The sequence below is a fragment of the Gossypium raimondii genome, chromosome 2, assembly GCF_025698545.1.
Source record: "Gossypium raimondii isolate GPD5lz chromosome 2, ASM2569854v1, whole genome shotgun sequence".
Taxonomy (NCBI): domain Eukaryota; kingdom Viridiplantae; phylum Streptophyta; class Magnoliopsida; order Malvales; family Malvaceae; genus Gossypium; species Gossypium raimondii.
Genome location: NC_068566.1, coordinates 14,160,849 through 14,227,478, shown reverse-complemented (window position 1 = coordinate 14,227,478; position 66,630 = coordinate 14,160,849). Strand labels below are relative to the sequence as shown.

General features: G+C 35.3%; 1 protein-coding gene, 1 long non-coding RNA gene and 3 pseudogenes across 3 annotated transcripts; 4 read left to right on the top strand and 1 right to left on the bottom strand.

Moving 5' to 3' along the window:
- Nucleotides 1-18,558: 18,558 nt before the first annotated feature.
- On the top strand, nucleotides 18,559-20,083 carry LOC105777572 (polygalacturonase-like; annotated as a pseudogene).
- An 832-nt stretch (nucleotides 20,084-20,915) lies between these two features.
- Nucleotides 20,916-22,800, bottom strand: LOC105777584 (uncharacterized). The gene is made up of 3 exons (XR_008192595.1): nucleotides 22,638-22,800; nucleotides 22,215-22,462; nucleotides 20,916-21,213 (listed from the first exon to the last, which is right to left on the bottom strand). It is a non-coding gene; the product is annotated as an uncharacterized LOC105777584 (long non-coding RNA).
- Nucleotides 22,801-32,276: 9,476 nt separating this feature from the next.
- On the top strand, nucleotides 32,277-54,292 carry LOC105777541 (polygalacturonase-like; annotated as a pseudogene).
- On the top strand, nucleotides 39,919-41,486 carry LOC105777519 (polygalacturonase-like; annotated as a pseudogene). Its single transcript, XR_008192593.1, has 4 exons — nucleotides 39,919-40,087; nucleotides 40,203-40,511; nucleotides 40,605-41,119; nucleotides 41,197-41,486. The product of XR_008192593.1 is annotated as a polygalacturonase-like (transcript).
- A 6,050-nt stretch (nucleotides 54,293-60,342) lies between the features above and the next one.
- LOC105777533 (polygalacturonase) lies at nucleotides 60,343-61,950 on the top strand. Its single transcript, XM_012600865.2, is given in 6 exon segments — nucleotides 60,343-60,503; nucleotides 60,618-60,923; nucleotides 61,015-61,249; nucleotides 61,252-61,313; nucleotides 61,315-61,530; nucleotides 61,608-61,950. Coding segments are annotated over 6 exon segments (1,230 nt in total). The 5' UTR covers nucleotides 60,343-60,350; the 3' UTR covers nucleotides 61,866-61,950.
- The last annotated feature ends 4,680 nt before the right edge of the window (nucleotides 61,951-66,630 follow it).

The following is a 66,630-nucleotide window of genomic DNA, read 5'->3' as shown; positions in this document are numbered from 1 at the left end:
ACAGCCTCCACCATGGCCTCGTGTACCCATTCCATCTAGTACTCAGCCACCATTGGATTCGTTACAACACCTTTGAACATTTATAAGCCATTTGATCAGAGCCTCTCCGCAACAAATCCCCATTAATTGGTAAGCACTTAAGTTGATTTGTTAAGGGGGAATCACTTAATTAGCTATACTTACCCAACGAGTGCGAGTACGATGACGAGAAGTAGCCCAACAATTCGCCCCAAAAAGGAAAGGGAATTCGGCGATCAGAGAAAATAAGAGGGGGAGGAGTTAATTGAGGGGAAACCGAATAGGTGAAGAGGAAAAAAAAGAAAGGTGGGGGAGGATAGTTGTGAAATTCGGCCATAAGGAGGGAGAAGGGTTTGGCCAAAAAGGAAAGAAAGAATCGGGTTGGGAAGGAAGGATGAGAGAAGAAGAACAACTAAATGAAGAGGGAAGGAGGAGAGGAGCTTTTGGCTGCAGAAGAAGAGAATAGAGAGGAAAGTTTCGGCCAAAACAAAGAAAAAGATAAGATGAGCAGAAATGAGTTCGATACTTGCCGAAATGTACACCTAATGTGAAAAGAGAGTAACCTGAATCACTTAAAACTTGAATTTTTGGGGCGTTACACTCCCGCAACCCTTTGTAAAACCCTCAACATCATCTGGGTCATCGTATCATCACCATTTTTTTTCTCAACATAGTCCTCCTCTGGTATTGGGTTTTCTCCCTGGACAATGGGTAACTCTCTATGTGCTGCTCTACATGGCCTACCCCTACCACGTCTGCCTTGAGTGTTCATACTGATCTTTCGAAAGTTTGAAATCTAAAGTATATCTATAGTTTTCAAACAAAAGTTTAAGCATTATTTATCCTCCTAAATGTTCACAATCTAAAGTTTACAAATTATCTAAAGTTTTAACAGTAATCTCGAATTTAATTTCCTACAGAAAAATAAAATTTTAAAAAATCTTGTGGCATAGGTTTTTTCCAAAATACCCCCTTTTTGATGCATGCATGCAAACATATTTCAAAATTTCACGGTCCAAGTTTAGAAAACCTAGGCTCTAATGCCACCAAATGTAACCTCCCCAACCCGGCCTAAACATTGAATTGAATTCGAAAGATTACATTAGCCATCAAAATAGCCTAGTAAGCTATCGAAGTTTTGAAAACAAATAGTTTTAAACATTTGTTTAGCTTTAGAAGAAAACTTAGTTTATAATCGATTTATTTATTACTCAAAATTTTAGTATTGTTTAGCATGTGAATTATTGATGTGTGTTTTCTTGTGTTGTGTACATGTGTATTCACTAAGCTTTCCCAAGCTCATCTCTTTACTTTCTTCTCCCTTCACAATAAGTAGTGCATGGGATATCGAGCAGGGTAGCAGTTCAATGATCCATCGCACAAACTTTCTTTCTACAGTACGTGTGCCAAGCTTATAAAACCTCGGGAAGGCAATGTGGGACATTTCCAAGCTGGAGACTTGGAATGGGACTTAGATAATTTTAGACAATTTAAAAACAATATTTTAGAGGATTGTAATTCGATATTTTGCTCTATTTTAAAATTTGAGATTTTTTTAATCTATGTGTTTGCTTGTTTGGCTGAATTGGCTATTTGAATTATAAGATACAACCCATATGAACTAACAAGACATTTTGCAGTGAGTAGAGCTTGCCGAAATCTAGGTACGCCTTATTCTGCTTATTATATGACTTATAGTTTGATTTAGAAAAGCATGCTCTTAGGAGTAAATGCTTGTATGAAATATTTTGTATATGTATGTGAGTATGGATGGCTGGTGTGATTTGTGGTAGTTTTTCAGAGAGTCACCTCGGTGGCTAATGTGTCGCTTGAAATTCGGGTCTGACCGCCTCGACCGTGTATGGGGTGTCATGCAAACATTTACTCGACTAATCCAAATCCGAGCCCGATTTAACTTTTTTACCATAAAATGTCATATTAGTTTAAGAAATAACTTTTCTCATTTTAATCCTTAAATTTAGATTCCATTAAAGTATACTAAAATGATATTATTAAATCCCATCACCTAATTTTTTTAATTAATATTTTAATATATTTCTTGTATTTTTAAGATTTTAAAATTTTAGGTGATGGCCTCGTAGATTAAAAGTGTTACATCATTCGAATCCAAGTTCCTGAGAAAATTTCCCAATTTTGTCAAAGATAAATGTGGACCAAGATGAAGAAAATTTATTTCATTTAGGACTAAATATTGGTTTATCCCATCTTAGTAACCTTAATGAAAATATTATTGCTTTGTTGATTGCAGGTTCCATTAGATTATCGTGTGTACAATTTAGAAACATGAATTGCATGAGAAACCTTATCATAATAGGATTATCACTCTTCTTAGGGATTTCCATCCCTCAATTCTTGAACCAATATTGGAACCTATCCCATCATGGCCTCGCTCACACCAATGCATCCTGAGTAAGTGTTTTTATTTGAAAAAAAACTCCAATCCCATAATCTTCAATGATAAAATAGGGTAAAACAAAGTGAATGATTTTTGCAGTTCAATACATTCGTGAACACCATGTTCTCATCACCGATAATGGTGGGGTTTACGGTGGCGGTGATCTTAGACAACATTATAGAAGTGGAGAAATCAAAGAAAGATAGAAGGATGCCATGGTGGGTTAAGTTTAGATCATTTAGAGGAGATAATAGGATTGAATAATTTTATACTGTACCCTTTAATCTTAATAGGTTTTTTCCACCAACCTAAATTTCCCAACTTTAGGCTTGGTAATTGAATATATTTTACTAGTTTGTCCTTTGACAAATATGGGTAGTAGTAGACGACAATTCGTGTAATTTTTCAAAATAATTTATTTATTAATTTATATTATTTAAATTATTTTTTATAAATATTTTTGTATTAGTGGAAAAAGTAATTTAAATATAAATTTTTAAAGTTGTCAACATTGCTTTTAACGTAAGGCCTTAACCTTTCGACTGGCAATGTGGTTGTTGACAATTATATGGCTAAAAATCAACCCTTTCTTCCCGCTTTATCTTCCTTCTCATTGAAATTTATATTACCCGACATAGTACCGACCTGTGGACGCCGATGACACGTGAATGAGCATCCTCTTTTCTGGCATAATAATGCATTGCTTGGCTCCTCTTCCAAGGGTTCGATTTCCCATTTTTTTGAGCTTTCGGGCATCTTTAGTTTGCCTATTTTTACTCAAGATTTTCACATTTATTGGGTGCTTGAGGTGTGTCCATTGTAATAGCATTGAGGGCATAACAAAACTCTACACATCAAGGTCTAACCTTCTCAGCCCTAATGGCTAAACACCAACATATGATAGAGTTTTCAACTCGATTCAAACAAAGTATGATTTTCATTTGTAATTCATTTTTTATTTACATCTTATTTTGTACATTTATCAGAGATTTGATCCTCACTTGTAATTTTTTTCATTGAATGGAAATTTTTTTAAAAAAAAACACCTTACCATTGAATTGAAATAAAATAAAAGCATACTTGCATATTATGTTTATTGTTTAAAAAACAAAAAACAAAGATACTTAGTATCATTATAACTCGGAGATAAAAACTGGAGATGATTGTGTTTCAATTGGGGATGGTTCCAAAAATTTGGTTATCAATGGAGTAACTTGTGGACCAGGACATGGTATCAGTATTGGCAGTCTCGGATTGTTTAAAAATGAAGAACCCGTTGATGGAGTTACAATAAAAAACTGCACCTTCACTAACACTTCCAATGGTGTTAGAATCAAAACTTTGCGAGGTGCTGAACCCGGCACTTGTTCGAACATTCACTTTAAGGATATTACCGTGACCAATGTCAGTTCTCCTATTATAATTGATCAGAAATATTGCCCATGGAACAAATGCAAAATTATGTACATATTTATCAAAATCGTAAGAGAGCAAAAAGAGTTAATCGATCATTGAATCATTATTTTGTTGATGCAGGAAGAATCAAAACTTAAACTAAGCAACATTAGTTTCAAAAACATTCACGACACTTCTGCGCTTCCAGAAGCTATCAAGATTATTTGTAGCACTGCTTTGCCGTGTGAAAATGTGGAACTTGCCGACATTGAAATCACGTACAGTGGATCGACTGGACCTGCAGTATCACAATTTTCAAATGTGAAGCCTAAAGTTAGTGGCAAACAAAATGCAGCTCCATGTTCCACTCCTATCCCAGCAAAACCTACCCCGGCCGCTTAATCAATAGCATAGGTATAAATTTTTTTGATGAGGTTGTAACTCTTATAATTATATTTATTTTGTAAATAAATTTTGTTTTGTTTTACATTCTATGTTATTAAGAATATTTTTCTTAAACTTATTTATTTTTAAAATAGACTTCAACAAAAAATATTGCAATGTGATAACATTTTATGCATTTAGGCTTATGATATAATTATTTTAAAATACTATTGAACCAGATACTATTTAATTATTTTGTTTTTTATTTATAAATTAGCATAATAAAAATTTTAATAACCAATATTTATACATTGTATCAATTTAGTTTAGATTCTAAAATAACCTTTAACTTAGACACCTTGTATAATTTGATGTTTTATAGTTCTTTTTTTTATGACTCTTTCACCTTAAAAGCTAAAAATTAAATTTATCAATTAAATTTGATCTATAATATATTAATATTGAAAATCTAAAATTTAATATAATAATTTTATCTTTTCTTCTGCTTTTAAATTTAACCTTGAATGTTACAAATAAAAGCAAAACTATAAAAAAATACAAAATTGCACTATATAAATGTTAGGGGGTTGAATTTTTTAGAATCAAGATTAAACTGACATAATGTATAAACGATGAGAGCTAGAATTACTATTATGTCATTATTAAAAGCTGTCAAAGTTTTATAAAATGTTTGGCGATGCAATCCATCAAACTGGTTGAATAAAAAATCGATGGTTTAACATGTTCAATCACTTGTTCAATTGTTGACACTGAATGGAATCATCGCTTGAAAATTTATATAAAATTTTTAAATTTTAAATGATAATACCCTAAATTCAAGGACAAAAAGGAATTTAATTGTCAGATTCAAGTGACGAAGTGGTTAAAAAAATAAACCTAATAGCCAAAATTTTAAATGATACCACGATTCTCCAAGCACTTTTTGGAACAAGGTTGCCAGCAATTATTGGAGGGTCTTAGGTTTATTTTATCCCAATAGCCTATATAAAAAACGACCCATCATTGCAACGAATTAGTGACTCCTGCTCCGGCTTACGTACTAAGCCGTGGCATTGGCTGGTAGGTGCAACAGTTTAACATAACTATCAATCAAACAAGCCCTTCTCGAGGAAAAACCGAGAACAAGTTACCCAAAAACCATTGTATAACCGAAGAAAGTCCTCCCTAGATTAAACTCAAATATTATGGAACTCCAACTTAAGGCCTCGTTGGCCTTACAATAAGGACCAATCTGTCATTGGCAATATCATAGTTATTTTTCAGGGAAAACTTCAGACTCCTAGGATTGACCCGGGTTAGAAGTCACCAAGTTGATCAGAAAACTACTGGCTTCATGATGTTTTTCTCTATATTTGGTATATGTCCAACATTGATACGCTTGATCTTTTTATATATATTCGAACAATCATGCTGTGAAAAAAATGTCGAAAATGACAATATATCGTAAAGAAAAGAAAATAAAAAATAAAGAACACAAAGATTTTTACGTAGAAACCCTTTCGGGAAAAAACCATGGGCAGATGAGAAGAAAATTCACTATGTCAAATTTGAATGATTACAAGAGGAGTAGACTATGTCTATTTATAGGTTTGTAAAATCATATTCTAATAGGAGTGTAGTAAGATTGAAACACCTTATTCTAATCAATATCAAATAGATGGAGTTTAATAAGGTTTAAAAAACCTTATTCTAACATAAAACAAAAGAAGTGTAGTTCTATAGGGATTTTACTTTTATTTTATTTTACCACTGTATTTTATTTTAAATAAGGATTCAGGTCACTTAATTCTAACAATCTCCACCTTGATACGAATTCTTAATGAACAAGTTCTTCATCCCGAACTCTCAACGAACAAGTTCTCCACCTCTTCCATAAAACCCCTTAAGGGTTTAACTTCAAAAATGAACACAAACCAAGTCTAAGCAATGCTCAAACTTGATTATAGGAAGTGACTTAGTCATCATATCTGCAGGATTTTCATGAGTACTAATTTTTCGCCAAACAATATCACCACGAACAATAATTTCACGAACAAATTGATACCGAACATCAATGTGTTTTGTTCTCTCATGAAACGTTTGATCTTTTGTAAGGAAGATGGCACTCTAACTGTCACAAAATATTGTATTTATTTGAAGATCTTCATTGAGTTTGTTAAAGAGTCCCTTCAACAAATAGCTTCTTTACAGGCCTCAGTAATTGCCATGTACTCAGCTTCAGTGGTAGACAAAGCGATTGTAGTTTGCAAAGTGGCTTTCCAACTGATTGCACAACCTCCAATTGTAAAGACATAACCTGTAAGAGATCTTCTTCTATCAAGGTCTCTAGTAAAATCAGCATCAACATACCCATTGACTCCATCTCTAGTTCTTCCAAACTGTAAGGAAACATCAGTAGTACCGCGTAAGTATCTTAAAATCCACTGAACTCCTTTCCAATATTCTTTACCAAGATTTTCCATGTATTTGCTAACTGCACTGACTGCATATGACTTGTACTCAATCTCATCATCTGCTTGTGGAGACAAAGCCAATGAAAGTCTGAAATGGGCTGCTAAAGAGTACTAACAGGCTTAGCACTGTGCATATTGAACCTATAAATAACTTCCTCAATGTACCCCTTCTGAATTAGGTACAATTTACTTGTTTTTCTATCTCTGAGAATCTCCGTACAATGTATAATCTATACAAGTCCCAAATCATTCATCTCAAGTTCTGTACCTAGTTGGGCTTTGACCTTTCTTATCTCTCATTTATCTGTCGCTGCTATCAACATGTCATCAACATAACTTAGTTGGGCTTTGACCTTTCTTATCTCTCATTTATCTTTCATTGCTATCAACATGTCATCAACATAAAGGAGTAGAAACACAAAAGAACCATCGTTGTTTTTCTTAAAGTACACACACTTGTCAAAGCTACTTCTTTTGAAATCATGAGAAGTCATAAAGGAATGAAACCATTTGTACCATTGTCTTGGTGACTGTTTCAAACCGTAAAGGGACTATTTCAGCAAGCAAACATAATCCTCTTTTTCTGAGACTGTAAAACCCTCTGGTTGTTGCATGTAAATATCCTCTTCAAGTTCTCCTCGCAAAAATGTAGTTTTTACATCTAACTGCTCAAGATCCAAATCATGCATGGCCACAATACCAAGCAAAGCTCAAATCGAACGATGTTTTACGACTGGGGAGAACATATCTCGAAGGCATATAATTAGCTCCACCTCTCGAAGGCACACCGGATGGCCCCTAAAGATCAAAATGAATATACTCCAACGTTCCTTTCATCTTATGGATTCCTCTAGTGAACCGAACTCTCGTTTGCTTCCTAAAAATGCAATGCTCACAGAACTTCAGTTTGCAAATTTCTTTCCCATCAAGAAGTCCTCTTTTACTCAATTTTACCATGTCATTCTCACTCATATGCCCTAGGCACATATGCCAAAGTTTAGAAATATCATCATCTGACAAGGAAGAGGAAGCGATAGCTGCATCACCAGTAATAGTAGAACCCTGAAAAACATATAATTTGGCAGTCTGTCTTTGCCCTTTCATCACATACTTTTTTCTGGAAGGCCTCTTGAAAGTATTCTCAATTTATGAAGTCAACTTACATACCTCTTACGACAAACTACCACCAACGATATGCCTCCTCTCTTAGCGAGGACATAGTGCTCTTCAACTTCTGCTCCGGAGTACAGTCTAAATCCTTCAAAATTCTCTCCATCGACTCCATCCAGTACTCATCCACTGTTGGATTCGTCACAACAACACCTTTAAACATTTCTAACCCATTCGATCGGAGCCTCTCCGTAACGGATCCTTGGTGCAATTTGGGCTTTATGTAACACCCCAAACCCGGCCTAGATGTTATGGCCGTATCTGGTGTCTCACATTGAACTGACTCCCAAATCTTAGACTTGATGAGAAAACTCGTTTCTTAAGTTCGGAAACCTCTTTAGCAATGTTTAACGGAACACTTAACCAATTGTTTGCCTTATTAACTACTATTATTATATTAAGTTGATTTAAAACGTGGAAGCATTTGAAAACTCTAACGTTTAAAGTTCATGTATTTGAAAATCATAATTATTTTGAAATTTCATTTTCACCTAACGAGGAGTAAAAAAATATGTAAGCAAAGACCAATTAATGTTAAAAACCTAATTAAAGGCCTTAATACAAAAACGAAACCCAACAAATTATTAAAATTAAAGTAAAGGCAAATGTAAACATCAGCAATAGTTATGTGGCCACCTCCGAGTCCCTCACAGCCCCGAATCATCTATGGATGAGAATTACCTGCATAGTTAAAGGAGAGGGTGAGTTTATGAAACTCAGAGTGTAATCCCCTTCTAAAAATTCACTATGCAACATGCAAAATCAGTCTGTGCTTGAGCCCTATACAATATCAGTATTGTGTGGGTCATAGCCTAATACAGTAACAGTTTAGGCCTTAGCCCAAAACGGTAATCAGTACAAATGCAGTAACGCAACCCATCCCAATCTAGCCAACACACCACTACATACCACCAACACACCATGTGGGGATAAAATCGACCCTCCCAGCCAACACACCAATATCGCAGCAAAGCTGCTAGTAATAGCAAACGCAGCAAGGCTGCCAGTAACAATATCGCAGCATAGCTACCAGTATCAGTATATGTGGCATAGCCACTAGTACAGTACACATCCCTATATCAAAATCCCAACCCCATGCAGTATGTCATGTCATAAATCATACGTGTATGCAGTATGTCATACTCAGTAATAGTCATATATACCATAAAGCAAATCAATCATACATATCATAAAGCCATAACAATCACTTCATCCCCTAGGGGTATAACAGTCATCTTACCCTATTGGGCTATTTCAGTTATTTTACCCTTCAGGGGTATTTCGGTAATTTTACCCTTTAAGGGTATTTCGATAATTTTCCAGCCCATGAAAATGCCTATAAAGGCCTCTACAGTCCAACGTCTAGTTTCGTGGGCTCAATTATTCGCACGAGCGATCACACGCTCATGTGGCCTCGATTTTCGTGCTTCGACTTTTCGACTTTTACCGATTCGCGTTAGAGGTGGTGTGGATATACACCTAATTGTGAAGACACGTAAAATCCACGGATACCAAACCTATATTTGGCAATCAAACTTCGTTAATCGATTACACAGTTATACAATTAATTAAACATAAGTTGTTGCGATCGCGAACTTACCCAACTTCGATCGAGCGAAGAAGAACGGTTCGCTTACTCAGGTATTCGCCAACCCTTGTCCCATCACGGGATTCCTAGGCACCAACTGTAATTGGTAAGCACTTAAGTTGATTTGTTTAGGGGAATCACTTAATTTTCTATACTTACCCAATGAGCGAGAACATGATGACAAGAAGTAGCCCGATGATTCGCCCCAAAAAGGAAGGGAAATTCAGAGATCAGAGAAAATAAGAGGGGGAGGAGTTGATTGGGGAGAAACCGAATAGGTGAGGAGGAAAATGAAAAAGAAAGGTGGGGGAGGATAGTTGTGAAATTTGGCCCCAAGGAGAGAGAAGGGTTCGACCAAAAAGGGAAGAAAGAATCGGGTTGGGAAGAAAGGATGAGAGAAAAAGAACAACTGAAGGAAGAGGGGAGGACGAGAGGAGCTTTCGGCAGTAGAAGAAGAGAAGTGAGAGGAGAGTTTCGGTCAAAACAAAGAAAAAGAGAAGATGAGCATAAATGAGTTCGATACTTCCCAAAATGTACACTTAACGCGAAAAGAGAGTAACCCGAACTTGGCAAAAACTTTCACGGAAAAAGGCAAACACTCGGAAAACCGAAAGCTTCTACTGCCCAGTGACTAATTCGGCACAAGCCTAGCCAAAACCTTCAGTACCGGTGCCCCAAATTGGCACAACTCTTCCTCTCAACCACCCCTCAATTTTCTCCACAATTCTCTGCCCTTATCGCTCCACCGTTTTCTCCTCAACTTCTTCCATGACAAATTCAAACTTCCTTCGGCAGTATTCCACTCCAACTCTGCCACTTACACGGCTCAAGCAACAAAATAACAATTCATTGCGTACCCTAGGACTAGAACCTCAGACCTCAAGAATATGCCACCTACCACTAAACCACAGGCTCATTTTGTGTCATAAAAAAACATTATTATTTTTAAAACCTATCTACTAGCGTCCAGGTTCATTTAAGAGAAAAAATTAAAAATTCTACAAAAGCCTAGACTTGAACCCAGGCTTCTCAAACACCCTCATACACACCCAAATCACTTAACCATTGAAGCAAACAAGCAATTGCGACAAAACATGCAAAAATTAAAACTTGAATTTTTGGGGCATTACAAATCTACCCCCTCAACAAAATTTCAGCTTCAAAATTTACCTGGTCAGAAAAGATGAGGGTGTTGTGGTCGCATCTCCTCCTCGGGTTCCCACGTGGCTTCATCTGAACTGTGATTACCGCAAAGAACTTTAACTAAAGGAATGGACTTCTTCCTGAGTACTTTAACCTCACGATCCAAAATCTGTACTGGCTCCTCCTCGAAGGTCAAATTCGGCCTAACCTCGATCTCCTCAATTGGCACTATGTGAGTAGGATCTGAGTGATAACGTCTCAACATGGAGACATGGAATACATCATGAATTCAGTCCAGTTCTGTAGGCAACTCAAGCTGATATGTAGTCGGTCACACACGCTTAAGTATCAGATAAGGCCCAATGAACCTAGGCCTAAGCTTACCCTTCCGTCAAAACCTCAATATCTTTTTCCATAGAGAAACCTTGAGAAATACATAGTCCCCCACAGAATACTCAATCTCTCAAAGTTTAAGATTCGCGTACGACTTCTGCCTATCAGATGCTTCCTTCAATCAGTCTCGAATCAATTTCACCTTTTCTTTGGAATCAAATACTAACTCTAGCCCCAGAACTCGCTGCTCGCCTAGCTCAGTCCAACAGGTAGGAGTACGACACCTACGACCATATAACGCCTCGTATGGTGCCATTTGAGTACTAGACTAGTAGCTATTATTATACGCAAACCCTGCTAACGGTAAATAGTCTTCCCAGTTGCATCGAAAGTCCATTACACAAGACCTCAACATCTCCTCCAAAATTTGAATCACCCTCTCAGACAGACCATCTGTCTGGGGATGAAATGCAGTACTAAAGTCCCATCTAGAACCCAAAGACTCGTGTAATTTCTTTCAAGACTGAGACGTAAAGCGAGGGTCTCTATCCGATATTATGGAAACCGGTACCCCATGTAGTCTTACGATCTCAGCCACATACAGCTTAGCCAACTTCTGCAAAGAGTAATCAGTACGGAATGGTATGAAATGGGCAGATTTAGTCAGTCGATCTACAATTACCCATGTCAAATCCTTTTTGGTAGGCGTTAAGGGCAGCCCACTCATAAAATCCATGGTCACTCTCTCCCACTTCCAAAGTGGAATCTTAACTGGCTGTAGTAACTCACAACCCTTGCGAACCAGTTTTTCAGCCTTTAATGTAGAGATCACATTAGACAGAAAATCCCTTTGTTCCCCAATCACAGCCACCTCCTCATCCTCATTAGTCTTTAATACCATCCGCTTAGCAGCACAATCCAAATTTGCACGGTGTTTAACCAACCAATCCATCCCCAAGATTAGGTCAAATTCACGAAAGGTAGCTCCATCAAATCTGCTAAAAATATAACTCTTTGAACCTCTAAGGGCACATCTCTGGACAACTTGTCTACTCCTACTGATTGTTCTAGTGGACTTAACACAATTATCTCATTAGTATTACTCTCACATATGATACCCAATGTGCCAAACACAGTGCATACAATGTATGAATGTGTAGACCCTATATCAATTAAAGCAGTGCAAGGTACATTACGAATTAAGAAAGTACAAGTTATAACATATGGGGCGTTACCATCCTCACGACGACGAGCAGTATAGACTAGTGCTGGCTGTCTTCCCTCACTGTTACCAACCCCTCTACTATACGTTCCATGACCTTGTCCGAAACCATTTTCACCTTTAACATTCCCACGGCCCCTTGGTGGCTGCTGACCACCTCTCACTAGTTGAAAAAAACCCTGACCTGCAGCTTGCATCTGAGTAGGCCTTTGAGGATAATTGTTAACTTGATGCTCTTTTGACTCACATCTGAAACATGCCCCAATTTTCTTCCAACACTCACCCAGATGATGTCTATAACACCCCAAACCTGGCCTAGACATTACAGTCAGATCTAGCCTATCACATTGAAGTGTCTTTTGAAAGATTGAACTCGTTGGTAAAAATTCATTTCTAGGTTTAAAAACCCCTTTATTATTATTTAACAAATCATCTAGTCAAAAACGTTTACCATGTTATCTGCTATTGTTATAAAAGGTTGATCTTAAATGGCGAAAGCTTTTGAAAACTCTAATGTTTAAATTTTGTGTCTTTGAAAATAGTAATTATTTTGAAAGTTCATCCTCTCCTAAACTAGAAGTTTAAAATAAGTAAGTAAAACCCAATTAAAAATTTAAACAAAATTAAAGGCCTTATTACATAGACAAAACCCAATATAAACTTTAAATTTAAATAAACGCAAGTGTAGCGCTGTTGCTGTTCTGTGGCCACCTCCGAGTCCCTCGCAGCACCGACCCACCTACAACTGGGGATTACCTGTACAGTTAAATAAAGGGGTGAGTTTACGAAAACTTAGTGTGTAATACCCTATCAGTCAATCAGTATGCAATAAACAGTGACAGTCTAGGCCTGAGCCCTATTCAATAACAGTATAGTGTGGGCCTTAGCCCAATACAGTATCAGTACAGTGTAATAATGCAACCCATCCCAATCCAGCCAACACACCACTCCATACCACCAACACACCGTGTGGGGATAAAATTGACCCACCCAACCAACACACCAATACCATAGCAAAGCTGCCAGTAAAATAAATGACATATAGCCATCAGTAGGTCCACAATCATCTTGGGCGACCCGTGCAACCTTATCAGTACAGTACACTTCCTCCAAATATAACAACCCATCCCCATGCAATATGTCGTGACATAATATCGTACGTGTATGCAAAATGGCATGTTCAATCACATTCATACATATCATAGAGCAAATCAGTCATAACATAAGACCATAACAGTCATTTCATCTCCTAGGGGTATAACAGTTATTTTACCCTATGGGGGTATTTCGATCATTTTACCCTATAAGGGGTAATTCGATCATTTTACCCAATGGGGTTAATTCAGTTATTTTACCTTGTGGGGGTAATTCGGTTATTTTACCCTGTGGGGGTAATTCAGTCATTTTACCCTGTGGGGGTAATTCAGTCATTTTACCCTGTGGGGTTAATTCGGTCATTTATTGACCTCTCAAAAGGTCCAAAGTTACCTTGATCGACTCAGGTAACCTAAATGGTCATAACAGTTTAAATGGGCCCAAGGCCTAGTACTCAGCCCAAGTGGGCCCACACGCTTGTGCGGCCCGTTTAGCCCAAATTTCACCACGACTATGAGATCTACTTAGCCTCATCTAGTATTTTCCAAAAATCGTGGATTTCATCCGTGTGGGGCCCACAACCCAATGAGCCCACACGGCCTATTTCGGCCCAACGTGGCCCATTACGGCCTAAGCCCATGGAAATGCTCATACAGGCCTCTACAGTTTATCGCCCATGATTCGCAGGTTTGACTTTCCACACGAGCGATCGCACACTCGTGTGGTCTCAACACCGTATATCGACATTTCAGCTTTTTCCATTCTACAGTTACAACGGGGTGGTTACACACCTGATGCGATTTGCAGATTCTCTTTGTTCCGAACACTCTTATTCCGAAAATCAATGATCATCGCACCTTTGGTTCCCAAGCATTGTGCAAATCAACCTCGACCACCACTAGTTAGGAATGGAAGCAATGCAGGTTGGAGATAGCGACGAAAACCTTGAAAACCTCGCCTATCTCCCATCGAGAACAAGGACCAAATGAGATGATATATATATCTCTCCACAACAACAACCTCCCCAAATACCAATATTCTCTCCTCAAATCTCTCCAAGTATCCCTCCTCAATTCTCTCTATGACCAGTTCAAACTCCATTTAGCAGTATTTCAATCAAACTCTACCACCCATACGAATTAGGCAGCAAAATAAATACTCTCTTTTTGATGCGCCACCACTCGAACCTTAGACCCCATGTACACTCCACACTCCCCTTACCACTAGAATCCTTTGTATCATATTTTAACCACAATAATTTAAGAACCTACTATCTAGATCCAATGATTTTATTCACTTAAAATAAAAATTTTGCATAAGCCAAGGCTTGAACCCCTCACTTCTCAGACACTTCCAAACACTCTTAAATCACTTAACCACTGAAGCAGACATTCACTTATGTCACTTTCTTGCATAACTAAATATTTATGTACAGTCTCCTAACTGTTCCCTTGTTCAAAACCTATTTCTTCTAGGCCCAAAATTTGGGGTGTTACAATGTCTTCCACAATCAGAACAAGACTGTGGTCTTGCCACAGAAATCACAGCTCGGACTGGCCTATCAAACCTGGCCTTCTTTTTAGGCCTTCCAAAAGAACTTGAGGGCTCCGGATCTCTCCTAAACCTCCTCCTATCTTCCTCACGATTCTGGAGCTCAGAGCGCTTCGCACCTCGGTGATTTTTAACTTTTCAACTAGGACATAAAAATCTCGCTCCCTCTGCGGAGCTATCAGTACTCGCAACTCCTCCCGGAGGCTGTCCTCAAACCACACATAGCTTTCATACTCATTTGCCACTATTCTACGAGCATAACGGCTCAATCGTAGAAACTCTGCCTCATATTCAGCCACAGTTTTATTCCCCTAGACCAAACTCAAAAATTCCTTTCTTCAGGCGTCCACATAACTTGCCTCCACATACTTTTCTTGAAATGCCGACATAAAGAAATCCACGTTAACCGATCGTCCTGAGTACCTTCTCTTACAGTAAGCCACCATTGATAGGCTTCATCTCGCAGTAAATACACTTCACCTTATAGCTTTTGCTCAGAAGTGCAGTCAAGGTCATCCATTATTCTTTCTGTGGCTTCCAACCAGTATTCAGCCACATTAGGGGCTACTCCAGAGATACCCTTGAAATTTTTTGCTCCATTCGACCGGAGTCGTTCTGGAATTGACGCACAGCCCATAACACCTGTATTGGTCCCTACGACCCTTTCTAGAATACAGAGCATAGCTTGGAATAGTGCATCATCCCCAACCGCTTGATCGTATGATCCTAACTCAGTCACCGGTGAAGCTGGTGCGTTCCTAGCCTCAACATTAGGCATGTGGCCTGACGCCGAAGACCCAGCTCTAGCACTTCCTCGGCCTCTACCATGGCCTCGTGTACCCCTTCCGCGAGTACCCCTTCCATCTAGTACTCGTGTACCTTATCTACCACGGCCTCTACTACGGCCTCGTGTATGCCTTCCATCCAGTACTCAGCCACTGTTGGATTGATTACAACAACACCTTTGAACATTTCTAACCTATTTGATTGGAGCCTTTCCGTAACGGATCCCTGGTCCAGTTTGGGCTCCATGTAACACCCTAAACCTGGCCTAGACGCTATGGACGTATCTGGTCTGTCACATTGAAGTGACTCCCAAATCTTAGACTTGTTGATAAAACTTTGTTCTTAAGTTTGGAAACCTCTTTAGTAATGTTTAACGGAACACCTAACCAACTGTTTGCCTTATTAACTACTATTATTATATTAAGTTGATTTAAAATGTGAAAGCATTTGAAAACTCTAACGTTTAAAGTTCGTGCCTTTGAAAATCGTAATTATTTAAAATTTCGTTTTCACCTAACTAGCAGAAAAGAAATACGTAAGCAAAGCCCAATTAAATTTAAAAACCCAATTAAAGGCCTTATTACAAAAACAAAACCCAACAAATTACTAAAATTAAAATAAAGGCAAATGTAAACATCAGCAATAGTTGTGTGGCCACCTCTGAGTCCCTCGTAGCCCCGAATCATCCATGGCTGAGGATTACATGCACAGTTAAAAGAGAGGGTGAGTTTATGAAACTTATTGTGTAATCCCCTTCTAAACAATCACTACAACATGCAAAATCAGTCTGGGCCTGAGCCCTATACAGTATCAGAATAGTGTGGGCCATAGCCTAATACAATAACAGTGTGGGCGTTAGCCCAAAACGGTAATCTATACAGATGCAGTAATGCAACCCATCCCAATCCAGCCAACACACCACTCCGTACCACCAACACACCATATGGGGATAAAATCGACCCACCCAGCCAACACACCAATATCGCAGCAAAGCTACCAGTAATAGCAAATGTAGCAAGGATACCAATAACAGTATCGCAGCATAGCTGCCAGTATCAGTATATGTGGCGTGGCCACCAGTACAGTACACTTCCCCTATATCGAAATCCTAACCCCATGCAGTACGTCATGTCATAAATCATACGTGTATGAAGTATGTCATACTTAGTAATAGTCATATATACCATAAAGCAAATCGATCATACATAGCATAAGGCCATAACAATCATTTCATCTCCTAGGGGTATAACGGTCATTTTATGTTATAGGGGTATTTCAGGCATTTTACCCTTCGAGAGTATTTCGGTAATTTTCTCCTTCGAGGGTATTTTGATAATTTTACCTTTCGGGGGTATTTCAGTAATTTTTCCCTTTAAGGGTATTTCGGTAATTTTACCCTTCGAGGGTATTTTGGTAATTTTACCCTTCAAGGGAATTTGGTAATTTTCTGGCCTAAGCCCATGGAAATGATCATGGAGGCCTCTACAGTCCAACGCCTAGTTTTGTGGGCTCGGTTTTCTGCACAAGCGATCGCACGCTCATGTGGCCTCGATTATCGTGCTTCGACTTTTCAGCTTTTGCCGATTTGCGGTAGAGGTGGTGTGGATACACACCTGATTGTGAAGACGCGTAAAATCGATGGATGCCGAACCTATATTTGGCAATCAAACTTCGTTAATCAATTACATTGTTATACAATTAAATAAACTTAAGTTGTTACGATCGCTAACTTACCCAACTTTGATTGAGCGAAGAAGAACGGTTCGCTTACTCAGGTATTCGCCAACCCTCGTCCCTTCACGAGATTCTTAGGCACCAACTGTAATTGGCTAGAGTTTTCAACTCGACTCAAACAGAGTATGATTTTCTTTTGTAATTCATTTTTTATTTACATCTTATTTTGTACATTTATCCGAGATTTGATCCTTACTTGTAATTTTTTTCGTTGAATAGATATTTTTTTTTAAAAAAACCTTACCATTGAATTGAAATAAAATAAAAGCATACTTGCATATTATGTTTATTCTTTAAAAAATGAAAAACAAAGATACTTAGTAGCATTATAACTACACTTGTAGACCATTGCTGGTACATGAAATAATTATATGAAATTGCAATGAGACTTTGAATTCATGTAATCCACCCAACGGAGTTGGTGCCCCTTGGCTTGTGACACCAACACAGTCAAGGCAGGCTCTGTTTGTTTCATTGAAAATGGTTTCAGAAAAATATTTTCTACATTTTCCTGTGTTTGTTTCATGGAAAACAGTTTGGTCAATGGAAAATAACTTAGAAGTCAACGAAAAATAAGCCCTCTTTTCTTTTAGAGCAACTTACCCTTTACGGGTGATTTTATTTTTATATAAAAATTAACTTAAGTCAAGCTTGATATTATTATATTATTAATAAATTTTTATTTTTAAAATTAATAAAATATTATAATTTTCAATATTATTAAACATACAAATTTAATTATCTATTTCTAACCATGTAATAAATTATTCATATAATATAGAAAATAAATGAATAATGGATAATTTTATTCATCGTTTTTTATACAATGCCTAGAACTACTCATAACTCCTCCGCAACCCTTAATATAGAAGAGCATTAATGCCCTTCAACATGCTCAAACCCACAGTCTCCTGCATGTGCAACAATGTCGATGCCAATCGAGCTAAGTCGACAATTTTATTCATCATTTTCATTTCTATATAGAAACCTTAAATAGATATCTTAAGTCAGTTGTTAGTTAATTATTTTTACTATATCAAGTTTGTTGGAAAATGAACGAGCAAATTCCCTTCCAAAAAGAAAAAGAAGTGCTAATTATAGTAAGTAAAACTTGGTCATATTATTTACCCACACTAGTTAAAATAGAAAATGTTTATTTGGTTGTAATTCGGCCTTACTATCTCTATATAAGATGGTTTGAAACAAAATAAAAGACAGAAATCATTCTCCCTTTGAAGTAAATAAAAATAAAGTATGGCTATTCAATTTAATTGTGTTTCATCCATGTTAATACTAGTACTTTTATCCATATCATCCGTTGAAGGTCAAGGAGGAGGAGGTGGTGGTGTTATTGATGTTGTTGCAAAGTTTGGTCCAAAAGCAGATGAGAAAATAGATTTGAGTAAGGTAAGCAAAATATCATATAATTTTATAGTCAGCAGATAAAAGTATGCATAACTATTTTTCAAATCTCTTATCTTTATATGTATCTATTTTATTTTATTTTGTTTTGTTTTAGCAATTGTTGGATGCTTGGAAAGAAGCATGTGCCTCGACATCTCCAGCAAAAATTGTGATTCCTAAAGGGATATATTTTTTAAGTACAGCTACCTTAGATGGTCCTTGCAAGGCTCCTATTGAGCTTCAAGTTGAAGGCACTGTGAAGGCTCCGGCAGACCTTGGTGCTTTCAAGGAGCCTAAATGGATTACCTTCAATAGAATTGAAAATTTCAAATTGTCTGGCGAAGGACTTTCCGACGGCCAGGGAACCACTGCTTATAAAAGGGAAGGCTGTAAAAACCATGATTATTGTGGTTCACTTCCTATTATAAGTTATTTTCTTATCGAGAAGTTATGACTTTTGTTTTTATAAATAGAATTAAGTAATAATTATTTTTTGTTTCATTCCGGAATTAAACAGAACCTAAGGTTTGATTTTTAACCAACGCAATGATACAAGCTATAACTACCAAAGAAAGCAAGCAGTTCCATGTTAATGTTCTAGGATGCAAAAACATTACTTTCGAACATTTCACTGTATCTGCACCTGATGAAAGCCCAAACACAGATGGGATTCACATTGAGAGATCCGATGGGGTCAATGTTCTTAACTCGGAGATAAAAACTGGTGATGATTGTGTTTCAATTGGGGATGGTTCCAAAAATTTGGTTATCAATGGAGTAACCTGTGGACCAGGACATGGTATCAGTATTGGCAGTCTCGGATTGTTTAAAAATGAAGAACCCGTTGATGGAGTTATGGTAAAAAACTGCTCCTTCAGTAACACTTCCAATGGTGTTAGAATCAAAACTTGGCCAGGTTCTGAACGTGGCACTTGTTCTAACATTCACTTTGAGGATATTACCGTGACCAATGTCAGTTCTCCTATTATAATTGATCAGAAATATTGCCCGTGGAAGAAATGCAAAATAAATGTATGTACATATTTATCAAAATCGTAAGAGAGCAAAAAGAGTTAATCGGTCATTGAATCATTATTTTGTTGATGCAGGAAGAATCAAAAGTTAAACTAAGCAACATTAGTTTCAAAAACATTCACGGCACTTTTGCACTTCCAGAAGCTGTGAAGATTATTTGCAGCGCTACTCTGCCGTGTGAAAATGTTGAACTTGCCGACATTGAAATTACGCACAGTGGACCGACTGGACCTGCAATATCACAATGTTTGAATGTGAAGCCTAAAGTTAGTGGCAAGCAAAATCCAGCTCCATGTTCCGCCCCTCTCCCAGCAAAACCTACCCCGGCCGCTTAATCAATAGAATAGGTATAAATTTTTTTGATGAGATTGTAACTCTTATAATTATATTTATTTTGCAATTAAATTTTGTTTTGTTTTACATTCTATGGTATTAAGAATATTTTTCTTAAACTTAATTATTTTAAAAATAGACTTCAACAAAAAATATTGCAATGTGATAACATTTTATGCATTTAGGCTTACGATATAATTATTTTTAAAATACTATTCAACCAGATACCATTTAATTATTATTTTTTATTTATATAAATTTGTTGTTTTTTATTTATAAATTAGCATAATAAAAATTTTAATAACCAATCACTACACCAAAACAGGCTTTTAGTAGCGTCTTTTAGGCCTTTAGCGGCGCTTTTTAGCAACACTAAAGCGCCGCAAAAAATGCCGCTATTGACAACGCCGCTAAAGATCATGGTCTTTAGCGGCACTTTTGCCACAAACGTCGCTAGATATCATGACCTTTAGCAGCGCTTCTACTACAAACGCCGCTAAAGATGATGGTCTTTAGTGACGCTTTTAACGCAAACGCCGCTAAAGATCATGGCCTTTAGCGGCGCTTATACTAGAAACGCCGCTAAAGATCATGACCTTTAGCGGCGCTTCTATTACAAACGTCGCTATAAAAAATGACTTTTAGCGACGCTTTTTCACAAACGCCGCTAAAAACATGCTTTTTTTAAAAATTAATTAAATAATATTTATTTTTATAATAAATACTATATTATGTTTTATTTTTGAAATTTAAACTTTAAACTATATACTTTTAAGGATAAAAAAATTAATTAAATTAATTTTTCTATTAAAATTTAAATTTTAAAGCTAAATATAAAAATTAATGAATTTAAATTTAGAATTAAAATATTATGTTTAAATAAATAAGCAATCTATCTCACAGGTCATCTGATCTATATTAAATCGGCCAAATATAAAAGAAGCTACAAAACACATAATGATTAACAATCATGGTTAAAGAAGCTAGTACACAAGGTAGTTACAGAAATTCAAGTTTCGACTAAGATAAATGACCATGGAATGCAACATTAAATAACACTCCACTTGAAGAAGTGCTAAGCCTTGGCTTTTCCAGCTTGAAGAGATTGAATCCTCTACTACACCTTCAATATCTAAAGGATGCAAAACCAAATGATCAGATAAACCAACAAACTTGGCAAACAACATAGATGTTAAAAATAAAAAATATATACAGCCATTAAAGCACAAAAAAAAATATATAACAAACAATTATGTGCAACTTTAGTAGTAGGTTGAACCATACTAACAAACAATCTCAATCATAGCTCTTCCATATGTCACAAATAGGCATTCTTTCTAATGATTGTCTAAACTATTCAATTTTTTAACAAGGAACAACAGTAATAATTTGCAAAAAGCAGAATTGAGATTGATTACATAAATCAATAAAAATAGAAAACAATCATAAATCTGGCTGATAACCAAATTATAGCAATTGTATGAAGACTAAATTAAGCATAAGCAGTGCCAAGCTAACAAAAATAGATCGAACACTTCAAAACAAAGAAGGATATGTTATTCCTAAAATTACTACAAAAAGTTTGACTTACTTTGCAGTTCATGTAAGTTAGACAACCATGGCTTGAAAGCAGTATGGCTGATTGATCCAGTATGCCATTTCTTAGACCTAAATACTCATTTTCAATCACCCTACATGTGCCATCATGTCAGATGTAGAAAAGGCTTAATATGTAATGATAAAAAGGCCATCAATTTTTTTGTGGAAAAGGCTTAATATGTAATGACAAAAATGGAAGCAATATTGCTTTAAGCATTTCTTATGGAAACTCTTCATATACCAATTAAGCTGTATCTCATTGCTGACGAACACAAACACACAGATCTGTATATCCATATGCCAAAACTCATTACCCCTAGTAACAACCAACACAACAATCCCACCTTGTGCAAAACATACAATAAAGTGCAGATCAGAAAGGACAGTTATTTCACATACAAAAGCCAATTACTAATTAGTAATTTGGAACTTCACACAATTTACAATTACCATTTATGGGCTGAATAAGTTTCCAAACAAGGTCTGCTAATATTACTTCTTCTTCTTTTATTTTTTATATAGGTGAAATAATACCTTTCCATCATACTCTCACCGCGCCAGAACTTCCGGTGCTATATATGCTAGAGTTCCAACTGTTGATTTGGGTCTTGAATGCAACAGAGATGACTACACCAATCATTAAGTTATTTTTTTTAACACTTGGTGTAGTCATCTCTAGGCTTAGTTCATTTCTCCCTTGAACTATAATCCTCAGCTCATTCTCGTTTAATGGGGTCTCAGCCTTCGGCTTCTCCACTTTCTGGTACTGGTCCATTTTTTCCCTGCCAAACGGGAAAAAAACGCGCTTCAAATCTCAAGTTTTTTACTTTGTAACCAAACAGAACCGAAGCTTGGAAACGAATTAGCGATTTAATGCCATCAAATAAAACAAAATATAAAATCGAAATAGAAAAGGGGAAATCGAGATCTGGGGATAGAGAGTAAAGGAAGAGGTACCTGGCGAAAGTGAGCAGTTGCGAAGGGGGGTTTGGTGTTTTGAGTTATAAGAATAAAGGGTAAAAAGTGGCGCTCTATTTTGATAAAAGGGTAGAGTCGAAGGCGAGATATTGGCGGGGTTAGGGTTTAGGATGATAAGTGGGCGCGCTCCAAATTTTTTTATGGTAAAATAAATAAAATAATTTTTTGCGACGTTTTTCAAAAAGCGCCGCTAATGCCTCTAAAACTCAATGACCACGATGTGCTTATTTTTTGCGGTGTTTTTAAAGTAGCGCCGCTAAAGCTCAATCTATAGGGGTGTTTTTAAGAAGCGCCACTAATGCTCAATCTATAGTGGAGTTTTTTAAAAAGCGCCGCTAATGCCTCTTATTTTTGTATTTTATTTTATTTCTTATAATTTGGTCCTCTCCAAAATAAATAATTATACCTAAATATCCATATCAATCTATTACTTTTTTAACTTATTTATTAATTCTTTTTAAACTAATATTTAAATATATCAAATGATTTAGATTTAATTTTTAAATATAAAAGCATTAATTAATTGTATAAAATTTTATCATTTAACAAATCTCAAGTAAACATTAACCTTAAACCCTAAATTAACCATTCAATACATATAAAGTATATTCATATTTAAAATAATTTAAACTACACTCATAATTTCAATATATTTAATTTATTATTATCTCTTTTAGAACTATATAAGAACATATTTAAAATATAAATTAAAAAAAAATTACTCTAAACTCAAAACCCTAACTCGGCCCCTAAATCCCTAAATCCTAAATCTCTAACTCTTAACCCATAACGTCTAACCCCTAAACCCATAACCCCTAAACATTAAATCCCAACCCTTAAACCATAATCCCTAAATTCATACTCCCTAAACCTTAAAATGTAAACTCCTAAACCGGTCTTAAATCTTAAATTAATCATATACCTTAAACTAAAAACCCTAAACAAATTTATTATTATCTCTTTTACAATTATATAAGAACATATTTAAAATATAAATTAAAAAAATTAATCTAAACCCAAAACCCTAACCCAACCCTTGAATCCCTAAACCCTAAACCCCTAACTCTTAACCCCTAACGTCTAACCCCTTAACCCTTACCCCTAAACCTTAAATCCCAACCCATAAACCATAATCCCTAATCCGTAATCCCTAAACCCATACTCCTTAAACCTTAAAATAGTACCCCCTAAATCGACCTTAAATCTTAAATAAATCATATACCCTAAACAAAAAACCCTAAACTATAGTGATAATTAATTCAATATTTTAAAATTAATACTATCTCTTTTACAATTATATAAGAATTTTTTTAATATATAAATTAAAAAAAATCAGTAATCATGTACCCAAAAAACTTTAAAAATATTTTAAATAATAGTATTTTAATTTTACCATGTGTTTTATTTCAAATTATTTCTACATGTCATTATTTTTTCCGAAGATTTTAAATATTCAATTAGAAATCAATTGAATTTTATTTAATTAATATAAATAAACCAATTAAGATAAAATGTTTTTAGCGGCGCTTTTTCAAAACTGCAGCTAAAGCCCCGAGCATTAGTGGCGCTTTTCAAAAACGCCGCTAAAATCTCGAGCATTAGCGACGCTTTTTCAAAAACGCCGTAAAAACCCCAAGCATTAGCGGCGCTTTTTCAAAAATGCAGCTAAAACCCCGAGCATTAGCAGCACTTTTTAAAAAACGCCGCTAAAACACAAAGCATTAGCGGCACTTTTTTGAAAACGCCGCTAAAGCCCCCGAAAGGTAAGAAAACGACGCCGTTGGGCTTTAGTTTTTTGTGGCATTTTTCCAAAAAGCGCCGCTAATGCTAATTTTTTCGGCATTTTTCAAAAAACGCCGCTAATGCTCGATCTTTAGTGGCGATTTCTATAACGAGCCGCTAATGCTCGATTTTTACCTGCGTTTTTTGTCCAAGCGCCGCTAAAAGCCTTTTTTGGTGTAGTGAATATTTATACATTGTATCAATTTAGTTTTGATTCTAAAAATAACCTTAAAATTTGACACTTTGTATAAATTGATATTTTTATAGTTCTTTTTTTTTATGACTCTTTCATCTTAAAAGCTAAAAATAAATTTATCAATTAAATTTGATCCAAAAATATTAAAATTGACAATCTAAAATTTTAATATAATAATTTTATCTTTTCTCACTCTTTTAAATTTAACCTTGAATGTTACAAAATAAAACCAAAACTATAAAAAATACAAAATTGCACTATATAAATGTTAGGGGGTTGAATTTTTTAGAATCAAAATTAAACTGACATAATGTATAAACAATGAGAGCTAAAATTACTATTATGTCAGTATTAAAAGCTGTCAAAGTTTTATAAAATGTTTGGCGATGCAATCCGTCAAACTGGTTGAATCAAAAATTGATGGTTTAACATGTTCAACCACTTGTTCAATTATTGACACTGAATGTAATCATCACTTGAAAATTTATATAAAAATTTTAAATTTTAAAAGATAATACCCTAAATTCGAAGACAAAAAGGAATTTAATTGTCAGATTCAAGTGACAAAGTGGACAAAAAAATAAACCTAATAGCCAAATTGTTAAATGATACCATGAATCTCCAAACACTATTTGGAACAAGGTTGCCAACATGTATTGGAGGGTCTTATGCTTGTTTTATCCCAATAGCCTACATAAAAAATGACCCATCATTGCAATGAATTAATGACTCCTCCTCTAGCTTACGTACTAAGCCCATGGAAACGCCCATGGAGGCCTCTACAGTCCAACACCCAGTTTCGTGGGCTCAGTTTTTTGCACGAGTGATCGCACGCTCATGTGGCCTCGATTGTTGTGCTTCAACTTTTCAGCTTTTGCCGATTTGTGGTAGCGGTGGTGTGGATACACACTTGAAGACGCGTAAAATCCACGGATGCCGAACCTATATTTGGCAATCAAACTTCGTTAATCGATTATAAAGTTTTACAATTATTTAAACTTAAGTTCTTATGATCGCTCACTTACCCAACTTTGATCGAGGAAAGAAGAACGGTTCGCTTACTCAGGTATTCACCAACCTTCGTCACTTCACGAGATTCTTAGGCTCCAACTGTAATTGGTAAGCACTTAAGTTAATTTGTTAAGAGGGAATCACTAAATTTGCTATACGTACCCAACGAGCGAGACTACGACGACCAGTAGTAGCCTGACGATTGGCCTCAAAAAGGAAGGGGAATTTGGCGATCAGAGGAAATAAGAGGGGGAGGAGTTGATTAGGGAGAAACCTAATAGGTGAGGAGGAAAAAGAAAAAGAAAGGCGGGGGAGGATAGTTGTGAAATTTAGCCACAAGGAGAGAGAAGGTTTCGACCAAAAAGGGAAGAAAGAATCGGGTTGGGAAGGAAGAATGAGAGAAGAAAAACAACTAAATGAATAGGGGAGGGGGAGAGTAGCTTTCGACAGCAGAAGAAGAGAAGAGAGAGGAGAGTTTCAACCAAAACAAAGAAAAAGAGAAGATGAGCAGAAACGAGTTCGATACTTGCCGAAATGTACACTTAATGTGAAAAGAGAGTAACCCGAAGTTGGCGAAAACTTCCACAGTAAAGGCAAACACTCCCAAAACCGAAAGCTTCTACTGCCAAGTGACTAATTCGACACAAGGCTTATGATATAATTATTTTTAAAATACTATTCAACCAGATACTATTTAATTATTATTTTTTATTTATATAAATTTGTTGTGTTTTTATTTATAAGTTAGCATAATAAAAATTTTAATAACCAATATTTATACATTGTATCAATTGACAATCTAAAATTTTAATATAATAATTTTATCATTTCTCACTCTTTTAAATTTAACATTGAATGTCACAAATAAAAGCAAAAGCGTAAAAAATACAAAATTGCACAATATAAATGTTAGGGAGTTGAATTTTTAGAATCAAGATTAAACTGACATAATGTATAAACGATGAGAGCTAAAATTACTATTATGTCAAAATTAAAAGCTGTCAAAGTTTTATAAAATGTTTGGCGATGCAATCCATCAAACTGGTTGAATCAAAAATCGATGGTTTAACATGTTCAACCACTTGTTCAATTATTGACACTGAATGTAATCATCACTTCAAAATTTATATAAAATTTTTAAAATTTAAATGATAATACCCTAAATTCGAAGACAGAAAGGAATTTAATTGTCAAATTCAAGTGACGAAGTGGACAAAAAAATAAACCTAATAGCCAAATTTTTAAATGATACCACGATTCTCCAAGCACTTTTTGGAACAAGTTGGCAGCAGTTATTGAAGGGTCGTATGCTTGTTTTATCCCAATAGCCTACATAAAAAATGATCCATCATTGCAACGAATTAGTGACTCCTCATCCGACTTACGTACTAAGCCCATGGAAACGCCCATGGAGGCCTCTACAGTCCAACACCCAGTTTTGTGGGCTCAGTTTTCTGCATGAGCAATCGCACGCTCATGTGGCCTCGATTGTCGTGCTTCAGCTTTTTAGCTTTTGCCGATTTGCGGTAGCGGTGATGTGGATACACACCTAACTGTGAAGACGCGTAAACTCTACGAATGCCAAACCTATATTTGGCAATCAAACTTCGTTAATTGATTACAAACTTATACAATTATTTAAACTTAAGTTCTTATGATCGCTCACTTACCCACCTTCGATTGAGCAAAGAAGAACGGTTCGCTTACTCAGGTATTCGCCAACCCTCGTCACTTCACGAGATTCTTAGGTACTAAATGTAATTGGTAAGTACTTAAGTTAATTTGTTAAGGGGGAATCACTAAATTTGCTATACTTACCCAACGAACGAGAGTACAACGACGAGTAGTAGCCAGACGATTGGCCCCAAAAAGGAAGGGGAATTTGGCTATCAGAGGAAATAAGAGGGGGAAGAGTTGATTGGGGAGAAACCGAATAGATGAGGAGGAAAATGAAAAAGAAAGGCGGGGAGGATAGTTGTGAAATACGGCCACAAGGAGAGAGAAGGGTTCGACCAAAAAGGGAAGAAAGAATCGGGTTGGGAAGGAAGAATGAGAGAAGAAAAATAACTAAATGAAGAGGGGAGGAGGAGAGGAGCTTTAGGCAGAAGAAGAAGAGAAGAGAGAGGAGAGTTTCAGCCAAAACAAAGAAAACGAGAAGATGAGCAGAAACGAGTTCGATTTTTATCGAAATGTACACTTAACGCGAAAAGAGAGTAACCCGAAGTTGGCGAAAACTTCCACAGTAAAAGGCAAACACTCCCAATATCGAAAGCTTCTACTGCCAAGTGATTAATTCGGCACAAGCCTAGCTGAATTCTTGACTAGCAATGCCCCAAATAGGCACAACTCTCCCTCTTAGCCACCCCTCGATTTTCTCCACAATTCTCTCCCCTTATCATCACTCCATCGTTTTCACCTCAACTTCCTCTATGACCAATTCAAACTTCCTTCGACAGTATTTCACTCCAACTCTGCCACTTACACGGCCTAAGCAGCAAAATAACAATTCATTGCGCACCCCAAGACCAAAACCTAATACCTCAAGAATACTTCACACGGCACCTACCACTAGACCACAGGCTCATTTTGTGTCATAAAACAAACACTATTATTTTTAAAACCTATCTACTAGCGTCCAGGTTCATTTAAGAGAAAAAATTAAAAATTATGCAAAAGCCAAGACTTGAACCCAGGCTTCTCAAACACCCCCAAACACACCAAAATAACTTAACCATTGAAACAAACAAGCAATTGCGACAAAACATGCAAAAATTAAAACGTGAATTTTAGGGCGTTACACTCCAGCAACCCTTTGTAAAACCCTCAACATCATCTGGGTCATCGTGTCGTCACCATTTTCTCTCAACATAGTCCTCCTCTGGTATTTTGTTTTCTCCCTGGACAATGGGTAACTCTCTAGTTGCAGCTCTACGTGGCCTACCCCTACCACGTCTGCCTTGAATGTTCATAGTGATCTTTCGAAAGTTTGAAATCTAAAGTATATCTATAGTTTTCAAACAAAAGTTCAAGCATTATTTATCCTCCTAATTGTTCACAATCTAAAATTTACAAATTATCTAAAGTTTTAACAGTAATCTAGATTTTAATTTCCTACAGAAAAATAAAATTTTCAAAAATCTTGTGGCATAGTTTTTCCCAAAATACCCCCTTTTTGATGCATGCATGCAAACATATTTCAAAATTTCACGGGCCAAGTTTAGAAAACCTAGGCTCTAATGCCACCAAATGTAACCTCCCCAACCCAGCCTAAATGTTGAATTGAATTTGAAAGATTACATTAGCCACCAAAATAGCCTAGTAAGCTATCGAAGTTTTGAAAACAAATATTTTTAAACATATGTTTAGCTTTAGAACACAACTTAGTTCATAATCGATTTATTTATTACTCAAAATTTTAGTATTGTTTAGCTTGTGAATTATTGATGTGTGTTTTCTTGTGTTGTGTACATGTGTATTCACTGAGCTTTCCCAAGCTCATCTCTTTACTTTCTTCTCCCTTCACGATAAGTAGTGCGCGAGATATCGAGGACGATAGTAGTTCAATGATCCATCGCACAAACTTTCTTTCTACAGTATGTGTGCCAAGCTTATAAAACCCCATGAAGGCAATGTGGGACATTTCTAGGCTAGAGACTTGGAATGGGACTTAGATAATTTTAGACAATTTAAAAACAATTTTTTAGAGGGTTGTAATTGGATATTTTTCTCTATTTGTAAATTTGGGATTTTTTTAATCTATGTGTTTGCTTGTTTCACTGAATTTGCTATTTGAATTATATGATACTGCCCATATGAACTAACGAGACATTTGCAGCTGCCTTATTCCGCTTATTATATGACTTATAGTTTGATTTAGAAAAGCATGCTCTTAGGAGTAAATGCTTGTATGAAATATTTTGTATATGTATGGTGAGTATGGATGGTTTGTGTGATTTGTAGTAGTTTTTCAGAGAGTCACCTCGGTGGCTAATGTGTCGCTTGAAATTCGGGTCGGACCGCCTCGACTGTGTTTGGGGTGTCATACAGACATTTACTCGACTAATCCAGATTCGAGCCCGATTTAACTTTTTTTTACCATAAAAGGCCATATTAGTTTAAGAAATAACTTTTCTCAATTTAATCCTTAAATTTAGATTCCATTAAAGTATACCAAAATGATATTATTAAATTCTTCTAAGCCATCGCCTAATTTTTAATTAATATATTAATATATTTCTTGTATTTTTAAGATTTTAAAATTTTAGGTGATGGCGTCGTAGATTAAAAGTGTTACATCATTCGAATCCAAGTTCCGGACAAAATTTCCCAATTTTGTTAAAGACAAATGTGGACCAAGATGAAGAAAATTTATTTCATTGAGGAATAAATATTGGTTTATCCCATCTTAGTAACCTTAATGAAAATATTGTTGCTTTGTTGGTTGCAGGTTTCGTTAGATTATCGTGTCTACAATTTAGAAACATGAATTGCATGAGAAACCTTATCATAACAGGATTATCACTATTCTTAGGGATTTCCATCCCTCAATTCTTCAACCAATATTGGATCTTATCCCATCATGGCCTCGCTCACAACAATGCATCCTGAGTAAGTGTTTTTATTAAAAAAAAACTCCAATCCCGTAATCTTCAATGATAAAAGAGGGTAAAACAAAGTGAATGATTTTTGCAGTTCAATGCATTCGTGAACACCGTGTTCTCATCACCGATAATGGTGGGATTTATGGTGGCGGTGATCTTAGACAACACGATAGAAGTGGAGAAATCGAAGAAAGATACAGGGATGCCATGGTGGGTTAAGTTTTGATCATTTAGAGGAGATAATAGGATTGAATAATTTTATACTTTGCCTTTTAATCTTAATAGGTTTATTCCACCAACCTGAATTTCCCAAAATTAGGCTTGGTAACTGCATATATTTTACTAGTTTTTTGATAACTATGGGTAATAGTAGACGATAATTCGTGTAATTTTTCAAAATAAATTATTTATTAATTTATATTATTTAAATTATTTTTATTAATATTTTTGTATTAGTGGAAACAGTAATTTAAATATGAATTTTTGAAGTTGTCAACATTGCTATTAAAGTAAGGCCTTAACCTTTCGGCTGGCAGTGTGGTTGTTGACAATTATATGGCTAAAAATCAACCCTCTCTTCCCGCTTCATCTTCCTTCTCATTGAATTTTATATTAGCCGACATAGTACCGGCCTGTGGACGCCAATGAGACGCGAATGAGCATCCTCTTTTCCGAATTAATAATGCATTTCTTGGCTCTTCTGCTAATGGTTCGATTTCCCATTTTTTGGAGCTTTCAGGCATCTTTAGTTTGCCTATTTTTGCTAAAGCTTTTCCCATTTACTTGGTGCTTGAGGTGTGTCCATTGTAACAGCAGTGAGGGCATGACAAAACTTTACACATCAAGGTCTAACCTTCTCAGCCCTAATGGCTAAACACCAACATATGATAGAGTTTTCAACTCGATGCAAAGAGAGTATGATTTCTTTAGTAATTCATTTTTTATTTACATCTTATTGTGTACATTTATCCGAGATTTGATCCTCACTTGTAATTTTTTTCATTGAATGGATATTTTTTTTTCAAAACCTTACCATTGAATTGAAATAAAATAAAAGCATACTAGCATATTATGTTTATTCTTTAAAAACCGAAAAACAAAGATATTTAGTAGCATTATAACTACAATTGTAGACCAATGGTACATGAAATAATTATATGAAATTGCTACGAGACTTTGAATTCAAGTAATCTACCCAACAGAGTTGGTGCCCCTTGGCTTGTGACACCAACTCAGTCAAGGCAGGCTCTGTTTGATTCATTGAAAATGGTTTCAGAAAAATATTTTCTACATTTTGCTATGTTTGTTTCATGGAAAACAGTTTGGTTAATGGACAATAACTTATAAGTCAACGAAAAATAAGCCCTCTTTTCCTCTAGAGTAACTTACCCTTTACGGGTGATTTTATTTTTATATAAAAATTAACTTAAGTCAAGCTTAATATTATTATATTATTAATAAATTTTTATTTTTAAAATTAATAAAATATTATAATTTTCAATATTATTAAACATACATATTTAATTATCTATTTCTAACCATGTAATAAATTATTCATATAATATAGAAAATAAATTAATAATGGATAATTTCATTCATCGTTTTTTTATACAATGCCTAGAACTACTCATAACTCCTCCCCAACCCTTAATGTAGAAGTGAATTAATGCCCTTCAACATGCTCGAACCCACGGTCTCCTGCATGTGCAACAATGTCGATGCCAATCGAGCTAAGTCGACAATTTTATTCGTCATTTTCATTTCTATATAGAAACCTTAAATAGATATCTTAAGTCACATGTTAGTTAATTATTTTTACTATATCAAGTTTGTTGGCAAATGAACGAGCAAATTCCCTTCCAAAAAGAAAAAAGAAGTGCTAATTATAGTAAGTAAAACTTGGTCATATTATTTACCCACGCTAGTTAAAATAGAAAATGTTTATTTGGTTGTAATTCGGCCTTACTATCTCTATAAAAAATGGTTTGAAACAAAACAAAAGACAAAAATTATTCTCTCTTTGAAGTAAATAAAAATAAAGTATGGCTATCCAATTTAATTGTGTTTCATCCATGTTAATACTAGTACTTTTATCCATATCATCCGTTGAAGGTCAAGGAGAAGGAGGTGGTGGTGTTATTGATGTTGTTGCAAAGTTTGGTGCAAAGGCAGACGAGAAAACAGATTTGAGTAAGGTAAGCAAAATATCATATAATTTTATAGTCAGCAGATAAAAGTATGCATAACTATTTTTCAAATCTCTTTTCTTTATATGTATCCTTTTTTATTTTTTTATTTTATTTTAGCCATTGTTGGATGCTTGGAAAGAAGCATGTGCCTCGACATCTCCAGCAAAAATTGTGATTCCTAAAGGGATATATTTTTTAAGTACAGCTACCTTAGATGGTCCTTGCAAGGCTCCTATTGAGCTTCAAGTTGAAGGCACTGTGAAGGCTCCGGCAAACCCTGGTGCTTTCAAGGAGCCTAAATGGATTACCTTCAATAGAATTGAAAATTTCAAATTGTCTGGCGGAGGACTTTTCGATGGCGGGAACCACCGCTTATAAAAGGAAGGTTGCAAAAACCATGATTATTGTGGTTCACTTCCTATTGTAAGTTATTTTCTTATCGAGAAGTTATGACTTTTGTTTTTATAAATAGAATTAAGTAATAATTATTTTTTGTTTCATTCTGGAATTAAACAGAACCTAAGGTTTGATTTTTTAACCAACGCAATGATACAAGATATAACTACCAAAGACAGCAAGCAGTTCCACGTTAATGTTCTAGGATGCAAAAACATTACTTTCGAACATTTCACCATATCTGCACCTGATGAAAGCCCAAACACAGATGGGATTCACATCGGGAGATCAGATGGGGTCAATGTTCTTAACTCGGAGATAAAAACTGGTGATGATTGTGTTTCAATTGGGGATGGTTCCAAAAATTTGGTTATCAATGGAGTAACCTGTGGACCAGGACATGGTATCAGTATTGGCAGTCTCGGATTGTTTAAAAATGAAGAACCCGTTGATAGAGTTACAGTAAAAAACTGCTCCTTCACTAACACTTTCAATGGTGTTAGAATCAAAACTTGGCCAGGTGCTGAACGCGGTACCTGTTCTAACATTCACTTTGAGGATATTACCGTCACCAATGTCAGTTCTCCTATTATAATTGATCAGAAATATTGCCCGTGGAACAAATGCAAAATCAATGTATGTATATATTTATCAAAATCGTAAGAGAGCAAAAAGAGTTAATCGGTCATTGAATCATTATTTTGTTGATGCAGGAAGAATCAAAAGTTAAACTAAGCAACATTAGTTTCAAAAACATTCACGGCACTTCTGCACTTCCAGAAGCCGTGAAGATTATTTGCAGCGCTACTTTGCCGTGTGAAAATGTGGAACTTGCCGACATTGAAATTACGCACAGTGGACCGACTGGACCTGCAGTATCACAATGTTCGAATGTGAAGCCTAAAGTTAGTGGCAAACAAAATCCACTCCATGTTCCGCCTCTCCCAAAGAAACCTACCCCACCGCAATCAAAAGCATAGGTATAAATTTTTTGATGAGGTTGTAACTCTTATAATTATATTGATTTTGCAATTCAATTTTGTTTTGTTTTACATTCTATGGTATTAAGAATATTTTTCTTAAATTTTAAAATAGACTCCAACAAAAAATATTGCAATGTGATAACATTTTATGCATTTAGGCTTACGATATAACTATTTTTGAAATACTATTCAACCGGACACTATTTAATTATTATTATTTATTTATATAAATTTGTTGTGTTTTTATTTATAAGTTAGCATAATAAAAATTTTAATAACCAATATTTATACATTGTATCAATTGACAATCTAAAATTTTAATATAATAATTTTATCATTTCTCACTCTTTTAAATTTAACCTTGAATGTCACAAATAAAAGCAAAAGCGTAAAAAATACAAAATTGCACTATATAAATGTTAGGGAGTTGAATTTTTAGAATCAAGATTAAACTGACATAATGTATAAACGATGAGAGCTAAAATTACTATTATGTCAATATTAAAAGCTGTCAAAGTTTTATAAAATGTTTGGCGATGCAATCTATCAAACTAGTTGAATAAAAAATCGATGGTTTAACATGTTCAGCCACTTGTTCAATTATTGACACTGAATGTAATCATCACTTGAAAATTTAAATAAAATTTTTAAAATTTAAATGATAATACCCTAAATTCGAAGACAAAAAGGAATTTAATTGTCAAATTCAAGTGACGAAGTGGACAAAAAAATAAACCTAATAGCCAAATTTTTAAATGATACCACGATTCTCCAAGCACTTTTTGGAACAAGGTTGCCAGCAGTTATTGGAGGGTCTTATGCTTGTTTTATCCCAATAGCCCACATAAAAAACGACCCATCATTGCAACGAATTGGTGACTTCTCCTTCGGCTTACGTACTAAGCCCATGGAAACGCCCATGGAGGCCTCTACCGTCCAACCCCCAGTTTCGTGGGCTCAGTTTTCTGCATGAGCGATCGCACGCTCATGTGGCCTCGATTGTCGTGCTTCGGCTTTTTAGCTTTTGTCGATTTGCGGTAGCGGTCATGTGGATACACACTTAATTGTGAAGACGCGTAAACTCCAGGGATGCCAAACCTATATTTGGCAATCAAACTTCGATAATCGATTACACAGTTATACAATTATTTAAACTTCAGTTCTTATGATCGCTCACTTACCCACCTTCAATTGAGCAAAGAAAAACGTTTCGCTTACTCAGGTATTCGCCAACCCTCGTCACTTCACAAGATTCTTAGGCACCAACTATAATTGGTAAGTACTTAAGTTGATTTGTTAAGGGGGAATCACTAAATTTGCTATACTTACCCAACGAACGAGAGTACGACGACGAGTTGTAGCCGGACGATTGGCCCCAAAAAGGAAGGGGAATTTGGCGATCAGAGGAAATAAGAGGGGGAGGAGTTGATTGAGGAGAAACCGAATAGATGAGGAGGAAAAAGAAAAAGTAAGGCGGGGGAGGATAGTTGTGAAATACGACCACAAAGAGAGAGAAGGGTTCGACCAAAAAGGGAAGAAAGAATCGGGTTGGGAAGGAAGAATGAGGGAAGAAAAACAACTAAATGAAGAGGGGAGGAGGAGAGGAGCTTTAGGCAGCAGAAGAAGAGAAAAGAGAGGAGAGTTTCGGCCAAAACAAAGAAAAAGAGAAGATGAGCAGAAACGAGTTTGATTCTTACCGAAATGTACACTTAACGCAAAAAGAGAGTAACCCGAAGTTGGCGGAAACTTCCACAGTAAAAGATAAACACTCCCAATACCGAAAGCTTCTACTACCAAGTGATTAATTTGGCACAAGCCTAGCTGAATTCTTGACTAGCAATGCCCCAAATAGGCACAACTCTCCCTCTTAGCCACCTTTCAATTTTCTCCACAATTCTCTCCCCTTATCATCACTCCATCGTTTTCACCTCAACTTCCTCCATGACCAATTCAAACTTCCTTCGATAGTATTTCACTCCAACTCTGCCACTTACACGGCTCAAGCAGCAAAATAACAATTCATTGCGCACCCCAAGACCAGAACCTAAGACCTCAAGAATACTTCACACGCCACCAACCACTAGACCACAGGCTCATTTCGTGTCATAAAACAAACACTATTATTTTTAAAACCTATCTACTAGCGTCCAGGTTCATTTAAGAGAAAAAATTAAAAATTATGTAAAAGCCAAGACTTGAACCCAAGCTTCTCAAACACCCCCATACACACCCAAATAACTTAACCATTGAAGCAAACAAGAAATTGCGACAAAACATGCAAAAATTAAAACTTGATTTTTTAGGGCGTTACACTCCAGCAACCCTTTGTAAAACCCTCAACATCATCTGGGTCATCGTGTCGTCACCATTTTTTTCTCAACATAGTCCTCCTCTGGTATTTTGTTTTCTCCCTAGACAATGGGTAACTCTCTAGGTGCAGCTCTACGTGGCCTACACCTACCACGTCTGCCTTGAATGTTCATAGTGATCTTTCGAAAGTTTGAAATCTAAAGTATATCTATAGTTTCCAAACAAAAGTTCAAGCATTATTTATCCTCCTAATTGTTCACAATCTAAAGTTTACAAATTATCTAAAGTTTTAACAGTAATCTAGATTTTAATTTCCTACAGAAAAATAAAATTTTCAAAAATCTTGTGGCATGGTTTTTCCCAAAATACCCCCTTTTTGCTGCATGCATGCAAACATATTTCAAAATTTCACGGGCCAAGTTTTGAAAACCTAGGCTCTAATGCCACCAAATGTAACCTCCCCAACCCGGCCTAAATGTTGAATTGAATTTGAAAGATTACATTAGCCACCAAAATAGCCTAGTAAGCTATCGAAGTTTTGAAAACAAATATTTTTAAACATATGTTTAGCTTTAGAACACAACTTAGTTTATAATCGATTTATTTATTACTCAAAATTTTAGTATTGTTTAGCATGTGAATTATTGATGTGTGTTTTCTTGTGTTGTGTACATGTGTATTCACTGAGCTTTCCCAAGCTCATCTCTTTACTTTCTTCTCCCTTCACGATAAGTAGTGCGCGGGATATTGAGGACAGTAGCAGTTCAATGATCCATCGCACAAACTTTCTTTCTATAGTATGTGTGCCAAGCTTATAAAACCCCATGAAGGCAATGTGGGACATTTCTAGGCTAGAGCCTTGGAATGGGACTTAGATAATTTTAGACAATTTAAAAACAATTTTTTAGAGGGTTGTAATTGGATGTTTTTCTCTATTTGTAAATTTGGGATTTTTTTAATCTATGTGTTTGCTTGTTTCGCTGAATTTGCTATTTGAATTATATGATACTGCCCATATGAACTAACGAGACATTTTGCAGCTGCCTTATTCCGCTTATTATACGACTTATAGTTTGATTTAGAAAAGCATGCCCCTGGAGTAAATGCTTGTATGAAATATTTTGTATATGTATGGTGAGTATGGATGGCTGGTGTGATTTGTAGTAGTTTTTCAAAGAGTCACCTCGATGGCTAATGTGTCGCTTGAAATCGGGTCGGACCGCCTCGACCGTGTTTGGGGTGTCATACAGACATTTACTCGACAAATCCAGATTCGAGCCTAATTTAACTTTTTTTACCATAAAAGGTCATATTAGTTTAAGAAATAACTTTTCTCAATTTAATCCTTAAATTTAGATTTCATTAAAGTATACTAAAATGATATTATTAATTTCTTCTATGCCATCACCTAATTTTTAATTAATATATTAATATATTTCTTGTATTTTTTAGATTTTAAAATTTTAGGTGATGGCGTCGTAGAATAAAAGTGTTACATCATTCGAATCCAAGTTCCGGACAAAATTTCCCAATTTTGTTAAAGACAAATGTGGACCAAGTTGAAGAAAATTTATTTCATTGAGGAATAAATATTGGTTTATTCCATCTTAGTAACCTTAATGAAAATATTGTTGCTTTGTTGGTTGCAGGTTTCGTTAGATTATCGTGTCTACAATTTAGAAACATGAATTGCATGAGAAACCTTATCATAACAGGATTATCACTCTTCTTAGGGATTTCCATCCCTCAATTCTTCAACCAATATTGGATCTTATCCCATCATGGCCTCGCTCACAACAATGCATCCTGAGTAAGTGTTTTTATTAAAAAAAACTCCAATCCCGTTATCTTCAATGATAAAAGAGGGTAAAATAAAGTGAATGATATTTGCAGTTCAATGCATTCGTGAACACCGTGTTCTCATCACCGATAATGGTGGGATTTACGGTGGCGGTGATCTTAGACAACACGATAGAAGTGGAGAAATCGAACAAAGATAGAGGGATGCCATGGTGGGTTAAGTTTAGATCATTTAGAGGAGATAATAGGATTGAATAATTTTATACTTTGCCTTTTAATCTTAATAGGTTTATTCCACCAACCTAAATTTCCCAAAATTAGGCTTGGTAATTGCATATATTTTACTAGTTTTTCCATTGATAACTATGGGTAGTAGTAGACGAAAATTTGTGTAATTTTTCAAAATAAATTATTTACTAATTTATATTATTTAAATTATTTTTATTAATATTTTTGTATTAGTGGAAAGAGCTATTAAAGTAAGGCCTTAACCTTTCGGCTGGCAGTGTGGTTGTTGACAATTATATGGCTAAAAATCAACCCTCTCTTCCCGCTACATCTTCCTTCTCATTGAATTTTATATTAGCCGACATAGTACCGACCTGTGGACGCCAATGAGGCGCGAATGAGCATCCTCTTTTCTGAAATAATAATGCATTGCTTGGCTCTTCTGCTAATGGTTCAATTTCCCATTTTTTGGAGCTTCCGGGCATCTTTAGTTTGCCTATTTTTGCTAAAGCTTTTCACATTTACTGGGTGCTTGAAGTGTGTCCATTGTAACAGCAGTGAGGGCATGACAAAACTTTACACATCAAGGTCTAACCTTCTCAGCCCTAATGGCTAAACACCAACATATGATAGAGTTTTCAACTCGATGCAAAGAGACTATGATTTTTTTTGTAATTCATTTTTTATTTACATCTTATTGTGTACATTTATCCGAGATTTGATCCTCACTTGTAATTTTTTTGTTGAATGGATATTTTTTTTCAAAACCTTACCATTGAATTGAAATAAAATAAAAGCATACTAGCATATTACGTTTATTCTTTAAAAAATGAAGAACAAAGATATTTAGTAGCATTATAACTACAATTGTAGACCATTGCTGGTACATGAAATAATTATATGAAATTGCTATGAGACTTTGAATTCAAGTAATCTACCCAACAGAGTTGGTGCCCCTTGGCTTGTGACACCAACTCAGTCAAGGCAGGCTCTGTTTCATTCATTGAAAATGGTTTCAGAAAAATATTTTCTACATTTTGCTATGTTTGTTTCATTGAAAACAGTTTGGTTAATGGACAATAACTTATAAGTCAACGAAAAATAAGCCCTCTTTTCCTCTAGAGTAACTTACCCTTTACGAGTGATTTTATTTTTATATAAAGATTAACTTAAGTCAAGCTTAATATTATTATATTATTAATAAATTTTTATTTTTAAAATTAATAAAATATTATAATTTTCAATATTATTAAACATACATATTTAGTTATCTATTTCTAACCATGTAATAAATTATTCATATAATATAGAAAATAAATTAATAATGGATAATTTTATTCATCGTTTTTTTATACAAAGCCTAGAACTACTCATTACTCCTCCCCAACCCTTAATGTAGAAGAGCATTAATGCCCTTCAACATGCTCGAACCCACGGTCTCCTGCATGTGCAACAATGTCGATGCCAATCGAGCTAAGTCGACAATTTTATTCGTCATTTTCATTTCTATATAGAAACCTTAAATAGATATCTTAAGTCACGTGTTAGTTAATAATTTTTACTATATCAAGTTTGTTGGAAAATGAACGAGCAAATTCCCTTCAAAAAAGGAAAAGAAGTGCTAATTATAGTAAGTAAAACTTGGTCATATTATTTACCCACGCTAGTTAAAATAGAAATTGTTTATTTGGTTGTAATTCGGCCTTACTATCTCTATATAAGATGGTTTGAAACAAAACAAAAGACAAAATTATTCTCTTTGAAGTAAATAAAATAAAGTATGGCTATCCAATTTAATTGTGTTTCATCCATGTTAATACTAGTACTTTTATCCATATCATCCGTTGAAGGTCAAGGAGGAGGAGGTGGTGGTGTTATTGATGTTGTTGCAAAGTTTGGTGCAAAGGCAGACGAGAAAACAGATTTGAGTAAGGTAAGCAAAATATCATTTAATTTTATAGTCAACAGATAAAAGTATGCATAACTATTTTTCAAATCTCTTTTCTTTATATGTATCTTTTTTTTAAAATTTTTTTATTTTGTTTTAGCCATTGTTGGATGCTTGGAAAGAAGCATGTGCCTCGACATCTCCAGCAAAAATTCTGATTCCTAAAGGGATATATTTTTTAAGTACAGCTACCTTAGATGGTCCTTGCAAGGCTCCTATTGAGCTTCAAGTTGAAGGCACTGTGAAGGCTCCGGCAAACCCTGGTGCTTTCAAGGAGCCTAAATGGATTACCTTCAATAGAATTGAAAATTTCAAATTGTCTGGCGGAGGACTTTTCGATGGCCAGGGAACCACTGCTTATAAAAGGGAAGGTTGCAAAAACCATGATTATTGTGGTTCACTTCCTATTGTAAGTTATTTTCTTATCGATAAGTTATGACTTTTGTTTTTATAAATAGAATTAAGTAATAATTATTTTTTGTTTCATTCTGGAATTAAACAGAACCTAAGGTTTGATTTTTTAACCAACGCAATGATACAAGATATAACTACCAAAGACAGCAAGCAGTTCCACGTTAATGTTCTAGGATGCAAAAACATTACTTTCGAACATTTCACCATATCTGCACCTGATGAAAGCCCAAACACAGATGGGATTCACATCGGGAGATCAGATGGGGTCAATGTTCTTAACTCGGAGATAAAAACTGGTGATGATTGTGTTTCAATTGGGGATGGTTCCAAAAATTTGGTTATCAATGGAGTAACCTGTGGACCAGGACATGGTATCAGTATTGGCAGTCTCGGATTGTTTAAAAATGAAGAACCCGTTGATGGAGTTACAGTAAAAAACTGCTCCTTCACTAACACTTCCAATGGTGTTAGAATCAAAACTTGGCCAGTCTTTGACGCAGCACCGTTTCTAACATTCACTTTGAGGATATTACCGTCACCAATGTCGGTTCTCCTATTATAATTGATCAGAAATATTGCCCGTGGAACAAATGCAAAATCAATGTATGTATATATTTATCAAAATCGTAAGAGAGCAAAAAGAGTTAATCGGTCATTGAATCATTATTTTGTTGATGCAGGAAGAATCAAAAGTTAAACTAAGCAACATTAGTTTCAAAAACATTCACGGCACTTCTGCACTTCCAGAAGCCGTGAAGATTATTTGCAGCGCTACTTTGCCATGTGAAAATGTGGAACTTGCCGACATTGAAATTACGCACAGTGGACCGACTGGACCTGCAGTATCACAATGTTCGAATGTGAAGCCTAAAGTTAGTGGCAAACAAAATCCAGCTCCATGTTCCGCCCCTCTCCCAGCTAAACCTACCCCGACCGCTTAATCAAAAGCATAGGTATAAATTTTTTTGATGAGGTTGTAACTCTTATAATTATATTGATTTTGCAATTCAATTTTGTTTTGTTTTACATTCTATGGTATTAAGAATATTTTTCTTAAACTTTAAAATAGACTTCAACAAAAATATTGCAATGTGATAACATTTTATGCATTTAGGCTTACGATATAACTATTTTTGAAATACTATTCAACCGATACTATTTAATTATTATTTTTATTTATATAAATTTGTTGTGTTTTTATTTATAAGTTAACATAATAAAAATTTTAATAACCAATATTTATACATTGTATCAATTGACAATCTAAAATTTTAATATAATAATTTTATCATTTCTCACTCTTTTAAATTTAACCTTGAATGTCACATATAAAAGCAAAGCGTAAAAAATACAAAATTGCACTATATAAATGTTAGGGAGTTGAATTTTTAGAATCAAGATTAAACCGACATAATGTATAAACGATGAGAGCTAAAATTACTATTATGTCAATATTAAAAGTTGTCAAAGTTTTATAAAATGTTTGGCGATGCAATCCATCAAACTGGTTGAATCAAAAATCGATGGTTTAACATGATCAACCACTTGTTCAATTATTGACACTGAATGTAATCGTCACTTGAAAATTTATATAAAATTTTTAAAATTTAAATGATAATACCCTAAATTCGAAGACAAAATGGAATTTAGTTGTCAAATTCAATTGACGAAGTGGACAAAAAAATAAACCTAATAGCCAAATTTTAAATGATACCACGATTCTCCAAGCACTTTTTGGAACAAGGTTGCCAGCAGTTATTGAAGGATCTTATGCTTGTTTTATCCCAATAGCCTACATAAAAAACGACCCATCATTGCAACGAATTAATGACTCCTCCTCCGGCTTACGTACTAAGCCCATGGAAACGCCCATGGAGGCCTCTACAGTCCAACACCGAGTTTCGTGGGCTCAGTTTTCTGCATGAGCGATTGCACGCTCATGTGGCCTCGATTGTCGTGCTTTGGCTTTTGAGCTTTTGCCGATTTGCGGTAGCGGTGATGTGGATACACACCTGATTGTGAAGACGCGTAAACTCCACGAATGCCAAACCTATATTTGGCAATCAGACTTTGTTAATCGATTACACATTTATACAATTATTTAAACTTAAGTTCTTATGATCGCTCACTTACCCACCTTCGATTGAGCAAAGAAGAACGGTTCGCTTACTCAGGTATTCGCCAACCCTCGTCACTTCACGAGATTCTTAGGCACCAACTATAATTGGTAAGCACTTAAGTTGATTTGTTAAGGGGGAATCACTAAATTTGCTATACTTACCCAACGAACGAGAGTACGACGACGAGTTGTAGCCGGACGATTGGCCCCAAAAAGGAAGAGGAATTTGGCGATCAGAGGAAATAAGAGGGGGAGGAGTTGATTGGGGAGAAATCGAATAGATGAGGAGGAAAAAGAAAAAGAAAGGCGGGGGAGGATAGTTGTGAAATACGGCCACAAGGAGAGAGAAGGGTTCGACTAAAAAGGGAAGAAAGAATCGGGTTGGGAAGGAAGAATGAGAGGAGAAAAACAACTAAATGAAGAGGGGAGGAGGAGAGAAGCTTTAAGCAGCAGAAAAAGAGAAGAGAGATGAGAGTTTCAGCCAAAACAAATAAAAAGAGAAGATGAGCAGAAACGAGTTCGATTCTTGCCGAAATGTACACTTAACGCGAAAAGAGAGTAACCTGAAGTTGGCGAAAACTTCCACAAGCAAACACTCCCAATACCGAAAGCTTCTACTGCCAAGTGATTAATTTGCCACAAGCCTAGCTGAATTCTTGACTAGCAATGCCCCAAATAGGCACAACTCTCCCTCTTAGCCACCCCTCAATTTCCTCCACAATTCTCTCCCCTTATCATCACTCCATCGTTTTCACCTCAACTTCCTCCATGACCAATTCAAACTTCCTTCGACAGTATTTCACTCCAACTCTGCCACTTACATGGCTCAAGCAGCAAAATAACAATTCATTGCGCACCCCAAGACCAGAACCTAAGACCTCAAGAATACTTCACACGCCACCTACCACTAGACCACAGGCTCATTTTGCGTCATAAAACAAACACTATAATTTTTAAAACCTATCTACTAGCGTCTAGGTTCATTTAAGAGAAAAAATTAAAAATTATGCAAATGCCAGGACTTGAACCCAGGCTTCTCAAACACCCCCATACACACCCAAATAACTTAACCATTGAAGCAAACAAGCAATTGTGACAAAACATGCAAAAATTAAAACTTGAATTTTTAGGGCGTTACACTTCAGCAACCCTTTCTAAAACCCTCAACATCATCTGGGTCATCGTGTCGTCACCGTTTTTTTTCTCAACATAGTCCTCCTCTGGTATTTTGTTTTCTCCCTGGACAATGGGTAACTCTCTAGGTGCAGCTCGACGTGGCCTACACCTACCACGTCTGCCTTGAATGTTCATAGTGATCTTTCGAAAGTTTGAAATCTAAAGTATATCTATAGTTTTCAAACAAAAGTTCAAGCATTATTTATCCTCCTAATTGTTCACAATCTAAAGTTTACAAATTATCTAAAATTTTAACAGTAATCTAGATTTTAATTTCCTACAGAAAAATAAAATTTTCAAAAATCTTGTGGCATAGTTTTTCCCAAAATACCCTCTTTTTGATGCATGCATGCAAACATATTTCAAAATTTCACGGGCCAAGTTTAGAAAACCTAGGCTCTAACGCCACCAAATGTAACCTCCCCAACCCAGCCTAAATGTTGAATTGAATTTGAAAGATTACATTAGCCACCAAAATAGCCTAGTAAGCTATCGAAGTTTTGAAAACAAATATTTTTAAACATATGTTTAGCTTTAGAACACAACTTAGTTTATAATCGATTTATTTATTACTCAAAATTTTAGTATTGTTTAGCATGTGAATTATTGATGTGTGTTTTCTTGTGTTGTGTACATGTGTATTCACTGAGCTTTCCCAAGCTCATCTCTTTACTTTCTTCTCCCTTCACGATAAGTAGTGCGCGGGATATTGAGGACAGTAGCAGTTCAATGATCCATCGCACAAACTTTCTTTCTACAGTATGTGTACCAAGCTTATAAAACCCCATGAAGGCAATGTGGGACATTTCTAGGCTAGAGACTTGGAATGGGACTTAGATAATTTTAGAAAATTTAAAAACAATTTTTTAGAGGGTTGTAATTGGATATTTTTCTCTATTTGTAAATTTGGGATTTTTTTAATCTATGTGTTTGCTTGTTTCGCTGAATTTGCTATTTGAATTATATGATACTGCCCATATGAACTAACGAGACATTTTGCAGCTGCCTTATTCCGCTTATTATATGACTTATAGTTTGATTTAGAAAAGCATGCTCTTGGAGTAAATGCTTGTATGAAATATTTTGTATATGTATGGTGAGTATGGATGGCTGGTGTGATTTGTAGTAGTTTTTCAGAGAGTCACCTCGGTGGCTAATGTGTCGCTTGAAATTCGGGTCGGACCGCCTGGACCGTGTTTGGGGTGTCATACAGACATTTACTCGACTAATCCAGATTCAAGCCCGATTTAACTTTTTTTACCATAAAAGGTCATATTAGTGTAAGAAATAACTTTTCTCAATTTAATCCTTAAATTTAGATTCCATTAAAGTATACTAAAATGATATTATTAAATTCTTCTATGCCATCACCTAATTTTTAATTAATATATTAATATATTTCTTGTATTTTTAAGATTTTAAAATTTTAGGTGATGGTGAAATAAAATAAAAGATTTACGGGAAAATTTACTCTTATTTTTCTGTACAACTCTTCTACAATATATATGTACATAATTCAAAAAATAGAAGAAGATAACAACTACTTACAGCTGGAAAAAAAATATTCTACACTAAATAAATTTAAAGCGCTTCAAAGATATTCTAAATCTATAGTTACATTTAGAAATGTGAATTACATTATGAATGAATTCTTATCTCAGTCTAACACTCCCCCTCAAGTGGAATTGTGGGATCACACACATTCAACTTGTTCAATACATGTTCAAATGCTTTTCCAGTAACTGCTTTTGTAAGAATATCAGCATGTTGATCTTCAGACTTGACAAAAGGAAATACTACTGCACCAGTATCCAATTTTTCCTTGATAAAATGTCGATCTATTTCCACATGTTTTGTTCGATCATGCTGCACCAGATTCTCTGAAATACTTATTGCAGCCTTGTTATCACAGTTTATTCTGCGTGTTCCCTTTACTGGAAAACCTATTCTGCTAACAACTTTCGAAGCCACAGAACTTCAGTCATCCCTCTTGCGATCCCTCAGAACTCTGCTTCTGCACTTGAAAGAGCCACTACTTTCTGTTTCTTACTCTTCCATGTTACCAAATTGCCTCCAACAAAAGTAAAATAACCAGACGTGGATCTCCTATCAACTGGATTTCCTGCCCAGTCAGCATCAGTATATGCTTCTATGTCCAAATGACCATTCTTCTGAAATAGAACTCCTCTCCCTGGTGTTCCTTTCAGATATCGGACCACTCTCAATGCAGCCTCCATATGATCATTCTGAGGCTTGTGCATAAATTGACTTAGTACCCCCACAGCATATTCTATATCAGGCCTTGTGTGTGACAGATATATCAACTTCCCGATGAGATGCTGATATCGATTTTGATCCACCGATTCTGCACCCTCAACTATATGTAGTCGATGATTCACTGCTATTGGAGTATCCACAGGTCGACAGTCCAACATTCCAGTCTCTGCCAGTAAATCCAATATATACTTTTGTTGTGAAATAAAGATCCTACGCTGTGATCTGAGAACTTCAATCCCAAGAAAATATTTCAAGTTTCCCAAATCCTTCATCTCAAACTCCTGGAAGAGATTTCTCCTAAGTTGAACTATTTCATCAGTATCATCACCAGTGATTATCATACCATCAACATAGATAATCAAGCATGTAACTAGGCCTTGTCTCCTTTTAACAAATAATGTATGATCGGAGTTACTTTGATAGTATCCATAATTTTTCATTGCCACTGTAAATCTCCCAAACCATGCTCGTGGTGATTGCTTCAATCCATATAAAGCCTTTTTTAATCGACACACATCTTGAGAATGAAAACCCTTTGAAAAACCAGGTGGTGGTTCCATGTATACTTCTTCCACTAGATCTCCATGAAGAAACGCATTCTTCACATCAAATTGATGAAGTGCCCAATCTCGATTAGCAGCGACTGAGAACAATACTCTCAATGTATCAATCTTAGCCACCGGTGAGAAAGTCTCAGAATGGTCCACGCCATACGTCTGAGTATATCCTTTAGCTACTAATCTCGCTTTGTACCGCTCAACGGACCCATCAGCTTTGTGTTTCACTGTGAAAACCCATCTACATCCCACTGGTTTCTTCCTTGATGGAAGCACACACTTATCCCATGTTCCATTTTTCATTAATGCATCCATCTCCACTACCATAGCATTCCTCCACTCATCCTTCTTCAATGCTTCCTCCACAGTTCTTGGTAGAACTTCAGAATAGACTGTTGTAGCATATGCATTAGCTACTGAGGACAATCTCCTCCTGACTACATTTGCCACTGGATACATTGACTTTCTGGGCTCATACTTTGGTTCATATCGTTTTGGGGGAATACCTCGAGTACTCCTGGGAGGCAACACATATCTATTCTCTTCCAAATTAGACTCAGGCGCATTATCCTGAGATTCTACATGAATAACTTCATCAGTGGGAGTATCAACAGAGTCGGTAGTACTTACCTCTTGGATATCCAGTGGGGTCACCTCAGCAGGCTCTAGAGATGGGTTCTGACCTTTGTGAACTTGGCGCTCAATAGTGCTTGACCAAACTGGATTTGGTAGCGAAATACAACTCAGCAGTTCTGTCTGATTCTCCCCCTGACTGCTGGTGTGGTTGGTATAGAAGAACTCTGTTTCAAGAAAATCACAATCCATCGTTGTATAGAGACGACGAGTGGATGGATGATAACACCTATACCCCTTTTTTTGAACCACATACCCAACAAATACACATTTTAATGAACATGGATCAAACTTATTTCGATCAGTTTTGGGAATATGAACAAATCTGAAAGAACCAAAATACGAGGTGGAAGGACAAGAGTGGAGGGAATACTCACATGTTTTGCTAACTCTTGGAGGGGTGTTTGGAGACTTAAGATTTTTGTAGGAAGTCTGTTGATAAGGTAGACAGACGTTGCAACTGCCTCTGGCCAAAAAAATTTAGGAACATGTGATTCAAGCATAAGTGCTCGCGTCATTTCTAGAATAAAATGGTTTTTTCGCTCAGCTACCCCATTTTGTTGTGGAGTATGTGCACATGAAGTTTGATGGATGATTCCCTTCTCAGAAAAAAAAATTTTAGCGTAGAATTAACATATTCACCCCCATTATCAGATCGAAGAATTTGTACTGAGGTTTTATATTGAGTAAGTACCATGTTATAAAATTCAATAAACTTAGAAGCTACTTCAGATTTGTGTCTTAAAAAATGTACCCAAGTGACACGAGAACAGTCATCGATAAACAAAACAAAATACTGAAAACCAGAGTTTGACATAGAAAACCCAGAATATGGTGCTGGACCCCATACATTAGAATGAACAAGAGAGAAAATTGAGTCTACTCTAGTATTAGATGGACTATATGACTGTTTATGACTCTTTGAAAATTTGCAAGTTTCACAAGACAAAGAACTACCACTAGAAAATAACTGAGGAAAAAGATTTTGAAGATAGCCTATTGACGGATGACCTAGACGTCGATGCCATAACCACCGTTGTCTTTCAACACTTTCTTGAGCTAGTACTGCAGCCCCATGTTGAGCCACCTCATCCACATAGTATAACCCATCTCTTTCAGTGCCACGCCCAATCACCTTCCCCGACTGAATATCCTGTAAAAGGCAAAAACCAGAAAACATTAGCACCATACAATTCAATTCTTTCGTAACATGACTTATGGAGAGTAGTTTGCAAGATAAATTTGGGACATGGAGACAATTCTTCAACTTCAAAGACGGTGATAATTCTATTGTTTCTGCTCCATGTACTGGAGACACTCCACCATTAGCATTCAGTATTGATACTTTCGTAGGAATAGTACTACTTATCAAATCACTTTGGTCATAGGTCATTGTATCAGTTGCACCGCAATCAAACAACCATTGGGAATTTTTTTGTGATCCGAATACACATATATTTGCAGCACCAATATGGGATTTAAAACATGGAGAGGGTAACAAACTTTTGAAATCAATAAGTGGGGGGTTGGAAAAATAATTTCCAGCCCTTTTACCTATGTTAGAGAACATATTTCTGCCTTCTTCAATCCCGGCTGCCTGATTTGCACCTCCTATGTTTTCTCCCATTTGTTCTCCTATCCCAACGTTGTTGTCTTGGCCAGTTGCTGCAGCTGCTGACCCTGTTGGCTGTCTTTCCTTCTGACGTGCTTTCCAACCATCGGGGAACCCGATTATATGGTAGCATTCTTCCTTCGAGTGTCGATGTTTTCCATAGTGAGAGCACCATAATTTAGAGCGGTCTACACCTCCACTACGTCGTGAGAAAGCTTTACCAACGTCCCATCGTGGCTTGGTGGAATAGCTTTGCCCAGTGGATACCTTCTCTGCCACTGATTTTCCTCCTTCCGAAGCGGCCACCAATGATGAAAGTAGGCCAGCTCCAACTCCTGAGGTGACTGCCGATGATAGATTTCAGATCATAACTTTTGACGATCTCGTTCCTTCAATTGTTGCATAGGTCGCCTCGAGGTAGGTAAAGGTTCTGTTTTCAGCAAATCTCTTTTATCTGAATCAAATTCTTCTCCAATTCCAGCGAGAAATTGATACAATTTCTGGTCCGATCTGAGTTTGTTAAACATTGTGATGTCATCTGCACAAATCATAGGATTAGGTTGTCTGACTTCTATCTCCCGCCATAGTCTCTGCAATTTACTGTAATAAACCTTTAATGTATCTGTGCCTTGTTTCATTGTGTTTGCTCGAACCGTAAGATCAAACAATTGAACTCCTTCTCATCCCTGACTGTAGGTTGTAGCCAGACCATCCCATAAATCCTTGGCTGTTGGATACTCTGCATAGTCTGTAATTAACTCAGCTTCCATATTATCTAGCATCCAAGAACATACTAACAGGTCTGTTTGCTCCCATTTAGTATAGTCCAAGGTGCTTTTCTCCGGTGGTGCTGGAACTCCAGTGATGTACCTTAACTGTCCTCTACTTCCGATTGCCATTCTCATCAAGCGTGCCCAAAGAGAGTAATTATGTTGATTTAATTTTGTGCTTAGCGTAACTGTATGATGACTTTGTAATGATTGTTGTGGCTGAAGATTTTGCAAGACTCTTGTCAATTGATTTGCCAAACACGTTTCGGTCTGGTCTGTTTGCGTAGACCGCCGATCACTGCTACTCCTTTCATCTTCCATCACTAAGATATAATATATGATGGTTGCCAATAATTCAAATCCTAGGAAATCGAACCTGGCTCTGATACCATGAAATAAAATAAAAAGATTTCTGGGAAAATTTACTCTTATTTTTCTGTACAACTCTTCTACAATATATATGCGTACATAATTCAAAAAAAAAAGAAGAAGATAACAACTACTTACAGCTGGAAAAAAAATATTCTACAGCTAAATAAATTTAAAACAGTTCAAAGATATTCTAAATCTACAATTACATTGTAATGTGAATTACATTATGAATGAAATTCTTATCTCAGTCTAACAATGGCGTCGTAGATTAAAAGTGTTACATCATTTGAATCCAAGTTCTGGACAAAATTTCCCAATTTTGTTAAAGACAAATGTGGACCAAGATGAAGAAAATTTATTTCATTGAGGAATAAATATTGGTTTATCCCATCTTAGTAACCTTAATGAAAATATTGTTGCTTTGTTGATTGCAGGTTTCGTTAGATTATCGTGTCTACAATTTAGAAACATGAATTGCATGAGAAACCTTATCATAACAGGATTATCACTCTTCTTAGGGATTTCCATCCCTTAATTCTTCAACCAATTTTGGATCTTATCCCATCATGGCCTCGCTCACAACAATGCATCCTGGGTAAGTGTTTTTATTAAAAAAAAAACTCCAATCCTGTTATCTTCAATGATAAAAGAGGGTAAAACAAAGTGAATGATTTTTGCAGTTCAATGCATTCATGAACACCGTGTTGTCATCACCGATAATGGTGGGATTTACGGTGGCGGTGATCTTAGACAACACGATAGAAGTGGAGTAATCGAAGAAAGATAGAGGGATGCCATGGTGGGTTAAGTTTAGATCATTTAGAGGAGATAATAGGATTGAATAATTTTATACTTTGCCTTTTAATCTTAATAGGTTTACTCCACCAACCTAAATTTCCCAAAATTAGGCTTGGTAATTGCATATATTTTACTAGTTTTTTGATAACTATGGGTAGTAGTAGACGACAATTCGTGTAATTTTTCAAAATAAATTATTTATTAATTTATATTATTTAAATTATTTTTTATTAATATTTTTGTATTAGTGGAAAGAGTAATTTAAATTTGAATTTTTGAAGTTGTCAACATTGCTATTAAAGTAAGGCCTTAACCTTTCGGCTGGCAGTGTGGTTGTTGACAATTATATGGCTAAAAATCAACCCTCTCTTCCCGCTTCTTCTTCCTTCTCATTGAATTTTATATTAGCCAACATAGTACCGGCCTGTGGACGCCAATGAGACGCGAATGAGCATCCTCTTTTCCGAAATAATAATGCATTGCTTGGCTCTTGTGCTAAGGGTTCGATTTCCCATTTTTTGGAGCTTCCGGGCATCTTTAGTTTGCCTATTTTTGCTAAAGCTTTTCACATTTACTGGGTGCTTGAGGTGTGTCCATTGTAACAGCAGTGAGGGCATGACAAAACTTTACACATCAAGGTCTAACCTTCTCAAATTTCTAATGGCTAAACACCAACATATGATAGAGTTTTCAACTCGATGCAAAGAGAGTATGATTTTCTTTTGTAATTCATTTTTATTTACATCTTATTGTGTACATTTATCCGAGATTTGATCCTCACTTGTAATTTTTTTCGTTGAATGGATATTTTTTTTTGAAAACCTTACCATTGAATTGAAATAAAATAAAAGCATACTAGCATATTATGTTTATTCTTTAAAAAATGAAAAACAAAGATATTTAGTAGCATTATAACTACAATTGTAGACCATTGCTGGTACATGAAATAATTATATGAAATTGCTATGAGACTTTGAATTCAAGTAATCTACCCAACAGAGTTGGTGCCCCTTGGCTTGTGACACCAACTCAGTCAAGGCAGGCTCTGTTTCATTCATTGAAAATGGTTTCAGAAAAATATTTTCTACATTTTGCTATGTTTGTTTCATGGAAAACAGTTTGCTTAATGGACAATAACTTGTAAGTCAACGAAAAATAAGCCCTCTTTTCCTCTAGAGTAAGTTACCCTTTACGGGTGATTTTATTTTTATATAAAAATTAACTTAAGTCAAGCTTAATATTATTATATTATTAATAAATTTTTATTTTTAAAATTAATAAAATATTATAATTTTCAATATTATTAAACATACATATTTAACCATCTATTTCTAACCATGTAATAAATTATTCATATAATATAGAAAATAAATTAATAATGGATAATTTTATTCATCGTTTTTTATACAAAGCCTAGAACTACTCATAACTCCTCGCCAACCCTTAATGTAGAAGAGCATTAATGCCCTTCAACATGCTCGAACCCACGGTCTCCTGCATGTGCAACAATGTCGATGCCAATCGAGCTAAGTCAACAATTTTATTCGTCATTTTCATTTCTATATAGAAACCTTAAATAGATATCTTAAGTCACGTGTTAGTTAATTATTTTTACTATATCAAGTTTGTTGGAAAATGAACGAGCAAATTCCCTTCCAAAAAGAAAAAGAAGTGCTAATTATAGTAAGTAAAACTTGGTCATATTATTTACCCACGCTAGTTAAAATAGAAAATTTTTATTTGGTTGTAATTCGGCCTTACTATCTCTATATAAGATGGTTTGAAACAAAACAAAAGACAAAAATTATTCTCTCCTTGAAGTAAATAAAAATAAAGTATGGCTATCCAATTTAATTGTGTTTCATCCATGTTAATACTAGTACTTTTATCCATATCATCCATTGAAGGTCAAGGAGGAGGAGGTGGTGGTGTTATTGATGTTGTTGCAAAGTTTGGTGCAAAGGCAAACGGGAAAACAGATTTGAGTAACGTAAGCAAAATATCATTTAATTTTATAGTCACCAGATAAAAGTATGCATAACTATTTTTCGAATCTCTTTTCTTTATATGTATCTTTTTTTTTTAATTTTTTTATTTTGTTTTAGCCATTGTTGGATGCTTGGAAAGAAGCATGTGCCTCGACATCGCCAGCCAAAATTGTGATTCCTAAAGGGATATATTTTTTAAGTACAGCTACCTTAGATGGTCCTTGCAAGGCTCCTATTGAGCTTCAAGTTGAAGGCACTGTGAAGGCTCCGGCAAACCCTGGTGCTTTCAAGGAGCCTAAATGGATTACCTTCAATAGAATTGAAAATTTCAAATTGTCTGGCGGAGGACTTTTCGATGGCCAGGGAACCACTGCTTATAAAAGGGAAGGCTGCAAAAACCATGATTATTGTGGTTCACTTCCTATTGTAAGTTATTTTCTTATCGAGAAGTTATGACTTTTGTTTTTATAAATAGAATTAAGTAATAATTATTTTTTGTTTCATTCTGGAATTAAATGTAACCTAAGGTTTGATTTTTAACCAACGCAATGATACAAGATATAACTACCAAAGACAAGCAAGCGGTTCCACGTTAATGTTCTAGGATGCAAAACATTACTTTGAACATTTCACCATATCTCGCACTTTTGATGAAAGCCCAAACACGATGGGATTCACATCGGAGATCGATGGGGTCAATGTTCTTAACTTCGGAGATAAAACTGGTGATGATTGTGTTTCAATTGGGATGGTTCCAAAATTTGGTTATCAATGGAGTAACTCGTGGACCGTGACATGGTATCGATATTGGCGGTCTCGGATTGTTTAAAATGAAGAACCCGTTGATGGAGTTACAAGAAAATCGCTCCTTCACTAACACTTCCAATGGTGTTAGAATCAAAACTTGGCAGTCTTTGAACGCGCACTGTTCTAACATTCACTTTGAGGATATTACCGTCACCAATGTCAGTTCTCCTATTATAATTGATCAGAAATATTGCCCGTGGAACAAATGCAAAATCAATGTATGTATATATTTATCAAAATCGTAAGAGAGCAAAAAGAGTTAATCGGTCATTGAATCATTATTTTGTTGATGCAGGAAGAATCAAAAGTTAAACTAAGCAACATTAGTTTCAAAAACATTCACGGCACTTGTGCACTTCCAGAAGCCGTGAAGATTATTTGCAGCGCTACTTTGCCATGTGAAAATGTGGAACTTGCCGACATTGAAATTACGCACAGTGGACCGACTGGACCTGCAGTATCACAATGTTCGAATGTGAAGCCTAAAGTTAGTGGCAAACAAAATCCAGCTCCATGTTCCGCCCCTCTCCCAGCAAAACCTACCCCGACCGCTTAATCAAAAGCATAGGTATAAATTTTTTTGATGAGGTTGTAACTCTTATAATTATATTGATTTTGCGATTCAATTTTGTTTTGTTTTACATTCTATGGTATTAAGAATATTTTTCTTAAACTTTAAAAATAGACTTCAACAAAAAATATTGCAATGTGATAACATTTTATGCATTTAGGCTTACGATATAACTATTTTTGAAATACTATTCAACCAGATACTATTTAATTATTATTTTTTATTTATATAAATTTGTTGTGTTTTTATTTATAAGTTAGCGTAATAAAATTTTAATAACCAATATTTATACATTGTATCAATTGACAATCTAAAATTTTAATATAATAATTTTATCATTTCTCACTCTTTTAAATTTAACCTTGAATGTCACAAATAAAAGCAAAACTGTAAAAAAATACAAAATTGCACTATATAAATGTTAGGGAGTTGAATTTTTTAGAATCAAGATTAAACTGACATAATGTATAAACGATGAGAGCTAAAATTACTATTATGTCAATATTAAAAGTTGTCAAAGTTTTATAAAATGTTTGGCGATGCAATCCATCAAACTGGTTGATTCAAAAATCGATGGTTTAACATGTTCAACCACTTGTTCAATTATTGACACTGAATGTAATCATCACTTGAAAATTTATATAAAATTTTTAAAATTTAAATGATAATACCCTAAATTCGAAGACAAAAAGGAATTTAATTGTCAAATTCAAGTGACGAAGTGGACAAAACAATAAACCTAATTGCCAAATTTTTAAATGATACCATGATTCTCCAAGCACTTTTTGGAACAAGGTTGCCAGCAGTTATTGGAGGGTCTTATGCTTGTTTTATCCCAATAGCCTACATAAAAAACGACCCATCATTGCAACGAATTAATGACTCCTCCTCCGGCTTACGTACTAAGCCCATGGAAACGCCCATGGAGGCCTCTACAGTCCAACACCGAGTTTCGTGGGCTCAGTTTTCTGCATGAGCGATTGCACGCTCATGTGGCCTCAATTGTCGTGCTTTGGCTTTTTTGCTTTTGCGGATTTGCGGTAGCGGTGATGTGGATACACACCTGATTGTGAAGACGCGTAAACTCCACGGATGCCAAACCTATATTTGGCAATCAAACCTCGTTAATCGATTACACAGTTATACAATTATTTAAACTTAAGTTCTTATGATCGCTCACTTACCCACCTTCGATTGAGCAAAGAAGAACGGTTCGCTTACTCTGGTATTCGCCAACCCTCGTCACTTTACGAGATTCTTAGGCACCAACTATAATTGGTAAGCACTTAAGTTGATTTGTTGAGGGGGAATCACTAAATTTGCTATACTTACCCAACGAAAGAGAGTACGACGACGAGTTGTAGCCGGACGATTGGCCCTAAAAAGGAAGGGGAATTTGGCGATCAGAGGAAATAAGAGGGGGAGGAGTTGATTGGGGAGAAACCGAATAGATGAGGAGGAAAAAGAAAAAGAAAGGCGGGGGAGGATAGTTGTGAAATACGAGAGAGAAGGGTTCGACCAAAAAGGGAAGAAAGAATCGGGTTGGGAAGGAAGAATGAGAGAAGAAAAACAACTAAATGAAGAGGGGAGGAGGAGAGGAGCTTAAGGTAGCAGAAGAAGAGAAGAGAGATGAGAGTTTCGGCCAAAATAAATAAAAAGAGAAGATGAGCAGAAACGAGTTCGATTCTTGCCGAAATGTACACTTAACGCGAAAAGAGAGTAACCCGAAGTTGGCGAAAACTTCCACAGCAAAAGGCAAACACTCCCAATACCGAAAGCTTCTACTGCCAAGCGATTAATTTGCCACAAGCCTAGCTGAATTCTTGACTAGCAATGCCCCAAATAGGCACAACTCTCCCTCTTAGCCACCCCTCGATTTTCTCCACAATTCTCTCCCCTTATCATCACTCCATCGTTTTCACCTCAACTTCCTCCATGACTAATTCAAACTTCCTTCGACAGTATTTCACTCCAACTCTGCCACTTACACGGCCCAAGCAGCAAAATAACAATTCATTACGCACCCCAAGACCAGAACCTAAGACCTCAAGAATACTTCACACGCCACCTACCACTAGACCACAGGCTCATTTTGCGTCATAAAACAAACACTATAATTTTTAAAACCTATCTACTAGCGTCTAGGTTCATTTTAGAGAAAAAATTAAAAATTATGCAAATGCCAAGACTTGAACCCAGGCTTCTCAAACACCCCCATACACACCCAAATAACTTAACCATTAAAGCAAACAAGCAATTGTGACAAAACATGCAAAAATTAAAACTTGAATTTTTAGGGCGTTACACTCCAGCAACCCTTTATAAAACCCTCAACATCATCTGGGTCATCGTGTCGTCACCGTTTTTTTTCTCAACATAGTCCTCCTCTGGTATTTTGTTTTCTCCCTGGACAATGGGTAACTCTCTAGGTGCAGCTCGACGTGGCCTACCCCTACCACGTCTGCCTTGAATGTTCATAGTGATTTTTTGAAAGTTTGAAATCTAAAGTATATCTATAGTTTTCAAACAAAAGTTCAAGCATTATTTATACTCCTAATTGTTCACAATCTAAAGTTTACAAATTATCTAATGTTTTAACAATAATCTAGATTTTAATTTCCTACAGAAAAATAAAATTTTCAAAAATCTTGTGGCATAGTTTTTCCCAAAATACCCCCTTTTGGATGCATGCATGCAAACATATTTCAAAATTTCACGGGCCAAGTTTAGAAAACCTAGGCTCTAATGCCACCAAATGTAACCTCCCCAACCCAGCCTAAATGTTGAATTGAATTTTAAAGATTACATTAGCCACAAAAATAGCCTAGTAAGCTATCGAAGTTTTGAAAACAAATATTTTTAAACATATGTTTAGCTTTAGAACACAACTTAGTTCATAATCGATTTATTTATTACTCAAAATTTCAGTATTGTTTAGCATGTGAATTATTGATGTGTGTTTTCTTGTGTTGTGTACATGTGTATTCACTGAGCTTTCCCAAGCTCATCTTTTTACTTTCTTCTCCCTTCACGATAAGTAGTGCGCGGAATATCGAGGACGGTAGCAGTTCAATGATCCATCGCACAAACTTTCTTTCTACAGTATGTGTGCCAAGCTTATAAAACCCCATAAAGGCAATGTGGGACATTTCTAGGCTAGAGACTTGGAATGGGACTTAGATAATTTTAGACAATTTAAAAACAATTTTTTAGAGGGTTGTAATTGGATATTTTTCTCTATTTGTAAATTTGGGATTTTTTTAATCTATGTGTTTGCTTGTTTCGCTGAATTTGCTATTTGAATTATATGATACTGCCCATATGAACTAACGAGACATTTTGCAGCTGCCTTATTCCTCTTATTATATGACTTATAGTTTGATTTAGAAAAGCATGCTCTTAGGAGTAAATGCTTGTATGAAATATTTTGTATATGTATGGTGAGTATGGATGGCTGGTGTGATTTGTAGTAGTTTTTCAGAGAGTCACCTCGGGGGCTAATGTGTCACTTGAAATTCGGGTCGGAACTCCTCGACCGTGTTTGGGGTCTCATACAGACATTTACTCGACTAATCCAGATTCGAGCCCGATTTAACTTTTTTTACCATAAAAGGTCATATTAGTTTAATAAATAACTTTTCTCAATTTAATCCTTAAACTTAGATTCCATTAAAGTATACTAAAATGATATTATTAAATTCTTCTATGCCATCACCTAATTTTTAATTAATATATTTATATATTTCTTGTATTTTTAAGATTTTAAAATTTTAGGTGATGGCGTCGTAGATTAAAAGTGTTACATCATTCGAATCCAAGTTCCGGACAAAATTTCCCAATTTTGTTAAAGACAAATGTGGACCAAGATGAAGAAAATTTATTTCATTGAGGAATAAATATTGGTTTATCCCATCTTAGTAACCTTAATGAAAATATTGTTGCTTTGTTGATTGTAGGTTTCGTTAGATTATCCTGTCTACAATTTAGAAACATGAATTGCATGACAAACCTTATCATAACAGGATTATCACTCTTCTTAGGGATTTCCATCCCTTAATTCTTCAACCAATTTTGGATCTTATCCCATCATGGCCTCGCTCACAACAATGCATCCTGAGTAAGTGTTTTTATTAAAAAAAACTCCAATCCCGTAATCTTCAATGATAAAAGAGGGTAAAACAAAGTGAATGATTTTTGCAGTTCAATGCATTCATGAACACCGTGTTGTCATCACCGATAATGGTGGGATTTACGGTGGCAGTGATCTTAGACAACACAATAGAAGTGGAGAAATCGAAGAAAGATAGAGGGATGCCATGGTGGGTTAAGTTTAGATCATTTAGAGGAGATAATATGATTGAATAATTTTATACTTTGCCTTTTAATCTTAATAGGTTTACTCCACCAACCTAAATTTCCCAAAATTAGGCTTGGTAATTGCATATATTTTACTAGTTTTTTGATAACTATGGGTAGTAGTAGAGGACAATTCGTGTAATATTTCAAAATAAATTATTTATTAATTTATATTATTTAAATTATTTTTTATTAATATTTTTGTATTAGTGGAAAGAGTAATTTAAATTTGAATTTTTGAAGTTGTCAACATTGCTATTAAAGTAAGGCCTTAACCTTTCGGCTGGCAGTGTGGTTGTTGACAATTATATGGCTAAAAATCAACCCTCTCTTCCTGCTTCATCCTCCTTCTCATTGAATTTTATATTAGCTGACATAGTACCGGCCTGTGGACGCCAATGAGACGCGAATGAGCATCCTCTTTTCCGAAATAATAATGCATTGCTTGGCTCTTGTGCTAAGGGTTCGATTTCCCATTTTTTGGAGCTTCCGGGCATCTTTAGTTTGCCTATTTTTGCTAAAGCTTTTCACATTTACTGGGTGCTTGAGGTGTGTCCATTGTAACAGTAGTGAGGGCATGACAAAATTTTACGCATCAAGGTCTAACCTTCTCAGCCCTAATGGCTAAACACCAACATATGATAGAGTTTTCAACTCGATGCAAAGAGAGTATGATTTGCTTTTGTAATTCATTTTTATTTACATCTTATTGTGTACATTTATCCGAGATTTGATCCTCACTTGTAATTTTTTTCGTTGAATGGATATTTTTTTTTGAAAACCTTACCATTGAATTGAAATAAAATAAAAGCATACTAGCATATTATGTTTATTCTTTAAAAAATGAAAAACAAAGATATTTAGTAGCATTATAACTACAATTGTAGACCATTGTTGGTACATGAAATAATTATATGAAATTGTTATGAGACTTTGAATTCAAGTAATCTACCTAACAGAGTTGGTGCCCCTTGGCTTGTGACACCAACTCAGTCAAGGCAGGCTCTGTTTCATTCATTGAAAATGGTTTCAGAAAAATATTTTCTACATTTTGCTATGTTTGTTTCATGGGAAACAGTTTGGTTAATGGAGAATAACTTCTAAGTCAACGAAAAATAAGCCCTCTTTTCCTCTAGAGTAACTTACCCTTTACGGGTGATTTTATTTTTATATAAAAATTAACTTAAGTCAAGCTTAATATTATTATATTATTAATAAATTTTTATTTTTAAAATTAATAAAATATTATAATTTTTAATATTATTAAACATACATATTTAATTATCTATTTCTAACCATGTAATTAATTATTCATATAATATAGAAAATAAATTAATAATGGATAATTTTATTCATCGTTTTTTTATACAAAGCCTAGAACTACTCATAACTCCTCCCCAAATCTTAATGTAGAAGAGCATTAATGCCCTTCAACATGCTCGAACCCACGGTCTCCTGCATGTGCAACAATGTTGATGCCAATCGAGCTAAGTCGACAATTTTATTCGTCATTTTCATTTCTATATAGAAACCTTAAATAAATATCTTAAGTCATGTGTTAGTTAATTATTTTTACTATATCAAGCTTGTTGGAAAATGAACGAGCAAATTCCCTTCCAAAAAGAAAAAGAAGTGCTAATTATAGTAAGTAAAACTTGGTCATATTATTTACCCACGCTAGTTAAAATAGAAAATTTTTATTTGGTTGTAATTCGGCCTTACTATCTCTATATAAGATGGTTTGAAACAAAACAAAGGACAAAAATTATTCTCTCTTTGAAGTAAATAAAAATAAAGTATGGCTATCCAATTTAATTGTGTTTCATCCATGTTAATACTAGTACTTTTATCCATATCATCCGTTGAAGGTCAAGGAGGAGGAGGTGGTGGTGTTATTGATGTTGTTGCAAAGTTTGGTGCAAAGGCAGACGGGAAAACAGATTTGAGTAAGGTAAGCAAAATATCATTTAATTTTATAGTCACCAGATAAAAGTATGCATAACTATTTTTCAAATCTCTTTTCTTTATATGTATCTTTTTTTTTATTTTTTTTATTTTCTTTTAGCCATTGTTGGATGCTTGGAAAGAAGCATGTGCCTCGACATCGCCAGCAAAAATTGTGATTCCTAAAGGGATATATTTTTTAAGTACAGCTACCTTAGATGGTCCTTGCAAGGCTCCTATTGAGCTTCAAGTTGAAGAACCTTGAAGGCTCCGCAAACCTGTTGCTTTCAAGGAGCCTAAATGGATTACCTTCAATAGAATTGAAAATTTCAAATTGTCTGGCGGAGGACTTTTCGATGGCCAGGGAACCACTGCTTATAAAAGGGAAGGCTGCAAAAACCATGATTATTGTGGTTCACTTCCTATTGTAAGTTATTTTCTTATCGAGAAGTTATGACTTTTGTTTTATAAATAGAATTAAGTAATAATTATTTTTGTTTCATTCTGGAATTAAATAGAACCTAAGGTTTGATTTTTTAACCAACGCAATGATACAAGATATAACTACCAAAGACAGCAAGCAGTTCCACGTTAATGTTCTAGGATGCAAAAACATTACTTTCGAACATTTCACCATATCTGCACCTGATGAAAGCCCAAACACAGATGGTATTCACATCGGGAGATCAGATGGGGTCAATGTTCTTAACTCGGAGATAAAAACTGGTGATGATTGTGTTTCAATTGGGGATGGTTCCAAAATTTGGTTATCAATGGAGTAACACGTGGACCGTGACATGGTATCGATATTAGCGCCTCTCGGATTGTTTAAAAATGAAGAACCCGTTGATGGAGTTACAGTAAAAAACTGCTCCTTCACTAACACTTCCAATGGTGTTAGAATCAAAACTTGGCCAGGTGCTGAACGCGGCACCTGTTCTAACATTCACTTTGAGGATATTACCGTCACCAATGTCAGTTCTCCTATTATAATTGATCAGAAATATTGCCCGTGGAACAAATGCAAAATCAATGTATGTATATATTTATCAAAATCGTAAGAGAGCAAAAAGAGTTAATCGGTCATTGAATCATTATTTTGTTGATGCAGGAAGAATCAAAAGTTAAACTAAGCAACATTAGTTTCAAAAACATTCACGGCATTCGCACTTCCGAAGCCGTGAAGATTATTTGCAGCGCTACTTTGCCGTGTGAAAATGTGGAACTTGCCGACATTGAAATTACGCACAGTGGACCGACTGGACCTGCAGTATCACAATGTTCAAATGTGAAGCCTAAAGTTAGTGGCAAACAAAATCCAGCTCCATGTTCCGCCCCTCTCCCAGCAAAACCTACCCCGACCGCTTAATAAATAGCAATGGTATAAATTTTTTTGATGAGGTTGTAACTCTTATAATTATATTTATTTTGCAAATAAATTTTGTTTTGTTTTACATTCTATGGTATTAAGAATATTTTTCTTAAACTTAATTATTTTTAAAAATAGACTTCAGCAAAAAATATTGCAATGTGATAACATTTTATGCATTTAGGCTTACGATATAATTATTTTTAAAATTCTATTCAACCGGATACTATTTAATTATTGTTTTTATTTATATAAAATTTTTTTATTTATAAGTTAGCATAATAAAATTTTAATAACCAATATTTATACATTGTGTCAATTTAGTTTTGATTCTAAAATAACCTTTAACTTTGACACCGTGTATAATTTGATTTTTTTATAGTTCTGGTTTTTTTATGACTCTTTCACCTTAAAAGCTGAAAAATAAATGTATCAATGAAATTTGATCCAAAAATATTAAAATTGACAATCTAAAATTTTAATATAATAATTTTATTGGAGGGTCTTATTCTTGTTTTATCCCAATAGCCTACATAAGAAACGACCCATCATTGCAACGAATTAGTGACTCCTCCTCCGACTTACGTACTAAGCTCATGGAAACACCCATGGTGGCCTCTATAGTCCAATGCCCAGTTTCGTGGGCTCAGTTTTTTGCACGAGCGATCGCACGCTCATGTGGCCTCGATTGCCGTGCTTCGGCTTTTCAGCTTTTTTTGATTTGCGGTAGCGGTGGTGTGGATACACACCTGATTGTGAAGACGTGTAAAATCCACGGATGTCGAACCTATATTTGGCAATCAAACTCCGTTAATCGATTACACAGTTATACAATTATTTAAACTTAAGTTCTTATGATTGCTCACTTACCCAACTTTGATCGAGAGAAGAAGAACGGTTCGCTTACTCAGGTATTGGCCAACCCTCATCACTTCACGAGATTCTTAGGCACCAACTGTAATTGGTAAGCACTTAAGTTGATTTGTTAAAGGGGAATCACTTAATTTGCTATAATTACCCAACGAGCGAGAGTATGATGACGAGAAGTATCCCGAGGATTGGCCCAAAAAGGAAGGGGAATTTGGCGATCATAGGAAATAAGAGGGGTTGGAGTTGATTGGGGAGAAACTGAATAGGTGAGGAGGAAAAAGAAAAAGAAAGGTGGGGGAGGATAGTTTTGAAATTGGGCAACAAGGAGAGAGAAGGGTTCGACTAAAAGGGGGAGAAAGAATCGGTTTGGGAAGGAAGAATGAGAGAAGAAAGAAAACTAAATGAAGAGGGGAAGACGAGAGGAGCTTTCGGCAACAAAAGAAGAGAAGAGAGAGGAGAGTTTTGGCCAAAATAAAGAAAAAGAGAAGATGAGTAGAAACGAGTTTGTTACTTGCTGAAATGTACACTTAACGCGAAAAGAGAGTAACCCGAAGTTAGTGAAAACTTCCACAGAAAAAGGCAAACAGTCCTAAAATCGAAAGCTTCTATCGCCCAGTGACTAATTCGGCACAAGCCTAGCCGAAACCTTGAGTACCAGTGCCCCAAATTTGCACAACTCTCCCTCTCAACCACCCTTCGATTTTCTCCACAATTCCCTCCCCTTATCAATTCACCGTTTTGTCCTCAACTTCCTCCATGACCAATTCAAACTTCCTTCGGCAGTATTTCACTCCATTTCTGCCACTTACACAACTCAAGCAGCAAAAAAACAATTCATTGTGCACCCCAGGACTAGAACCTATGACCTCAATAATACTTCACACGCCACCTACCACCAGACCGCAGGCTCATTTTGTGTCATAAACAAACACTATTATTTTTAAAACCTATCTACTAGAGTCCAGGTTCATTTAAGAGAAAAAGTTAAAAATTCTGCAAAAGCCAAGATTGAACCCAGGCTTCTCAAACACCCTCATACACACCCAAATCACTTATCCATTGAAGCAAACAAGCAATTGCGACAAAACATGCAAAAATTAAAACTTGAATTTTTGGGGCGTTACACTCCAGCAACCCTTTGTAAAACCCTCAACATCATCTGGGTCATCGTGTTGTCACCGTTTTTTTCTCAACATTGTCCTCCTCTGGTATTTTTTTCTCCTTGGACAATGGGTAACTCTCTAGGTGCAGCTCTACGTGACCTACCCCTACCACGTTTGCCTTGAGTGTTCATAGTGATCTTTCGAAAGTTTGAAATCTAAAGTATATCTATAGTTTTCAAACAAAAGTTCAAGCATTATTTATCCTCCTAAATGTTCACAATCTAAAGTTTACAAATTATCTAAAGTTTTAACAGTAATCTCGAATTTAATTTACTACAGAAAAATAAAATTTTCAAAAATCTTGTGGCATAGTTTTTCCCAAAATACCCTTTTTTTATCGTAGGTACATATTCTTCTATCGTAGGCACCAAATCGACCTACCCAAATGTGAAGCAGCTGTAAGCAGGATTCCAAAACTAGGTGAGGGCTCAAAACAAATGCTTGTCTAACTTCACATCACGCAAATAAGGCAAATCCCCATAATTATTATAAAATAACTATCTAACCTCGTCATTCCACTGATCCCAGATTTCTTTCAACTCTTGCAAATTGTTTTGAGTTACACTGATGTGAGTAAAATCCCATAATTTCGATACATGTCCGTCAGCCAAACTATTACCTTTCTCTTGCTGTGTCATTTCAGACCAAGTTCGGACAGCCGTATTATCCTGTACTTTATCAAGAAACCCTTTTTCCATGATAAGTTTTCTATCTAGCAACTGAATATGAACCGACGCCTTTTATGGTGAAATGAAATGCCATGTCATGCAATCAAAATAAAACACAAAAACTCAATATCATATAAAAACATAAAATATAATCAAGAAATAGTAAAACACCTAATCGGATATCTACTAAGGTTCAGTATAGTTCTACCTAAGGTGGATTCCTAAGGTTCTCTATATGAAGTTCGCCTTCTAGGGCAAAGGTACCTGAACCAGCAGATTCCTTGATCTTCACCCATTATAGGCTCATATAGATCAAGTTCGATTCAGGGGAATACATTTTCCTATGACAATCCGGAGACGTAGATCTCACGGAGGCATAGGTACGGATGTATCACGAAAGCGATCCACTATCCTATACGGAGGTGAAAACCTCACGAAGGACTAGCTTACCACTCTCACTTAGAGGGTAAAATCATTCAACTCATGTAATGTATAATGCAAAAATAACTAAAACACTTAGATCAATGCAAAAGGATCTCATGAATTTTTAAAATTTAAGTTTTTTTGACTATAAGACAAAAATTAATCAACTTGTGGCTCGACTCTCTAAATTTTATGTCCCCAGTGGAGTCGCCAAGCTGTCGAAACCATTTTTTTGAAAAACAAAAATTTAGTTGTCGATGAAAATTTGGAGTCGCCACCAATCTTTTATTAAGGTGTGATTGGATCACCTAAAACGACTTTGGTCTACGAGTTTTTAGAAAAAACGGGTTCGGGAGTCAGTTACGTTCGAGGAAGGATTAGCACCCTCGTAACGCCCAAAAAAATGGTACCAAATTGATTAATCAGTGTCTTAATGTCGAGAATTAAAAAAATTCAATCCTTGATTAGATCAAGTTATTTATTAAGACTCTCTCATTTAGGAGAAGAAATGTCACACCCAATGCGTTAGGGCACGACATCTCATGTCCTCAAGAATGAGTTTGTCCTAAAGACTTGTGTAATAAAATTTAAGAAAATATTTAATTGTTTAAAATTTATGAAGGAATCGTGGCCCAATACATTAGGGCACAATTTCTTAAAATCCCAAACATTGAATATTTCCTTTATTTTTACAAAAAATCTTTGTCTCGAGAAGTCAACACGTCACATCCAATGCATTAGGACACAACATATTGAATTTTCGATAACAAGCTTTTCATTTTATATTTGATTAAGGAGCAATTCTTGATTGTTAGATTTAACGAAGAAAATTGGAACCCAATACGTTAGGGCTCAATTTCCTTGAAAATCCTAAATACGAGTATTAACTCTATTTTGAAATTTTTCTATTTTTAAATTCGAGTAAAAAGATGATGTAAAGTTATATTGAATGCATGTATAAATAATAACAAATAACAATAATAAATACAACAATGGCATAGAAATAATATAAACAAATAAATAAACGAAACTAATAAGCGTAAAAAATAAACAATGACAATGCAAGAATATCAAATAAATGAGCAAAATAAAAAAACTATTTTAAAATATAAATCAAAACATAAATCAATAAACAAATGAAGGAAATAAACAAAAAATATAAAGAATAAGAGATACGTAACATATACATTAAAATTATGAAGAATACACATGAATTCACATATAAAATTTGGATTATAAAATTTATATAAACTAAATATATAATGCATTTGTGAAAATAAAGAAAAGTATAAATATATATAAATTATAAAATATATGTTAAAATAAGTAGGTATTTAAGCATTTTGAAAAAACATAGATATATATACTTGTTTATATAAATATAAAAGAATATTTGTTAGGAAGAAAAAATAAATACATATACGTACATATAAAATAAATAAATAAATAAATATATATATAGATTAAAAATAATTAAATATTCAATACATTATCGAAATTATTTTTTTTAAAATAAATAAATATGTGTATATATATATGAGAAAATATTCGTTAAAAGAATAAATATGTACATAAAAACAATAAATATACATATATATATAAAAATAATTACGTATATAAAAAATAATTACATTATTTAAT